At 36.7% G+C, this 55,184-nt stretch overlaps 7 protein-coding genes and 1 pseudogene across 11 annotated transcripts; 7 read left to right on the top strand and 1 right to left on the bottom strand.

The window, feature by feature from the left end:
* The first annotated feature begins 20,288 nt into the window (after positions 1 to 20,288).
* Positions 20,289 to 24,868, top strand: LOC137731805 (lipid phosphate phosphatase 2-like). 3 transcript variants are annotated; one of them, XM_068471031.1, is made up of 10 exons: positions 20,289 to 20,483; positions 20,655 to 20,708; positions 21,268 to 21,492; positions 21,617 to 21,704; positions 21,811 to 21,920; positions 22,028 to 22,118; positions 22,239 to 22,427; positions 22,509 to 22,568; positions 22,700 to 22,940; positions 24,727 to 24,868. In XM_068471031.1, exons 1-9 carry the CDS (start codon positions 20,430 to 20,432, stop codon positions 22,912 to 22,914), a joined length of 1,086 nt encoding a protein of 361 aa, XP_068327132.1. In that variant the 5' UTR covers positions 20,289 to 20,429; the 3' UTR covers positions 22,915 to 22,940; positions 24,727 to 24,868. The 3 variants fall into 3 exon arrangements, with proteins under 3 accessions (XP_068327132.1, XP_068327133.1, XP_068327131.1); XM_068471032.1 differs by lacking the exon at positions 24,727 to 24,868 and having other exon boundaries at positions 20,290 to 20,483; positions 21,271 to 21,492; positions 22,700 to 23,128; XM_068471030.1 differs by lacking the exon at positions 24,727 to 24,868 and having other exon boundaries at positions 20,290 to 20,483; positions 22,700 to 23,128.
* Positions 24,751 to 27,330, top strand: LOC137731806 (lipid phosphate phosphatase 2-like). 2 transcript variants are annotated; one of them, XM_068471033.1, is made up of 8 exons: positions 24,751 to 24,889; positions 25,260 to 25,485; positions 25,616 to 25,703; positions 25,812 to 25,921; positions 26,007 to 26,100; positions 26,293 to 26,481; positions 26,576 to 26,635; positions 26,841 to 27,330. In XM_068471033.1, the coding sequence occupies exons 2-8, from the start codon at positions 25,270 to 25,272 to the stop codon at positions 27,065 to 27,067; spliced, it is 984 nt and encodes a 327-aa protein (XP_068327134.1). In that variant the 5' UTR covers positions 24,751 to 24,889; positions 25,260 to 25,269; the 3' UTR covers positions 27,068 to 27,330. The 2 variants fall into 2 exon arrangements, with proteins under 2 accessions (XP_068327134.1, XP_068327135.1); XM_068471034.1 differs by having other exon boundaries at positions 24,770 to 24,889; positions 25,264 to 25,485.
* A 1,421-nt stretch (positions 27,331 to 28,751) lies between these two features.
* Positions 28,752 to 29,210, top strand: LOC137731257 (uncharacterized). Its single transcript, XM_068470358.1, has one exon. The coding sequence runs from the start codon at positions 28,752 to 28,754 to the stop codon at positions 29,208 to 29,210; it is 459 nt and encodes a 152-aa protein (XP_068326459.1).
* Positions 29,211 to 31,006: 1,796 nt separating this feature from the next.
* On the top strand, positions 31,007 to 31,414 carry LOC137731256 (uncharacterized). Its single transcript, XM_068470357.1, has one exon. It carries the CDS (start codon positions 31,007 to 31,009, stop codon positions 31,412 to 31,414), a length of 408 nt encoding a protein of 135 aa, XP_068326458.1.
* A 3,031-nt stretch (positions 31,415 to 34,445) lies between these two features.
* On the top strand, positions 34,446 to 41,427 carry LOC137732230 (amino-acid permease BAT1 homolog). Of its 2 annotated transcripts, none has more exons than XM_068471533.1 (8): positions 34,446 to 34,662; positions 35,747 to 36,007; positions 39,610 to 39,628; positions 39,734 to 39,956; positions 40,058 to 40,239; positions 40,326 to 40,615; positions 40,710 to 40,839; positions 40,923 to 41,427. In XM_068471533.1, exons 1-8 carry the CDS (start codon positions 34,550 to 34,552, stop codon positions 41,268 to 41,270), a joined length of 1,566 nt encoding a protein of 521 aa, XP_068327634.1. In that variant the 5' UTR covers positions 34,446 to 34,549; the 3' UTR covers positions 41,271 to 41,427. The 2 variants fall into 2 exon arrangements, with proteins under 2 accessions (XP_068327634.1, XP_068327633.1); XM_068471532.1 differs by lacking the exons at positions 34,446 to 34,662; positions 35,747 to 36,007 and adding exons at positions 37,769 to 38,420; positions 38,531 to 38,791.
* Positions 41,428 to 41,631: 204 nt separating this feature from the next.
* LOC137731252 (two-component response regulator ORR27-like) lies at positions 41,632 to 44,020 on the bottom strand. Its single transcript, XM_068470352.1, has 5 exons — positions 43,942 to 44,020; positions 43,299 to 43,838; positions 43,116 to 43,192; positions 42,297 to 43,062; positions 41,632 to 42,194 (listed from the first exon to the last, which is right to left on the bottom strand). The coding sequence occupies exons 1-5, from the start codon at positions 44,018 to 44,020 to the stop codon at positions 41,632 to 41,634; spliced, it is 2,025 nt and encodes a 674-aa protein (XP_068326453.1).
* Positions 44,021 to 46,986: 2,966 nt separating this feature from the next.
* On the top strand, positions 46,987 to 49,412 carry LOC137732126 (uncharacterized). Its single transcript, XM_068471425.1, has 7 exons — positions 46,987 to 47,121; positions 47,236 to 47,311; positions 47,428 to 47,489; positions 47,613 to 47,755; positions 48,080 to 48,278; positions 48,412 to 48,583; positions 49,178 to 49,412. The coding sequence occupies exons 1-6, from the start codon at positions 47,119 to 47,121 to the stop codon at positions 48,577 to 48,579; spliced, it is 651 nt and encodes a 216-aa protein (XP_068327526.1). The 5' UTR covers positions 46,987 to 47,118; the 3' UTR covers positions 48,580 to 48,583; positions 49,178 to 49,412.
* A 993-nt stretch (positions 49,413 to 50,405) lies between these two features.
* LOC137732502 (putative zinc finger protein At1g68190) lies at positions 50,406 to 52,615 on the top strand (annotated as a pseudogene).
* Positions 52,616 to 55,184: the final 2,569 nt, after the last annotated feature.

Genomic DNA, 55,184 nt, shown 5'->3' with positions numbered 1-55,184 from the left:
TACATGCCATTTTTTTGTCGTGTGCTAAGCTTGCCTTTAGTGTATGGAGCACACTTTGTTTTTCTTGCCAAAAGCTCATCTCGTTTTTTGTCCTCGTTTAGGCATGTAGACAACAAAAACAAACAACACAAATAAAACCAAAACCTTAAACATCAAAACCCAAATTGCCGCCGCTGTCTCATTCCCAAAAGAAGCCATCACCCCAAAATTAAAATAACACCCACAACAAAAACTAGGTTTTTGGACCGAGAGTGTTCAGCAAGAGGTACAAGCTTCTTCCTACCATCATATTCACCCCGCAATTTTTTACTTGAATTCATTAGCTTAATAGGCTTATTGTAGCCGCCTCCAATGAAGAAATACGGGGGACCCATCGTTAGTGAAATCTCTTCTTTGATGACATAACCCACAAGGGCTTAGAGTCATAACATGGTGTTTGACGAGAGACATTGTTTAACTACTTATACGACGTGACATCACTTAAATATTTTATTTAATAAATATCAATCCTTTCATAGATGGATTAAATCAATATGAATCACACAACTTGACGTAATGTAAAGCTACCATTTATTATTGTAATTGTTAATTTATTCAACACATATAAATAGACTTTAAATTAAATAAATTCTTTTAATTATGATATTTAGGTGATGATAAAATAATAGCAATCTAAATTCTAATGTTTATGTGTGTAGGTAATGACTCGATGTTGTGTAAAAAGATATAGCTCCTTACGTATATAAGAAGCCTAGTATTATATAGAATAAGTATGACTGCTGAATTGTGAGAGATCAGCCTTCAGGAATCAGTTCTAATTTCAGGTATTTTCTCATATTATAGGATAAAATGTGACATATTAGGGCCACTTGGTTCTACAATATAATGATATTTCTCTTTACTTGTAAGTGAGAGATTTTAGGTTTTAGGTTCGATTCTCACCAAATGCGAATTTAAACGACATTATTATGGCTAGCCCTGTGTGAGACTTATCTCTATCCTTTACCATTTTAATGTAGATAATATCATTTGTTCAAAAAATAAATAAAAAATCCACTAGCTGTGCGTGGATTCAAACATAAAATCTGCAAAATAGTGGACAGAAAAGCAAAACCAAAAGGCAAGTAATTAAAACCAAAAGGCAAATTTTACCTCAAAAAGAAAAAGACATTATAGACACCGCAAACTTAAATTACTCGCAATTCACATAAGGAAACAAGCGTTTTAAATGCGTATCGGAGCCTTGAATTATGCGGGCTTAATCCCAATTAGGAACGTGATTAAGAAATAAAACAAGCTTCCCCACTCCCACTTCACAACTTCCACACAATCCAAACGGGGTCTTAGCCGCAAATTTGGTAACTCACCACCCACGCGTGACGTAATTATTCCCCACTTTTTTGTTACTTAAACAGATTACAGATCGGCCAAAATCAAAAACCACGCTCATCCGTTTCACACGCGCCAGAACGCTTGCTGCGATTGGCGGTCATCTGGCAAAACCATGTATTATTGGCAGGCGTGATTGAGAAACATGATGGTTCACTTTACCAAAGGCAGACGTGAGGACTCCCTGCTGTGAAGTGACGACGTTTTGTAATTTCCAGAGGCTGAGTTTTTATGTTTACCCGTTACTCTACGCGTGCAAAAAAGCGTTATTTGTTCTATAAAAATTGTAAATTCCTTCAAAATATTCGGTATTCTCATTTATTAAAATCTAATCAATGGTTAATTCTTAATCACATAATTGATGGAAAGTTTCAGCTACTAATTGTAATTGATGGCCTTAATTGATATGCTTTTTTATCTTCTACAATGATAGATTTTTTCTCCGTTTATAATTTAGCATGATTTAGTGAACCAACTCATTTGCTTTACAATCGCAAAATAATCAAAAGAAAGGAAATCAAATTTTTGTATCCTTGGCTTTAAGATTGAGTACCGTAAAAAATTTACAACTTAGACGTTTAAAGAACATTTATATATGCATCAGTGATTGTGTGTTCAATTTTTCCTTTTCATATTCTCAAGAAGAAGTTTAAGAATATTTTCTACGAAAAAACAATAATAGCGATAATGATTAACAACATAACTTGTTTACAAAGACAGGGTGGAGTATGAGTAATGAAAATGAAATTTGTATCTTAATCCCACCCTCATGACTCATGATGTAGATGACGAACCAAGTTGCACATTTTTTCCTTTTTCTTAGGCACATATAATATAATTGAGGGTAGATCAAATTTTAAATCATACACTACTAATTGTGTTGGGTGACTTTATTTATCAATCCGGGGCTAAATTTAGTTAACAAAGAGGCCTTAACATTAAAAGTTTTTTTTTTCCTTTTTTTTCGTCAGGAAGTAAACTTCATTAAAGATGTGCGGAAATTATAATTTGTGATAAATGGATTAAGTCCAAACAAAGCACAAAATACAACGAAAAATTAACACAAACATAAACCTGTAAGCAACATAAACAAACAACAACATAAAAACCATAAGCTGAAGCAATAGAACTCAAACCGCCACCGCCGCCCCCGCTTCATCCCCAAAGGAAGCCATCACCCCCAAAATTAAAATAACCCCGAATCAAAAACTAGATCCGGAAGTGCTCAGCACGATATAGTAGGAACTTCTTCCTACCTTCATATTTCCCCTACAATTTTACTTGAGTTATATAGTTTTATAGGATTACTGTAGCGCCTTCAGTAAAGAAATGAGAGGGGCCCATCGTGAGTGATATCTCTCTTTGATGACATAACCTACGAGGGCTTTACAAGAAATTATATTTTAATGAACTGTGTCAAACTATATTTTATACCATTTCCCATCGAAGAGGTAAAATGACCATAAGCCAAACATAATTTATTATTTTAATTGAATTAATATGGTTAATTGAATTGAACTATCATATTACAATAAGGTTTTCATATATATTTTGAGTGCCGCTTGTCGCTAAATTAATAAGTCTTTGAATTTCTTATCTTTATAGAACGAAAAGGATGTAAAATTGGTGAATAATTGAAATAAAATAAGGTAAGGTAGTAAGAAATTGTGGAAATGATGTGAGAAATAAGGTAGAAATGGCTTAGGTATTTATATAGATTTTTTTTTTAATTTTGTCAAAAAAAAAAAAAAAAAAGTCAAACAGTAACCTGACATCAGTATGACGTTAGGTAGCATGTGCTTGGGCTAGGCTATAAGGCATGAACAACCAGCCCTTTGGCTGGTTCTTCCATTTTTTGCCAGATGGGGCCCACGAGCCCTTTGGCTTAGCCTTTGGTTGAAGACGTTTTTCATAGCAAAACAAGCTATTTTTAGCTTTATGATCACAAGGCCAGGTCGGTTGAAGATGATCTTAGAACCATACCATGGTGTTTTGACGAAGGACATTGTTTAACTACTTATACAACGTGACATAACTTAATATTTTGTTTACAAAATATGAATCCATTCATAATAATCAATATGAATCAAACAGCTTGACAAATGATGTAACGATATTATTTGTTATTATGATTGTAAATTTATTTGGCATATATAAATGGACTTTTAAGTTTTTTCTAAAAAATAAATAATTTAAATTATGACGTTTATTCGTGTAAGTAATGATTCGCTGTCGTGTAAAAAGAAATAGCTCCTTACCTATTATCTAGAAGAAGTATGACCGCTGAATTGTGAGGGAGCAGCCTTCTGGTATGTGTTCTAATTTGAGCTGACGTTTTTCCAATTAAACAATTTATGGGGTTAAATGTGACAAATTAGGAGGGAGGGATAATGTGGCGCATCGCGCCGCTCTCCAGCTCACCCATGTGCATATATCATCTTAAATTATTGTTTTATTCTGAAAAATTAATATAATACAACACAAACTTGAATTAGAAACCTTCACAAATGACAATGATACGTGGACGCATCCCAAAGCAGAATATAATAACGGTTCAACTAACGAACATCTTAAACCTGAAATTGAGGTGAGGTTTCTCTATAACTATTTTTTTTTTTAAAACAAAACTATCCGTTAGTTTTGTTATGACAATCCATTTTTAAGAATCGTAAAGACTTACAGAGGTATTTTAGGTTTTTGCTGGCCACCATCGTGTAATTCACAAGTGCCAAAAATTGATCCAGGACATGTCGTGTGGAATTCGAATCTGGAATTCGTCATCAACTACTAGACACCCTATGGTGGTTGTCCTTTTATAACTATTTAATGATACATGAAGTAGCACAACTTCTTTTAAGATTTTTGCTAATGGGTTGACACTTGACAGCTAGTTTACTGATGGTATATTTTCGCTCACCAAGTGACACTATGATGTCATGTTCTTCCTCTTATTTATTACTGTTAATTAAATTTAAAATTTAAAAATTGTGTGGTGAATATATACAAATTTAAATTTAAGTAGAGTATAAGAAAATTTTCGAATTTTTATATGGATTATGAGAAAATTTTCTTTGAAAATATATTTTGTAGAACATGAAGATGATAGTTTTGTGTTGTGGTATGTGAAAAACAAAAATTTAACAAAAATAAAAAACAAAACATAAAATAAATAAATTAATGGTTTAGGTGTAGGGAGACGTAACCCAAACTCATGCTCTCGAGAATGCCCAAGGTGCAGCAAAAGCAATAGAGGCCCATGAGGTTTAGGGATTAAGGGCGTTTGAATAATAACGGGTGAAAAAATTAAAATTTTAGCTTTAGGGATTAGGGGCATTTGTTATAACTCACAGTTTTAACTTTAAAAAATATTTTCCGTTGCAGTTGAGGAAAATATTGCAAGAATTTTGGATATGGTCTACCGTTTATTAGGTCCTGAAACTATTTTTTATTGATTTTTAAAGATGAAAAATAACGTTAAATTTAGGTTTTAAATCGTTGATTCCAAGTTTTTAAATATGAAATATAATAGATTTTGTATGGAAAAAGATATTTTGAAAAACATAAATATGATAGTTTGTTATTGTGACAACCCGTTCCAAATTTTACGTTTTTATTTTATTTTAAAAGCGTGAATTTACGAAATTGCCCTAGAGGCAAGGACTTTGACTTCCGTTGACCATCGACTTGAAAGATGTGGGACTTATTCTTTTAGCATATCCTCGTAGTACTCATTGGTACGAACTTATAGGCGAAAGCCGTTTGCGAGTCCGAATTATAACGGTATAGTTACGGACGTTCGAAATTGGTTATTCAAGGATAGTGTTTATTTAAATTAAATCCCCACTTTGTGGGGGAGGCCCAATCAGAAATGGAGGAAGAAAAGAAAAAAAAAAAAAAAAAAGAAGGGGACATGGGTTTTCGTCCACCCGCACCCACCGCGGGTGCTCATTTTCCAAGGCCGATTCCGGGCAACTCCGGTGGATTTTTTCGATGCCACCACCACCATCTTGAAGCTCTCATTCCCCTCTACAAAACCCACCCAAGAACCACCTTGATTAACCATGGGATGTGGAGGTTTGAGGCCACGAAAGTTGACGAAAATCAATGGTGCTCCGGCCACCCTTTTCGATTTTCCGGCAAATCGGCAAAGAAATGGCCGATGCCACCACTTGGGCTTTGTAGCCCATCATCCCAGGAGCAAAACCCAACCAACCTTGATCCCGTTGGACCACCGTAGACGACGAATCGACGTCGGGAAGTTTTAGGCACCCGCCGGCTTCGTGGGCAAAATTGACCATCTTCCGTCCACTTTTGGACTTCGTGGCAGGTATGAAAGTTGCTCCACTCACTGAGATCTTCATTTCTGTGAAGTTTGAGAATTTTTGGAAATAGTTAGATTTTCCGGCGAGCCGGGGCGGTCGACCGCCACCCGCGGCGGCGCATGCGGCGGCGCGTGGCCAGTGAGCCGCCAATGCTATTTTTAGGCTATGTCGAATGTTTTGAATTCAGTTTTGTCGTTTGAATGACGTAGGTTGATCGTTGGAACCTAAATTCGTTATGATACGTTACTTGATAAAAATGTGAATCGATGATCCGACCGTTGGATCGTCACCAAAATTGGATACATTATAATACGTAATATTTAAAGATTATAGGAATTTACGGATCGGGAATCTGACTTACGGATCTTCCTGAATTGGATTTGTAAGTTAGTAAAATAAATGTTCACGGCCACTTGTTTTAGGCAATTGGCGGAGATCTGACCGTTGGATCGTAATGAAATTTTAATATGTTATTCTAGAAACATATTGTGGATCGTTGGGAGTTGCGGATTGAAAATCTGATATGCGGATCTTCCAGGTCAAGTTATATAGGGTTGTAAACCCTACCGTCGATCTTTGATCGACGGTTGACTTGTGGTCAATTGGTATCAAACTATTTTAGAATGTCGTTGAGGTTTTGTTTTATGTGAATTACGTATTCTTCAGATAAGAGTTCTGAGATGTGATTTGATAATTGGCCACAGAGACCGATCATTCAGGACGCCTCGATGCGTGCGCTAGAGAAGTATAGCGTGGACTCCAGGTGAGTGGATCTTTTCCTTTTTATTGTGCATATTATTGAGAGTTCTATCGACACTTTTAAATTGATTAGGTATATTACCTTCATATAATTATTGTGAATGCTTGAAGTACCTATATGAACTACGAATGGTTTGATCCCTATTTAGGGTACGTAGGCAGTCTAACGAGACGTTAGATGCAGCCATAAAATATTTGAGACAAAAGCCTTATTTGGGAAATTGAGTAATGCAAAGGAAATTGGTAAAGGCAAGTTTTAGTTTTGTGAATTAGTTAGTTAATTAGTGTTAATTGGGTTGTTATGGATAATTATCCCTGAAAATAAGTAGTTTGGGTGTAGGGCGTTATTGATTGTACACTTCCCACTGTATTGTGTATAATTGAAAATGCTACGACATGGTTGAGTATTAGATTGCATCATGGTATATCCATATGTATATTACTTGCATATAATTATTGGGAATGCTTTCAAGTGCAAAGGTGGACGCAGGACACCCAGGTAAGCTTCAGGTGAGTACATGTTGATGTTAGTGATGGTAGTGAGTACGATTGTGTTGAGATATAGTATAGCTCATAAACCTGCATCCCGGTGTTAGTGCTCCCGCCCGTGGCCAGGGCACAGTCCTTCACGTGATGTTCACATCCCGCACCTTACGCTCACCTTGGATTCAAGGTAGGTGCACAGTCTTGTCGTACAGACCACTTTAGGTGGTTCCGACTCGTAGGTGACCCGCGATTATTCGCCCAGTCATCACGTGATCGTAGCACTTATTTACACCCAGTCTTGTCGTACAGACCACTTTAGGTGGTTCCGACTCGTGTGCAGGTATACTTATTGAGCTATTGGCTAGCCAGGATTGAGGAGATATGGATAAGTCGTACAGGTCACTATAGGTGACTCCGACTTATATGCTAGCCAGGATTGATGAGATATGGATAAGTCATACAGGTCACTATAGGTGACTCCGACTAACATGCTAGCCAGGATTGATGAGATATGGATAAGTCGTACAGCCAGGATTGATGAGATATGGATAAGTCGTACAGGTCACTATAGGTGACTCCGACTAACATGCTAGCCAGGATTGATGAGATATGGATAAGTCGTACAGCCAGGATTGATGAGATATGGATAAGTCGTACAGGTCACTAGAGGTGACTCCGACTTATATGCTAGCCAGGATTGATAATATATGGATAAGTCGTACAGGTCACTAGAGGTGACTCCGACTTATATGCTAGCCATGATTGATGAGATACGGATAAGTTGTACATGTCATTTTAGATGACTCTGACTGATATATCACTTTGTATTGATTTAGTTCATTTGGCCTACTTATTAATGTATGGTGGAGTTAATGGCAAACCGTGGTTTTGGTCATTTCTGAGTATGGTTTGGATATAATACATATGTTGTACTGTCTTATGGAAAACGATACGGGTTTTACATTTAGGGGCATTACTTTTAGAGAGGTAATAACTTTGGGAAGCTTGGTTTTATTGCTTACTCACACCTTCTGTTTGGTGCCCTCCAGGTTTTAGCTGCTGAGTTTGTATCGACAAGAATCTGTGGCGAATCTTAGTATTGATGGATATTTTTGAGGGTATGATTCTTACCCATACTACTGTACCTTACTTATGCTCTGACATCGCGTGTGAAATGGGTTCGCTCCCACTCGTAGCGCACTCTGGTACTTAGACACTTTTAGATTCAAATTTATTCACTTTTTGTACACTATCACATTTTATGGCTTCGTCACCTTCCAGGTGTCGGCCAGCACAGCTCGATTCAGGGTCCAAGTGGACTTTCTGGGTCGGGGTGTGTCAGTTATGGTAAGAAAGATAAAAAAAAAATTAACAAAAACACACCTGAAAATTTTTAAAAAATTGAAAATGGGGGAATCGGTAAAAAGATAGCGAGAATTATTGATTTAAGTCGCCAACTTGCTAACGATATCACTGGATGAGAATCGGTATCAAAGTACCGATCGTATCCTTTTTTATTTTTTTTATTTTTTTTCTCCTTTTTTCTGTTTCCATTAATTTTCTTTTTCTTCCACGTTACTTTATCTAGATTCAAATACCTTTAAATTTATATTCTTGTTTTTTGAATTTTTTTGACATGGATTATAAGAAAATTTTCACCAAAATACATTTTGTAGAACATGAAGATAATAGTTTGTTGTTGTGGTATGGGAAAAACAAAAATTCAACCAAAAAAAAAATATATATATATATATATATATTTTAAATTAATGGTTTAGGCGTAAGGAGACGCAACCCAAACTCATACCTTCAGGAAGGCCCAAGGCGCAGTAGAAGCAATGGAGGCCCATGAGGTTTAGGGTAGAGGCGTGTGAATAGTAACAGGTGAAGAGTATCGGGCCATAAAAATAACATCCTCAGTTCGGCGCGTTTCAGTTCCTAACACACTCAAAATTTTCCTTTCACCGCATCGCTGTGAACAAATATATATATATTTTTTTAAGAAGGGGTTTATATGTTAAAAGTTACTACTTTAGTGTGAATTCTATAATGGTTGATAACGGTTTATAAATGCCCCACCTCGGCAACAAAGCTTCGTCCAACAACCATGGTTGACCCCTGAGATCCCCTATTAATGCAGCCTACAAATGCCTACCCCTGGCACCAATGCTTCGTGCGGGTGACAATGGTCGACCCATGAGATTAAAACTAAACCTACTATATATAAATGCCTACCCTCGGCCCATACTGTTCGTACAGTAAACATGGTTGACACATGGGATTAAAACTAAACCCTTGTTATAAATGTCTTGCACCTGATAGAAATGGTTCATATGGGCAACAATGGTTGACTTGTGAGATTAAAACTAAATTCTGCTCTATATTGATAGCAGCTTATATATACTCCACCTCCAACACCAATGTTTCGTGTGAGTAACAATGGTTGAATCGTACGCTTGGGGCAACATTGTTTGGCGTGCATCGGTCCGCCTCGATTTGCATGCACTGACCCATCTCAATTTTCGTGTGCCAGCCTGCCTCATTTTACATGCCATTTTTTTGTCGTGCGCTAAGCTTGCCTTGAGTGTATGAAGCACACTTTGTTTTGCTTGCCAAAAGCTCATCTCATTTTTTGTCCTCATTTAGGCTTATAGACAGTAAAAACAAACAACACAAATAAAAACCTAAACCTTAAACATCAGAACCCAAATTGCCGCCGCCGTCTCATTCCCAAAAGAAGCCATCACCCCAAAATTAAAATAACAACCACAACAAAAACTAGGTTTTTGGATCGAGAGTGTTCAGCAAGAGGTACAAGCTTCTTCCTACCATCATATTCACCCACAATTTTTACTTGAATTCTTTAGCTTTATAGGCTTACTGTAGCTGCCTCCAGTGAAGAAATATGGGGGACCCATCATAAGTGAAATCTCTTCTTTGATGACATAACCCACGAGGGCTTAGAGTCATAACATGGTGTTTTGCCGAGGGACATTGTTTAACTACTTATACAACGTGATATCACTTAAATATTTTATTTAATAAATATCGATCATTTCATAGATGGATTAAATCAATATGAATCACACAACTTGACGTAATGTAAAGCTACTATTTATTATTGTAATTGTTAATTTATTCAACACATATGATATTTAGATGATGATAAAATAAAAACAATCTAAATTCTAACGTTTATGTGTGTAGGTAATGACTCGTTGTTGTGCAAAAAGATATTGCTCCTTACATATATAAGAAGCCTAGTATTATATAGAATAAGTATGACTGTTGAATTGTGAGGGATCAACCTTCTGGAATCAGTTCTAATTTTAGGCACTTTCTCAAATTATAGGATTAAATGTGACATATTAGGGCCACTTAGTTCTACAATATAATGATATTCCTCTTTACTTATAAGTGAAAGGTTTTAGGTTTTAGGTTCGATTCTCATCAAATGCGAATTTGAACGACATTATTATGGCTAACTCTGTGTGAGACTTAACTCACTTCTCTACCCTTCATCATTTTAGCGTAGATAATATCGTTTGTTAAAAAAAAACATCTACTAGCTATGTGTGGATTCAAACATAAAATCTGCAAAATAGTGGACAGAAAAGCAAAACCAAAAGGCAAGTAATTAAAACCAAAAGGCAAATTTTACCTCAAAAATAAAAAAGCATCATGGACGCTGCAAACTTAAATTACTCGCAATTCACATAAGGAAACAAGCGTTTTATCGGAGCCTTGAATTATGTTGGCTTAATCCCAATTAGGAAAGTGATTAAGAAATAAAACGAGCTTCCCCACTCCCACTTCACAACTTCCACGCAATCCAACCAAGGTCTTAGCCGCAAATCTGGTAACGCACCACCCACGGGTGCGTAATCCTTCCTCATTTTTTTGTTACTTCAACAGATCATCAATCGGCCGAAATCAAAGAACCGCACTCATCAGTTTTACACGCGCCAGAACGCTTGCTGTGATTAGTGGTGATCTGGCAAAACCATGTATTATTGGCAGGTGTCATTGAGAAAAGTGATGGTTCACTTTACCAAAAGGCAGACATGAGGACTCCATTCTGTAAAGTGACGACGTTTTGTAATTGCCAAAGGCAGAGTTTTTAAGTTACATGTTACTCTCCGCGTGCCAAAAAGCGTGATTTGTTCTATTAAAATGTTAAATTCCTTCAAAATATTCGGTATTGTCATTTGTTAAAATCTAATCAATGGTTAATTCTTAATCACATAATTGAAGGAAAGTTTCAGTTAATCATTGTAATTGATGGCCTTAATTGATATGCTTTTTTATCTTCTACAACGATAGACTTTTGCTTCGTTCATAATTTATTGTCAAAACATCACAAATGTAACATGATCTAGTTGACCACCTCATTTGCTTTACAATCGTAAAATAATCAAAAGAAGGGAAATCAAAATTTTGTATCCTTGGCTTTAAGATTGAGTACTGTAAAAAATTTACAACTCAGACGTTTAAAGAGCATTTATATATGCATCAGTGATCATGTGTTCAATTTTTCCTTTTCATATTCTCAAGGAGAAATTTAAGAAAATTTTCTACGAAAAAACAATAATAGCGATAATGATTAACAACATAGCTTGTCTACAAAGACATGGTAGACTATGAGTAATGAAAATGAAATTTGTATCTTAATCCCACCCTCATGAGTCATGATGTGGATGACGAACCACGAGTTGTACATTTTTTCCTTTTTCTTAGGCACATATAATATAATTGAGGGTAGACATATTAATTCGGGTCAAATTTTAAATCATACCCTACTAATTATTTGGGTGACTTTATTTATCAGTCCGGGGCTAAATTTAGTTAACAAAGAGGCCTTAACATTAAAAGTTTTTTTTTTTTTTTTTTGTTCAGAAAGTAAAATTCGTTAAAGATTTGTGGAAATTACAATTTGTGATAAATGGACTAAGTCCAAACAAAACAAAAAAATTTAAATAGACAAAACACAAAATACAACAAAAAAACTCACACAAACTTAAGCTTGTAAGCAACATAAACAAACAACAAAACTGAAGCAATAGAATTCAAACTGCCACTGCCTCCGTCGCTGCTTCATCTCCAAAGAAAGCCATCGCCCCCAAAATTAAAATAACCCCGAATCAAAAACTAGATCCGGAAGTGTTCAGCAAGATATAGTAGGAAGAAGAGGTGTGATATCCACACATCTCATTTTATTTATTTCACATCCCTTGTTAATTTCTATCAGTTAATTTTCTTCAATTCTTTCGATCTGACCAAAAATTAGAAAGATGTATAAAAAGTAAAACAAGGGGTGTGAATATAACAATTCTAATAGGAACTTCTTCGTACCTTCATATTCCCCCTACAATTTTGCTGGAGTTATATAGCTTTATAGGTTTTCTGTAGCCGCCTTCAGTGAAGAAATAAGAGGGACCCATCTTGAGTGATATCTCTCTTTGATGATGTAACCCATTAGGGCTTAGAACCATATCATGGTGTTTTGATGAAGGACGTTGTTTAACTACTTATATGACTTGACATTACTTAATATTTTGTTTACAAAATATCAATCCATTCATAGATGGATAATAACCAATATGAATCAAACAACTTGAAGAGGAATGTTACGATATTATTTGTTATTGCAGTTGCAAATCTATTTGGCACATAGAAATATACTTTAAAATTTTTCTAAAAAATAAATAATTTAAATTATGACGTTTATTCGTGTAAGTAATGACTCGCTTTCGTGTAAAACGAAATGGCTCCTTACCTACCATCTAGAAGAAGTATGACTGCTGAATTGTGGGGGAGCAGTCTTCTGGAATGGATTCTAATTTCAGCTGACTTTTTTCCAATTAAACAATTTATAGGGTTAAATGTGACATAATAGGAGGGATAATGTGGCGCATCGCACCCATATGCATATATCAGCTGACTTTTATTTTTATAGATATTGGAAACAATTTTTTTATTCTGAAAAATAAATATAATACAACACAAACTTGAATTGGAAACCTTCACAAATGACAATGATACGTGGACGCATCCCAAAGCAAAATATAATAACGGTTCAGCTAACGAACATCTTAATCCTGAAATTGAGGTGAGGTTTCTCTGTAACTAATATTTTTTTTTTTTTAAAAGAAAACTAACGGTTGATTTTGTTATGACGATCCATTTGTAGGGGTCGTAAAGACTCACAGAGGCATTTCAAGCTCTTGCTGGCCACCATATTGTGATTTATGAGTGTCGGAAATTGATCCAGGACCTATCGTGTGGAATTCGAATTTGGAATTCATCATCAACTACTAGACACCCCATGGTGGTTGTTCTTTATAACTAATTGATGATACATGAAGTATCACAACTTCTTGTAAGTCTTTTTTCAATGTTTCATAACTTTATGATAAGAGACAATTTTTCATATCCTCATAAAACTGCTCCATTCTTTATAACTACTTGATGATACATGTAAGCAATTAGGTAAGGGCCACTCGCATTTTGTTTACAATTAGAAGGTTAAATTATTCATGTAGGTGAAGCTAAGTGTTTTTTTTTTTTTTTTTTTTTAACAAATGATATTATCTATACTAAGGGAGACGGTCGGACTTAACCTCACAATGGGCTATCAATAATGTAGTTCAAATTCACATTTGGCGAGAATCGAACCTAAGATCTCTCTTACAAGTAAAAAGTAATATCACAAAATCATAATACTAAGTGCTTTAAGATGCACCCATGTTTGTTTGTACTCTCGGAAGCATGCTTCCGAGATGATATTCCAAACGGCACAAGACATGTACAAGATTTTTGTATGAAGCCACCTACTCGTGGGTTTTGTATTTTTCCCAGTTTGTTGAAGCTAGTTTCTAAGGGATAAGGCAGAGTAATAATTTAGGTCTTGACGCAAAAGGAAAGAGCAATCGAGACGTTGGTTGAGTTGACATGAAATAAACGCAATCTGTCCCAATGCGTTTCCTCTCTTAAATTTAAAATAAGATGTCAAAATTCGGATTCTTTTGGCGTCTCTCATGGGGAATAATATATTGTTTACGTAAATATTGCACATCATTGCTTTAAGCTTGGACTCCTTTTTCAATAAGATGATGATTTCCATTGATTGATTGCAATTTTTTGGTGTGAAAAACATGACGGCATGGATAAAAAGTAAGTTGCATCCGTAACGTTGTAAGCAATTCATTATGCCAAGGCATTTCGGATGAATTGTATTAACCCGGTTTCATATGAATAAAATGATGGTATAATTTGAAATTTAGACGTAGTAAGTAATTTGGCATGAATAAAAAAAGTAAGTCATAATCAAGATGTACTAAGTAATTTATTACAGGAATGCTGCTTGGATGAGATGCAATTAAATCACTCGTTTGTAAGTGCATAAAACTGACACATTGAGTTTCGCACTTATTAGTGCTTATTGTTGTGCTAGCATCAGTTGCACGTGTTGTAACGAAATTATTTTTTGGATATTTTAGAGTGTGTGCTAATTATGGAATTAGGATGGAAATGCAATTAACTAAGATAAAAGGATGGAATTAGGATGGAAATGCAATTAACTAAGATAAAAGGGTGTAGGAAGAGACTGATTGGACATTGAAGGGAGGGGTTTTGGTCCAATGGTCTTACAGTAACAGTGTTAGGACCACTTTAGGAAGCAGCTCAAGCATTCTGAGTGTTTTGTTTTTGTTTTAGAAGATCGAGACGTCGTCGTCAACGTTAACAAAGGGAAGTGCCACCTTGACTTCCCGGTTGGATCTGAGACGTTGGAACTTGGAACCCCTCCCTCTTCTTTTTCTATTATTTCTTTCCAAAACACTCACTAGAAATCCGGATATTTGGTAAAAACTCTCCTTCCGTGGGAGAGCTTCTCTCCTTCTCTGTGAGCAGTTGTGAAGTCAGGATTTGGTGAGGGAAGGGGTAAAATGCAAAAGAGTATAAGGTTCAATCGAAGCGGTTGCTTTTACATTAGAAAATGTAAAGTTTTGAGTCAATATTCATAGCAGAAAATAATATCTTCACCAAAGCAATTGTAAGCAGTTATATCAAAGCCAATATAAAAAGCTTAAATTGGATTCGAAAAAATGTTAAGCTATAGTCAGGCAACGAAATGGGGCCAATCAACTAAGCGCCTAGGCGAGATTTAGGCAGGAGCCTAAATGAATTTAAATTATTGTAAAATAAGCATTAAACAATATTTACATTATTTTTAAAATGTAATACAATATTTATAGATAATGTAAGAGTTTAAGATAAATACGGTGGGGGTGTTTAAAGAGAAAACAAAAATACATACAAGAATAAATAAATAAAAAAGGAAAGAAATGGGTAAAGTGGGGTCAAAAGAGAAAAAAAAGGGAGGAAATGGGTAAACAAACAAGTGGGGCAGAAAGGTAAAGACTGGAAGATAAGTGGTGGGTGTGGGTCAATACAGCGTTGTAAGAGAGAAAAAAAAGTAAACAAATGGTCAGCATAATGAAATCGCTTTTTTTTTTTTGCCAAACGACGCCGTTTTGTATAGGGAATATCAAACTCATAATCCTTCTTCTTCTTCCCAAGTTCGCCGCTCTGCAACAAGTGGCGAATTCAATATTTTAACATTAGATGGTCCCAATATAAAGCACCAGAAAAATTAAACGAAAGCAACATTGAATAATTAAACAATGAATTACAGTTTTTCATTCATAATCTTTGTACAAACAACATTACAAGCTACAAGGACTAAATTTCTCCACGACGAGATTATACTTTGAAACGTGTCATGATAATTTTATTGTCAATACAAGAAAATACATATTTCTCAATGTGAACAACAAAATTATCATTTAACCATTGAATCTCCATTTTATTGCAGAATGAACTCTTAATGATATTTATGGCGGGAAATACTTTTCACCATAACACTTACTCAAATTTTGGAAATGAGGGGATTATTAGGTGGTGTAGAAAAGAAACAAATTAGAATTTGATAAATTGAATAGTTAATTGGGAAGTGGACCATATAAAGCACAACACGTGGCTTTTTGAAAATTTTTAATAACAAATGTTGAGGCTTTCAGCCTCCCACATAGCTTGGGAGAGTGCTTTCAAACCTATACCAAAAGCACACCGTTTTGCTTAAATGGTTAGTCTCCTTCTTCTTCTTCTTTTTCTGGTCTGCATATAGCCATAGCAAAGCAGCCGTCACTGCTTTTTCCCTCCATCACATACCTAGACTTGGGTGGTCCAAGGAGGTTTCACAACCATTGATCTAAACTTCTGGTTGGTCCCGGGACCACCCAGGTCCCTTAATAGATTCGCCCCACTGAAGCATGAATTCTCATTTCCAACAAGAGCGAAGGGGCTAAACCAGCTCTCCTAAGCGTGTTTTCCGACGAGGGGAGAGGAGGCCACCACTCCTCACCCTCATATAGCTTCGCCATTGTCTGTGAGAGTCATTCCCCTCTTTTTGTGAGGGTTTCCATCTTGCCCATCATTTCTGGCGCCGACTCTAGCTTTGGCTGGAGTTGGTTGCCCATTTTCTCTTTCTTTTATTTTCTCCTCTTTTCCCCTTCTCTGTTGTGTCTTCTTTCCTCTTTTCTTCTTCTTTATTTTCTTTTCGCTTCTCATGATGTTTCTCCCCAATTTTCTCTCTAGCTTGTCCTGTTCTGCTATTCCTGTCGATATCCCTCCCCATCTATCCCTTTGTTTGATCTTCAGTCACTTTTCCTCTCGAGTTTGTGTGTAGAGTTGGGATTTTTTTCTTGGCTTGGGTGTTTCCAACACCACCACGTTCTCCTTGCTATCTGTTGTTTTCGACAATGTTGCTCGTGGGTTTTCCCGAACTCCTTCTAGGTAGTTGGCTAATCCCTTTTTGGTGCCAATGATCTCTTGTTAATGGTTGTGATATGGTTGTTGTTCGAGGTTGATGGTGGTGTCTACAGCGACAATACTCGGTGGTGGATGACGCTTCAGTTGGCTGGTCTGGATCTTTGTTGGTGGAGGGGATTTCAGGAGAAGTTTCTCGGCAGTTGTGTGTTTTTTGGGCTGCACTGTTGTTGGGCCATCTTTCTATTTTTCTTTTGGTTTTGGCCCTTTTCTGGTTGTGTATAGTTGTAAGTAGGGCCTTTGGTTTGCTTGTAATTTTGGGCTTGTTTTAATAAAAGTTGAGGAAGTTTGTATGTAGCTTTACTACAGTCAAACTTTTACCAAAAAAAAAAAAAAAAAAAAAAACTCACTATAAATCTCGTTTTCCTTTCCGCACAGGTTTTCTATACACTGTATAAGCTTATTGACGTCATAGAATTGGCGTCATGACTCACGCCAATTCTACTAATAAGTCTTATCTCTCGTTTCTATTTTGTATGAGGGTGTTTTCTTCTTGTACGGGGCAAATTTAACTCTGATGGGGACAAAATTATCATGATGTTTTAGACTAATAAATTATGCAATTTGAAAAAAAAAGACTTTCGCAAGCATTGTCCAACCCGTGAGATGTATGCAAGTATTACCTTTGTATTATTAGTCTAGAACGTCACTGTAACGTCCCAAATTGGAATCCTTCTTCTTTCCACCAAAACTGACCGGCAGTAATCCACATTTCTTAGTACTTCATATTAAATTAGAATATTGCTTACATTTAATAAAAAGAGCATAATTGCATCATGGACCTTTTTTTGCCTGTAAAAATAATTGGGCTGGAGTATGCAGTTGGTAAAAGGCCCATATTCTATCTAATCCCGCAACCTTATAGCCCATACAAAGCATCGCAAAGCCCTATTCGGCCCAAACAATTTGATTAGACTCCGGCTTAAACCCTAAACCATAAACCCTACTGGAGAGGCAAGTAGCAGGTGCCTAATTTGTGAACCAAAATTTGCCGGCAATCCCATCATTAGGTAGTGGAGAGCGGGCCACATAAACTATTCTCAAATTTGATGGGCAGGTGTTCACGTGGAAGTGGGACCACTCGGTGCAACCAATTCATCCTTAATTTCCTCCCTAAACAAAAATTCTTCCTAATTAATTCAAAGTTAGATTCATATTAAAGGATAAAATTCCTCGAAGAGCTTGTGGCCGTCGTTGTCAATGGTGGTGAGTGGTGAGTGGTGCTAATCATCTTTTAGTTTCTTTACCTTAATCATTGGTTAAATTAATTAAGTGACATTTGATGTGGACAAGTTTAAATTAATTAGCATTTAATTTCAATTAAAAACTATTCAATAAATCAATAATTAATAAAAAGTTGGTTAATTAAATGATAATTGTAGTATAGAGCAGTTTCCTTCTTCCTTCCCCTTTCAATCTGCATCTTCATTTCCATCTCTTTCACGTCAATTTTTAATTGATTTCTGTTTATTTTCATGATTATGATCAAGTTTTATAGAACTCGCTCATATACCACAATCGTCATTGATTTCTATTTCCAGACTCATGCCTCGTAGCCCCAATCCTCTTTCCCCTTCAAGTATTTTCGTCTCCAATCTTCACTGGTACTCCATGGCTTTTCATCTCGTGATTTTTTTCTTTTTTCAAAATTTTTTGTGTGGTTTAAAAGAAGGATTTCATTTGATTATTTCATTAAATAATGCCTATTAGCTTTCATGAGAATTAGGGGTTAAAATCAAATGTCTATCAGATTAGAGTTCATACCCAATTAAGTTATTAACCCAAGAGAGTGACTTTAAGTTCGTAATTTTCCTTATTTAAGTGTTTTAATTAACAAGAAAAATTCAAATCGAAATTGAATGACGTGCCTTGTCCAACTCATGTGTTATCTTAAGATCGTAAATAAATATGGTATAAAATTGTAATAAGAATATCTCAAATTATTCATAATTAATTCAAAGTTAGATTCTTATTAAAGGATAATATTCCACGAGGAGCTGGTGGCGGTCATTGTCATTGGTGGTGAGTAGTGCTAATCATCTTTCAGTTTCTTTACCTTAATCATTGGTTAATGTTTCTTAATTATCATGGTTGCAAGGTGGCCAACTTCCTCATTTTTGGTAATCTAACCCCAACTCATGCATCACATTCCATCCACTATTTATGGGCTATTTGGTTGTTTACCATTCAGGATTTACAGAAAAAATCTTATATTAAATCTCGATCTAATAACATACGGTTTAAAACATAGCTACCATAACATTTCTAATGTAGTCAAAACAACAATAAAAACACCCAATACTTTTAAAGGAAAACTTATGAAAAGAGTTTGAAAACTTTGAGTTTTAACGAAAATGACAAACTAAGACCAACTCCAATGGTGGGCTAAAAGCCAAATAACCCCCAAAATTTTCCCCCAAACCCACTCCAACCCAAGGGGAAAATTTGGGCTAAATGTTAAATGCTAAACCAAGGTCAGATTCCCCTCAAAATTTAGCCCAGAAATTGGAGTAGACTCCCCCTAATATTTATCGGAATTTAAATTTTTTTAGATTAAAATGTTCATAAAATTAATTTACGATAGTCTACATATATTTTTTTTTTTTAAATTTAATTTAACAAAAAAAATAGCCTAAGTTCATTCTTTAATAATCCTGGGCTAAAATTTTAGGCTAGAACGGTTGAAGCAGAAAAACTGTTTTTGGGCTAAAAGTTAAATTGTTCGGGCTAAAATATTTGGCTTTTAGCCCAACCATTTGAGATGATCTAAAAGGTAAAGTGAATAGTACCAGGATTAACTTTTTAGTAAAAAAATATGATTTTTCGTTAAATTGAACAGTACTGAGAATTTTTTGTTAAAATTCCCTACTTTTAAACCATGTGAGATTTATTGGAAAAATTCTGTACTATTATCTCAATCTAATAATGTATGAGTTCGAACATCGTTACCTATTCAAAAAGTGTCAGCAATTGTTGAAGTTAAGAAACTCATTCCTCCACATAAAGTGTGAACCACATACTCAACAAAAACAAAAGCAAACAAAAAAAAAAAAGGAAGAAAAATCAGAAGAAACGGGTTTAGAAAATAATAAAACGACAAGTCGCTTATGTATAGTTGTGAGGTGAATGGACCAAAAGCCCCGCCAACCGAAGGTAACCGTCGGTACCAATCACCCACTCCGGCATTTATCCATCCTTCAAAGCCCCATGTTACAAGCAGAGCTGTCATCCGCGATAAAACGACGCCGTAGGCTCGTAGCATTCAAAACAATAATGCTCCAACGTGCCGCACGGCCGCATTCGTCAGCAAACAGTTGATCCTTCTACGACGGTAAGGGTCAACACATCGGACGGCTTCTGCGAGATCGTTTCAAAGTCTTGACCCCTCCAAACAGAAAACTGCCAAAAAATTTAAAACGGTCGTTATCTCATCCTCCAGCCTCGTTAATATTCACACAACTTTCTTTTTCCAGAGTTCACAGCAACCCTTCTTCTACTATATCCTACATTGTTGTTAACGTTGATGTTCCGAGAAATCTTAACCGTCCGCAGCCAGAAGAAGAAATTTTCCGCCCTCAAATTTTCATGGAAAGTGCTCGCGTTTTTCTGGAAAAATATTTGAAGTCTTCTTTTATTAAGGTATTAGAGGCAGACCAAGTTGCTGACGCGTCCTTGCTTTGAATTCAATTCAGTTCACTACTCTTCTTCTTTTTCTTTGTTTCTTTGCTGTTTGTGAGTTTTTTTATCCTCCTCTTTCTGTTGTGTTTGTTCACTTTGACAACTTTACCTGTGGATTTCTGGGTTCTGTAGGTTATGGCGTGGAGGAATCTGGGATCGCTTTTTAATTTCCGGGGTATCTTTCAGGTGGTAAATTAATCTTGCTTTTGAATGTACTGTTTATCGTATTGGAAATTGGAATAGTGACTGTAACTTCCATTTCGAATCGAGAAATACTAGGAGGACTCTGTGAAAAGTTGGACTCTCTGCTATCTCATGTTTTTGGCACAACGTTTTATAATATTGTGATGGGAATTGATGTTAAAATGTAGGGCAACGGAGAATCTATGGAGAGTTCCACTTTTGAGAGAGAACCCTTAACATTTCTCATTCTAATTTACGCTGTCATCAGTCACATGCCTCTTTTAGCAGATTTTTACTTTGTTAAAGTATGATTTATTGTTTAAGAATGATTGAAGTTCAATGTCTCAGGTTAAATTGGTATCAAGTTTTTTGTGTTTTGGATGATTAATTTGTAGTAGCTTCAAACTGTGACACATAAAGCGGTAAACTTTTGGGTTCTTTTTGTCTATTTGTTGATATAGATTTGGAGACATCTTTTACTAAAATTTCAAATGAAATCAAATATTATCTTGGCCAATGTATTTCTATTGGGAAGAGAAGTGATTTAGTGTATTTGTTCCAGCAGGGAAGAACTTCGGAAGTCGAACTGGGAAGGTACACGATTAAATCCCATGGAGCTGCACTTGCAAAGAAGCACATGCACGATTGGCTTATACTGGTGCTCCTTGGAGTGATAGATCTCATTTTGTTCATCATTCATCCGTTCTACCGTTTCGTGGGGAAGGATATGATGGAAGACCTTAGATATCCCATGAAAGAGAACACGGTGCCTCTGTGGGCTGTCCCTGTACGTTTTTCGCTACTTCTTTTAGTCCAATTCCATTTTTTATCAATGTTCATTTGATTGGATTGTATGGATTTGATAGCAGTACTAAGGTTAACGGGATTGATTCTTCTGTCGATGGCTTTAGATGTACTCGGTTTTGTTGCCTATTGCGATTTTCCTCTTTTTCTATATGCGTCGGAAAGATGTCTATGATCTGCACCATAGCATTCTAGGTAATATATTTCTTTTGCTGTTTGATTAGTTTTATCAAACTCGGAACCTTTTATTTGTTTATTGTTCTGTGGATTAATTTGGTTATATATCTATCTGCAAGAGCAGGCCTCTTGTTCGCGGTGCTGATTACTGGTGTTATCACGGATGCGATTAAAAATGCGGTTGGCCGGCCTCGACCAGACTTCTTTTGGCGTTGCTTTCCTGATGGAAAAGATGTATGCTTCCATTAATATCCTGATGGAAAGTTTGTTGTAATGTGATATGGAAATTTGCTCTATATTGTGTAAAATCTGATACTTATATATCTTTTTGCTTTGTGTAGGTCTATGATCGGTTTGGGGGTGTAATGTGCCATGGTAAGGGCAGTGACCTAAAGGAAGGACATAAGAGTTTTCCAAGTGGTCACGCTTCATGTAAGAAATGCTTCCTGCTGTTATACGCAGTTTAAGTCCACTAGACCCGTTTACTTCTCGAAATTTCAGCATGTAGTCCAATTGTCCATACAACTGATACAGCTTGGCATTGTTCTACAGGGTCCTTTGCAGGTTTAGGATTTCTCTCGTTGTACTTGTGCGGGAAGATTAAAGCATTTGATCGCAAAGGGCACGTGGCAAAACTATGTATTGTCTTGCTTCCTCTACTTGCTGCATCTCTCGTTGGCATTTCAAGAGTAGATGACTACTGGCACCATTGGCAAGATGTGTTTGCTGGAGGCCTCTTAGGTCATGTTCATTCCCGATCTCTTTTCTTTGGTTAACGCTCTAATGAATGTGAGAGCTTTATACACAGTTCATATTTTGCAGGACTTGTTGTGGCTTCGTTTTGTTACCGGCAATTCTTCCCTTCCCCTTATCACGATCAAGGTCACATCTTCTTCATCTGTTCCTTATTTTTCCCGTATACTTCCACAAAACACCGGTGGCTAGACTACGTTTGTTCTGTATGTTTGTTGTTTTTGCTTTTCAGTTTGCTAACTATTTCTTGATGAATTCAGGGTGGGGTCCTTATGCGTATTTCTCTGCATTGGAGGAAACACGTAGCCATTCAAATCCGGGTGTCAATCCTATGAACAATGCACTGAGTGTGCAGGTGATCGGGGCTCAGAATGTGAACGAACAACACATACAAATTGGCGATGCACTTGCAGCATTCTCTCACAACCGATACACAAGCATTAGTGCGCATGAAATGGAATCGGGCGAAAAGTAGTATTGTACATGGCGGGCTTTGTTTAGGTACTCCGCGTACTGCTTATGCTTATGTAGATACCGGTTTAAGACACCTTGCGTAGACAGGTTATTAGTTTTTAGTACCATATACAGAGTTTAGTTTGCTAATGATGAATAAATGAAGAAGTCTAAATCTGCAGTTGGCCTAACATTGCTTCCATTGATCTAAGTCTAAATCTGCAGTTGGCCTAACATTGCTTCCTTTGATCTAACTTTTCATTTTTTCCTGATCAAGGTGTGACTAGAGACTAAAGTAAAGATTTAGATACCGTCACGTAAGTAAAAATACGAAACATAGAGAATAATACGGTATCTGGGAAGTAATCCATAGACTCTACGGTACCGAGTACCTGACTATTTGAGGTAGATTTTATGTATGCCTCAAGATGAATGTGTGTATTTTTCCGTAAACTCCATGATCGTACTTCACCAAATAATCCTCAGGCTTTTTAGACAAAATGGTCATTGAGATTTGCATAACTCATCACTTTGGCCCCTGAGATTTGAAATTAATAGAAGTTATCCCTTAGTTTGTCTACCATCAATCATTTTGGTCATTCCATTAAAAATTATGCAAGTAAGTACCAAAATGACAAAAATACCCTCAATTTAATAAACAATGGGCCAAATGATTTGGTAAAAATTGAGGGTATTTTCGTCATTTTAGCCTTATTTAATGGATTTTTTCATGGAATGACCAAAATGATTGATGGTGAACAAACTCAATGACTACTTCTATTGATATTCAAATTTCAGGGACCAAAGTGAGAAGTTATGCAATCTCAGGGATCATTTTGACTAAAAAAACCTAATCCTTAATAGCTTTGACTCCATGCTAGTTGGCACGCCCTGATTGGATTAAATTAAATTATTGGAATAATTAATCTTGCTAAACTAGCTTATCTTCTAATATAATTAAGTTAATCTTGATTATCTTAAACTCCTTCACAAATGGTTTGGTGCCACCTACTCTCTTTCCTTTAACGGTGAATTTTTTTGAAAAGATATAAAAGTAGAAAAAGCATGCCCGCAGAACAAGTAAAGAACACGGAGAGAGAATCACCAGTTTTGTGGTTGGTACATGGAATGTTAAGCACCAAAAGAGCTTCTCTTTATAAAGACATTCCCTTTTGGAATTTTGAATCCAATCCCATTTACCTGCAACTAAACTCCAATAGATGTGAGATTTGAATACATGATCTCGAGCCTCCAGTAGTAAATATTTTTAATTACTTGAGTTGCAAGTTGTTTATTTTATTTTATTTTATTTTATTTTTAATTTAAGAGAATATTGAGTCAAAGATTGATGCTTTTAATTGCTGGAGTTACAAGATTCAAGCAAGATTTTAAGAAAAAATTTACTTTATCAAATTTTTAATTAATAGAAATTTGTTAGCTGATATTTTACAAATTGCTTCTATTATTTACCTTTGTTAATTTATATCATTTGATTTTATTCAATTCATTAGATGTTACGGTTGAAATTGAGAGGAGTGTATAAAAAAGATGAAAAAAGATCACAAGTTCAAGCCTAGATATATTATTTGCACGTTATGAAGCTAAAATGACGCCTAAGCATGTTGTTAATCATTTCATTGCGGATAAACCTAAGTAATTAATACTATTAATCGTGATTAGTTTTGATCAAATCATGCTTGGATGTCCGCAATCAGCCCTCGGCAACAAGCCGCGATTTCTCACTGCTTTTGGTTAATATCCAAAATCCAAAATTCAAAATGTTTTTTGTAAACTCCGTTGTACTTTCTTTCACTCCACGCTTTCCCTTTTTCAGTTTTCTGGTTTCCGCTCTTCTTCCCCAAAAACCACACACCCTGCTGCTCCATCCACCGCCTTGAGATCGAAGCCGGAACCCCGCCCACTCTCACTATTACTCGCTCGGAGACTGCTCCTGTCGTACGGAATTTGCATGTACTTCTCACTCTCTTGCTCTCTCTGTAAGTTTTTGTAATTTTTTATGCACATTGTAATGTTCTTGTTTCAAATCGTTCATTTCGTTTTTAATTTTTACTCTCTGTATCCAGCTTACTATGGTTTGTTTCTTCAAATTTTCTGGCTTTTTTTTTTTACTTATGTTTTGTGTTTGGTTGCACAGAAAATTTAGGAAAGTAAAAAAAACTAGAACTTCACGTAGTCGCTTTTGTTTTCCCGAAGAAAGAAAATTTGGAAAAACTCGATGTCAATCAAGCCGAAATGTTGAATTTAATTTTATTGTTTATATTCATTTCTTAATTTGGAATGCCAGTGAGATTAAGATATGATTACAGGATAATTACAGTGTTTTTCTTTTTGTTTTTCATTTTCCAGTTAGTGAAAAATGCCAGAAATTCAGTTGGGTTCCCACACTGTAAGGTCCCATGGAGTTCAGGTGGCAAGGGTTCATATGCATGATTGGCTCATTCTGTTAGTTCTCGCCGGAATTGATCTCGGTTTGAACCTGATAGAGCCGTTTCACCGCTTTGTTGGGGAGGGCATGATGACAGACCTCAAGTACCCTTTGAAAGACAATACAGTTCCCTTCTGGGGTGTCCCGGTAGGTTTTGTTTTTGCGAAAACAATGTCATGCTGGGAAAATTTGGATAAGTTTGAATTTTGCATTGGTCTCGCTTTTGTGATGACACTTTAAGGAGAAGAAGAATCTTATTTTGTACTTCTGGTAACAGATAATTGCGGTACTGTTGCCGCTTGCTGTCATTCTTGTGTACTACTTCATCCGAAAGGATGTCTATGATCTGCACCAGGCCATTTTGGGTAACTATCATCTTTCTTTTTCGTTTTTGTGATTTTTGCATTGGGTGATGTTGTTTGCGTGTCGTTGTATTTTGTTAAAGCTTACATTGTCTATCTATGCTCATTCAGGCCTTCTATTCTCTGTCTTCATAACCGCCATTTTAACTGATGCCATCAAAGATGGTGTTGGTCGACCTCGTCCAGACTTCTTTTGGCGTTGTTTCCCTGATGGAAAAGGGGTGGGCCTTCTTTTCGTTGTTTAGTTTTGATCCTCCTCACTTATACACGCATATGAGACACGATTGATCCACTGTCCACGTCCAGGTATTTGATCCTACCACAAAGGATGTCATGTGTACTGGGAGCAAGAGTGTCATTAAGGAAGGACATAAAAGCTTCCCAAGCGGGCATACTTCATGTAAGCATTTAGATACTTCGAGAAACTGTACATGAAAGAGGATTAAAGTTTAGGGCTGTATGCTGCCTATCTGTTTCCTATAGGTTATCTGCATATTCTGTCTTCGTGTTACCCGTCTATTTTCTTTAGTGCATGTGTATGTTTGACATTTTACTGTGTAGCTCAAACGACAGTGCCGTTGTCAACATGCAGGGTCCTTTGCAGGTCTTGGTTTCCTTGCATGGTACTTATCGGGGAAAGTAAGGGCGTTTGATCGTAGAGGACATGTTGATAAGCTTTGTATTGTCTTTCTACCACTACTTATTGCAGCACTGGTGGGAGTTTCTCGAGTTGATGACTATTGGCATCATTGGCAAGATGTTTGTGCTGGCAGCCTTATAGGTACCTTGTCTGCCTCTGGCATCACCAGCATGATTTTGTGGGAAAACAATGAGTTTGTCGGGTTTTCCATTTTACTTATATGTTCTTTGTGCAGGAATCACCATCGCTTCATTTTGTTACCTGCAATTCTTTCCACCTCCATACGACGCAGATGGTAATTTTATCTTCCTTATCTTCTGTATACATAACTCTGTCTTCCTTGCAAAGGCTTTCTAATTCTGTCGAGTCCCATGACCATTTTATCTTGCAATGAAAAACTGTGATTTCTAGAGTTCGTTATTTGAACTTGTGTGCATATTAGTAGTCCGGCGGACTCATTGTTCACGAGATTCTTTCTGTTTATTTGGTTGGATGGGCAGGTTGGGGACCTCATGCATACTTTCAGATGCTGGCAGAATCTCAAAATCGCGATGAATCCTCGTCTAACAATGCCAATAGTCTTAGTGTGCAGCCTGCAGAGCTTACGAGTATATACGTCCAACCTCGGAATGGCGCTGAATTATCGCGAGGCAATAGCGGAGACACGAACTACATGCTACACGGACACGAAAATGGGAGAAGGCACCCGAGTATAGGCTGTTTGTAGAGTAGGATAGTGTTAATGAGCAAATGTTCATATTCTAGGATCCATCCCGTGTGAATTTGGTAGGCGGATATCGTTGTTTATAATCTAGATGAATTTTGCGTTTTATGAGTTTTGCGTTGTTTGTACTATATTGCTTATTGTTGGATGTTAAGGTGAAAGATATTCTATGTATAACGTGATCATATACCTTTACTCAAGTTTTTCTCCGCCATCGAGTTGGAGTGTGAGGGACAGATTAGTTTGAGAAACAAATAAAAGAGAATAGTGACGTGACATGCTATATGCTTTGTTTGAAATATATGAGATTCGAGAAGCAGCCAAAGTCAAGCACAGGATTTTCTTGATCAACACTCCCTGCCAACCAGATGCCAATATTCGCGTTCACATTTCACATCATAAACTATATGCTTTGTTATTTTCATATCGCTGAATCTGAAAATGATGAATAATCATGACTTGTTGTTAATTGTCTCTCTTAAAAAAGAATATATATATATATATATATTATAAGCACGTGTTCGCGTCCAGAAGCACAATGTGGGCGCATTGCTGATTTTTTTAATCAATGGGCCAACCGCCTTTTTCTTCTTCAGTGGGCCCAATACTGGTTGAGTGAAGTAATCTTCTAATAAGATGCGGAATTGAGAAATACTCTTCACATTTTAATTTGGAGAAGTGATTTTGACACCATTTTAGCTTTTCACGCACATTTTTATTATTTTTAACCGTTAAATTGAATAATCAAACGAAATCAACAATCAGATATTTAAGTGCTCTTTGCCAGAAAATGGAAAATCAAGCTTCCATTTACATTTAATTGTGTCTTTATTTTAGTTTTTCTATAATACACTGATGTATTGCATTCGTCATTTAGAGCCGTTAGATCCAACCCTTAGAATTACACCAAGGGCTCCAAATGCAAGAATATTTTGTACTCAGATGTATTATAGTCAATACCCATATTTTCTTCGGAAATTGAAAAGAGAAAATGGGCATTGAAAAAATTAAAAATTAAAAACAAACCATTTAAATATCTAATTTTCTATCGAACCATTTAATATTGATCACACTTCAAAGCAAGCACCTTTTGTTGGTATGTACGGAAGAGTCCCGTTTAAGTCAGAGTTAGAGCATTAATTAGAGATTAGACCTGGGATTAATACCGATTGGACTTGTTAATCCAATTCAATCAAAGAATATTCGACGAATTAACCAAATAATATATACATATGCCACGCATTGGATTTAGTAACCAATTTATCAATTAAAAGCATATTTTGACCCAACATATTAAAAGCATATTTAACTTAATCAAACCTAATTAATTATTCAATTGCATAAGATTAGCATCTGCCTGGTCAGTGGCCAGTGGCCACACACACGCAGACGGACAATATTGACCAAGTACACTGTGCCCTACAAAGCCCTCATTTCCTGGAGAAACCCTAGTAAGACCAAGCCCTCATATTTTGACTTGACACCCAATGCTTCCCCTCCTCGCCTCTCTAATCTCTATATATAAACCCCCCTCTTCACTTCCTCTCTTCACACAACTCTCTGAAACCTCAAAACCTCAAAAACCAACAGTTCTCAACTTGTTTGTCTGTTTCAGTGGCTACGGCCGCGATTTGAGGCAAACACGACTGCGAGTGCGAGCTATTTATTCCTACTTTTTGTTGTTGAAATGGAGATTGTTCCGACTACGTACTACGACAACTTGAAGAGGTACTGGAGGAGGAGAAGGTACCAAAAGCTGAATGGTGAGCCTAGAAAGAAGATGAGGGTCACAAGGCTCGGCGGAGGAGCTAAAGGGAGCACTAGTCCTAAACGGAGTTGGAAGCTCAAGACCAAGCTGAGGCTGATGAAATTTGTTTCACCAATAAAGCTTTTGACAAAGTTGCATAACGGTTACGTGGACCTGATGATTCGGATGGCGGGAAAGGCCGGCGGCGTTGGGAGGATTTCCGCGAAGAAGATTGCAAAACCCCAGGATCAGGTTTCAGTGGCTGCCTGTGGTGATCAGTTAGTTGACAGCAGATTGGTTTTGGAGATTTACAAGAGATTGGCAGCTTCTCGCCAATTGGCTGATCATGGATTGATAGTTGAAAGCCAAAGCAACTTCTTCAACTTGATGGATATGTAGTTTCGTTTTTAATTAGTGTTACCATTTTGATCATTCTGTTCGTTAATTGTTAAACAAAAGTTTGGACGTCTACAGAAATTGTAAAGTTTTTGTACTCTGGGAAGCCTTTAAAGAAACTCAATATAAATTGGTTGAATTTTTGGTACGTATGTCTGTTAAATTTAACACTCATACATATTTCATCCACCTACACTTGGTAACCGAATATTTTTTCAACACGAAAGAGAAGTGCATGAAGCTAAAAATGAGTGTGTATACAAAGTCTGCAAGCCATCTTTGAAAAAACGTTGTACTCCTGAAGCGGCCTAAGCAATGAAATTTAGAGCTTGATTTTTTAAATGGATGAAAGTGCTTTTTGTGGAGATGTTTTTAGAACCAATCTTTTGTAAAAATGTAAGTGAATACTTAAAGTGCTTTAAACACCAGTTATGTGCTTCTTGCATGCAGGAAGCACTTTTGTAACCCAGAAACATTTACTGTAAAAGCATATTTAGTCATTTTAAAAATATTTTCAAATGAGCCCTTAACTTCTCAAACTATGTGTGCCTTGTGAGTCAAACCACATTTTCCGTAAATTTTAGAACTCAGTTATACTATTTAGTAGAAAATATTGCAGTCCTAGTCTTTCTAAATAGTCACGTGAGCGTTTTTAGGAAAGCTAGGGTAAAATAGCTATTTATGTAATCAAGGGCTAAAATGTTATAGTTTTATTGTAAATAACCTATACTGATAATGGTTAATTAATTTGAAAAGGTAATGCTAGGGAGATCAATTATTTAGACCAAATTTTATAAATCATATGACGTGGTTGTTGATGATTGAATTATTACTTAAGTGTTGATTAACATGTTTATTTCTTATTGATGACATATCACATGATTTACAAATTTAGTTCAAATACTACCTAGCATTACCCAATATGAAAGCCTTAGAATTGTTAGTTTGAAGTTCTTACTGTTTAACTTTAGGACAATAAATTGCACAAATCAGTTATATATACTTCACGAATCATTCAACAGGAGCACAAGGATAACGAGAAAGTCGAGCCGCACTCCTTATGCGGGAGAAATTTTTCATTGTAAATGGAACATGAGGAATACATCATTTGTTTTTATGTAAGTGGTGATAAATTTTAATTTTTAAGTTATTAACATTTTAATACACATACCCACCATTTGTATAGTAACACGTAATGTGTCACTTCATGTTCCAATCACACTGAAAAATCTCTCATTTTACGGGTTGATCATGAGCTTCTAACTGGAATATATTTGGCCTTTCAGCGGCCAAGTCTTTTTCTATGTACCAAATCTTGTTTTTTGCTTATATAAAATTATTTGAGAAGAGAATATTATTGTTTTATATAATATTGATGTCGTTTCCATCGGAATGTGGTGTGAATTTGTTGATGTTGATTTTATACCCTTTTGTATTGTTTGTTTTTGTAATGGATGACAGCAATCATATGTACCAGGGACTGAATTAGTAATCAAATTCGAATATATAATATTATGTTGATTCATTATTCAAACAAAAAATGATTAGCCCTTGCCCAGTCAGATATATTGATCAAGTTCATTATACGAAACTGAACATATTCACATAGTTGTTTGATATATCCCGCACTCAACCATAAGACCTAGCCTGCCACCTTGACTTGGCACCCAAATTCTTCTCCTCCTCTATATAATCCCCATCTGACTTCCTCTCTTGACACACATCTCTCAAGCCATTTATACACACACAACTTAAGAAACTGAGTGCAGACGCATTAGGACTACTAGAAATCAATTAAAATGGAGATTGTTTCGACCACTTACTATGACAACTTGAAGAGGTGCTGGAGGAGGAGAAGGTACCAGAGGCTGAATGGTGACACCAAGAAGAAGATGAGGGTGGCGAGGCTCGGTGGCGGCAGAGCTAAAGGGAGTCCTAGACGCAGTTGGAAGCTCAAAACTAAGCTGAGGCTGCTGAAGCTTGTTTCCCCCATAAAGCTTTTGGCTAAGTTTAATAACGGTTACGTTGATATGATGATTCGGATGGCGGGCAAGGCCGGCGGCGTGGGAAGGATTGCGGCGAAGAAGATTGCAAAGCCCCAAGACCAGATTTCGGTGGCTTCTTGTGGTGACGAGTTAGTTGACAGCAGATTGGTTTTGGAGATTTACAAGAGGTTGGCAGCTTCTCGCCAACTAGCTGCCTATTGAATCTTGATAGTTGAAGTCCAAGCAACTTCTTCATATTTAGTTTCATCTTCAGTGTGACCAGTGTTTGATTAGTTCTATTTGTTACTCAAAAGTTTGTAATTGTATAAATTTTGTATTCATGGCAGCTTCTCAAGAACTCAATTATTTATTCAATTAATTTTTCTTTGTACGTGTTTGTAATTTTATGACTTAATTAACCATCTCCGCTTCAAATTCAGTACCTTAAACTTTTATCTCTGCACACAAAAGAGGAGGATGGAAGGTCAAACCGCAAGTGTGCGTGTATGAAGCAATGAAATTTGGGTTCATTTGAGAATTGATATAGCATATTGCATGCAGTGCGTTTATTATAAACATGTAGCGACTTTGATGAAAAATTAAAATGCTTCTTGAAAATATATTTTTACCACTCATAAGTGCTTATATAATTTTTGACAGATGTAGTAAAAACATTTTGGGTTATTAAAAACCTCTTCTAACCATTTTAAAAACAATCTTAAGCAAACATTTAATCTTTTATTAGTCAAATCACATACGAGTGAACAATAGATTCATTTCTTTTTCTTTTTTTTTTAGCACAAGTTAAGTCAACTGCATGCGGTTGATGGCTTTGATCGGAAACGGGACCACTGTGAAATTAGATACCGATCGTGAGAAGATTATATATAGCTAATTTTATGTAGTCAAGGGATAATCATCTGATGAAACATGGTTAATTTGAAAGCTTACGACTGTTGTTGTGAAGTTCTTAAAACTAAAACATATGATCATGATCAAAATTTGCACGCATACAACAAATTTAAGATGATCAATTGCACAAAGTCAGTCGTATATAATTCACCATTCATGCATATATGGATTTTTGATACGAGAGTTTCCTAAGTGAAATTTCAACCCCCAATTTTTTTCCCTAGCTATGTGCCAAATTGTGTCTTCCTTTTCATTGCTTATCAAATTATATGACAAGATAATATTTTTATATTTATATAATTGATTCCGTTTTCCATCTGAATGTGGTGTAAATTTGTTATATTAATTTTGTGCCTGTTTTCTTGTTTGTTTTTGCAAAGGATATGGATGATAGCAAAATGGCTCATTTGGAAGTATCTTTAAAATGATTGAAAGTACTTTTAGAGAAAATATTTTTGTGTTTTAAAAGCACTAGCTTGAAGTGCTTCATGCAAGAAGCACCCGTTATGTGTTTCTCACAAGAAACATAAGTTATGTGCTTCATGCAAGAAACACTAGTTATGTACTTCTTGCAGGATGCACTTCAAGTTCTTTTTTAGGATTCACTTAAATTTTTACTAAGAATTGGTTTAGAAAATAAACATTTTCACCAAAAGTACTTTCAGCTATTTTAAAAGCATTTCCCGACAAGCCCTAGTAATTATACAGATATAAGCATGCCATGGATTGGATTTAGTATAACCATTTAAGTATAACATGATATATCAATGTTGATTATTCAAATAAACAAGATTAGCCCACCTGGTCAGACGTACAATATTGACCAAGTACACTACAAAACTCACTTATATGTATTCTCATAAATTAGTATATATGATTATATTCCCGATGTAAGACCTAGCCTTACCATTCTGACTTGGCACACAGTTCTCCTCCTCCGCTATGTAAACCCTTCTTACTTCCTCTCTTGGCACACCTCTTTCAAATCCTCAAAACCGTATCGCTTTATATAAACACAACAAAGAAACTGGGTGCAGACACACACTACTAGCTAGTAGAAATCAATAAAAATGGAGATCGTCCCGACAACATACATACTACGACAACTTGAAGAGGTACTGGAGGAGGAGAAGGTACCAAAGGATGAATGGTGAGACCAGAAAGAAGATGAGGGTCACCAGGCTCGGCGGAGGAGCTAAAGGGAGCAACAGTCCTAGGCGGAGTTGGAAGCTCAAGACCAAGCTGAGGTTGCTGAAGTTTGTTTCACCAATAAAACTTTTGGCAAAGTTGCATAATGGTTACGTTGACATGATGATTCGGATGGCGGGCAAGGCCGGGGGTGTGGGAAGGATTGCCGCGAAGAAAATTGCAAAACCCCAAGACCAGATTTCAATGGCTTCTTGTGGTGACGAATTAGTTGACAGCAGATTGGTTTTGGAGATTTACAAGAGGCTGTCTGCTTCTCGCCAACTAGCAGATGGCTGCTGATTCGAATTCAGATGTCATTTAGTTTCATTTTATTTACTTCACTTTTCTTCCTGTTTATCAGAAGTCCGAAAGTTGGGCTGTTTGAGATAGTGATGTAATAACTAAACAGTTTGTAACTGTAAAAATGTTCTCCTCACTCCTCATGGGACCTTTTAAAGTACTCATCAAGTGTGTTTAAAATTTTCCTACGTGCCTATCGTTTTTATATATTTTGAGAACTCAATCATCTCTCAGTAGATAACTTTGTGACTTTTCTATAGACAAAAGGTAACTATTTGTGATTAAATTCAATGACAAGACCAATTAACTATACAGTATGTAACTATTCCAGTCTTTGGTAACTATTTGTGATTAAATTCGATGATAAGACCAATTAATTATACAGTATGTAACTATTCCCGTCTTATAGACAAAAGGTAACTATTCGTGATTGAATTCAATGATAGGACCAATTAATTATATAGTATGCAACTATTCCAGTCTTACTTCAAAAAGGGTAAGTAGGAAAATAACACATAATGATGTGGATCATTCGCTGAGGATTTTTATGATATCACGATGTCAATATTTTAAACTAATAAGATATTATCATATAAGAAGTTAACACGTATAACAGTATGTGATTATCTTGTGTTACATAACGCATTGACACATAATTAAGATGAAGTGGAATTAGCTTGTTTGGTAAGAAAGAAGAAGAAAGAAGCCAACTAACAATTTTTTTTGTGCAAACTAAAGATCATATCTATGTACTGCGTTTGGCCCCATTTGACTTAACTTTCTAATAAGTTCTACCCACCATTTGGAAAAGTGCTTTTAGCTTTTATCCTTGAACTCTTTGGTCCATGTGTTTCTGTTTGACTGTTAGGTAGCTATCTCTATTTATCAACAGTTGACAGATCTTTTAATCTTTCAGTGCTTCGAGAGATCGACTGATCGAGGGCAACAAGTGATAGCATGGAGGAGGAGGGAGATCCTAATCAGCCTCTTCTAGGCGGAGACGCCATTTCTTCCGACGACACTCGCCTGAACCAGCTCGGTTACAAGCAAGAGCTCAGTCGTCACCTCTCGTATGAACCCTATCCCCTTGAATTTCTTTTTACCCTTAACTTCTTCTGTACTGGAATCCGATTCTGCTGTATATCTGAAGGCACTTTTGAGTTTTGACTTTTCTGTATTGGTGCTTCTGGGTTTATGCAGTTAAGCACTTTTCATTGCATGTCCATTTTGTTTCCCACATCACAATCACATATTTTGAAGTTCTGTTTACTTCTGGATGATTATCATTTATTCATCAAACAGCTGTTTTGGACTTTTAGTCGTTGAATATCGGTTCTAGCACGAGCACGTATAATAAGATTGCTAATTGCCACTAAAATATCGAAAATGCATCAGATATTTTGGTATATTTCTTGTCACTCTCAACTACTGTTTAAAACATTAACATAGGTGAAAATAACGAGAAGCAAATTTATAAAAATATCGATATAGATTGTTTTGGACATTTGCAATATGGTGGGTATATCAACTTATTTATATTTAGTCGAACTTAGAAAAAAAAATTAAAAAGAAAATTGAAAGTTTGAAACCTGCAATGACAAAATTTTTGTAGTGAATCTTCATAAATTTTCCTATATCCACAATTTCATAGATATTTTAAACTAGGAAAAGCTCCTCTCTTTTAATTTTTAATGTTTCAAATTGCTTGTGGGGTTTCATGCCATTTATTTCTTTTGCATATTTTCCTGGCCGTTGTTTTTGAATATCATTCATTGATTCAACACGTCACATTCGAGAGTGACTTTGAATAACATTTTTAAACAAATATCTAGTCAATTTATTTTAATTTTCTACTTTTCCGCTTGATGATTCAATTGGTCACACTAAATAAATAACTTACTTAGCTACGACCCAATCTGCAGTCAAAAAGTTACAAACGAAGAATAAAAAGAGAAATAACAACTAACGTGTATAGATAACATTACAAAATCGAATCTAAAATTCTTGATTTCTAAATTAAGTAATTTGTTAGGCAAGACGAGAAAATCCAAAATTGTACATAATCTCGTGTAACTCGTTTTTGTGATCTTGATTTTCAAGAGCCAAAAAAGGGTGGGGATACGCTACTCACACGGTGCATGTTATGTTGTGTAGGGCATTAGCCAACTTCTCGATGACTTTCTCCATCATATCGGTTCTGACTGGTCTCAACACAACGTACAGTGTGGGCCTCAGATATGGTGGGCCCGTTACCATGGTCTACGGGTGGCCCGTAGTGGGCTTTCTCACACTTCTGGTGGGCCTGTCCATGGCCGAGATTTGCTCTGCTTTTCCAACTTCTGGTGGGCTCTACTTCTGGAGCGCCAAACTCGCTGGCAAACGGTGGGGCCCCTTCGCTTCTTGGCTAACTGGCTGGTACGTTTTTTATTTGAGAACTTTAACGAAAAGCTTTCAGTACTGTTTATTTTAATAAAAAATCATATTTTTACACTAAAAAGTTAATCCGGTACTATTCACTTTATCTTTTATTTTGTTCTTATTGTTAAAACTCAAAAATTTCAAGTCATTTTCATTAGTTATCTTTTTTTATTTTTCTCTTTTGATTTTTTTTTTGTCAAAATATTTTTATCTGTTTCTGAAGTTTTTTTATTTTATGAAAGTATTAAATATAGCATTAGAATTTAGAATTGAATTATTTTGTTATTTAAGCAATTTTCTAATATGAGTTTAATCGTGGAAAAATGTTTCAAATTTAATTAGTTCGAAAGAAAAATAGCATGCTGTTCTAACCAAATTGGTTACGCTTAAATTCAACTCCTAAGAAATGAAGATTTATGCTTGGAAATTTGATGGATATGGGCCAATGATAATTTAGAGCCCAATTTATGAAGTGGGTCTCCACAATTCGTGAGCTCAAAGTATTAAGGAAGTGGTAGGCCCAGGGCCCACTTAGTGGGCCACCATTATTGTTTGTCCATGGACGGGATATTTTGAGGAATTTTTTACTTGCTCATTGATTGATTAATAAATGTTTAATCACTAATCCACCATTACTAGTCTAATTAGACAGTCAGCACATGGGCAACTTGGTCAAATGCTCAGATTCTTCTTTCTGTGGCCATGTTCAAACCCACAGGGACTAATCATTTGAGATCAGAATCTCTTATAATTGCATTTTATTGACTTTTATATTCCTAAATAAATCACGCACGGAAGAGTGCATAATAATTAAGTTCGATTTTTGTCATAAACGAATTTGATCTACATTATTATTAGCGTATATTGAGGCTAAGCCTACTCCTCTCATCCCTTTGTGTATATTCTTTGTTCAAAAAACAAAAAACCAAAGTGATATTTTTTGTAACATGAGAACTTTTTTAGTATAGCGAAAACATGGCTCGGTAATCAAGTGTCATAATACAAATGATTGAAATTTTTCTTTTTCAAATATTCACTACTTATATTATAATACTTAATGTACCAAACTGTGTTTTTGATACATGAAAAAAAATCTCTGGTGTAACATGGTATGTCTGTCATATCATTTATTGGGGAAAAATCCAAGCCAACTGAGCAAAAAATCCGAGTCCTTAAAATTTAATTAAACGGCTAAAATTATTATAACTTTTAATAGGACCTCCTGTTTTTAATCATTTAATTAAATTTCAAGGATCTAAATTTCTTGTTTAGTTGACTCATGTGAAAGGATATGAAGAGAATCCCTTTCCATTTATTAGGGTTATCACTTATGCTATGACTTCCCTTTCCATTTATTGGGGTTATCACTTACGGTATGACGCTAGTTTGTCCTCCCATATTAATAATTGCCCTTTCCATTTATTGGGGTTATCACTTACGGTATGACACTAGTTTGTCCTCCCATATTAATAATTGCCATGCTATCAATGACCTGACATAAAATAAGTTGTCAGCTCATGAAAATTCATTTCTCTTTTTTACCAGGAAAATTACACACACGACTTTGTCTGTTAATAAATCGTGTTTAACTCGGTTTCAATTAACAGAAAGTGAATTGATGAAATTTTATGTTCGATTATATCTAAATTCGATAATTCAATTATGAATAAATTCGTATATATGGATCAATGCAGATTCATTCTGAACTTTGTTACACACAAGTGTTAGATTCGAAATTTGCAACGTATCATATAACAACCCTTTCCTCAGAGTTACGTGTTGCTTCATCTTTGAAGCCAAATTATACATGACAAGAAAATTCAACGTTCACACCAAACAAATAGGAACCCAAAGATTTGGCACCAATTGCTGAAAATGTCTATGGGACGACGTTGAAACGCCATTAACAGAAAATTAAATTAAAATAATCATATTGCCGTTGGGGAAGTCCCACGTTGCGAGCATCATCTTCTCCGCGCGACAAGGTGCTTTGCCTACTGGTACTGGCTGATCTGTTTGGCCTCACCTCTTCTTCCAAAAGCTCCCTAAAATAATCATATTGTCGTTGGGGAAGTCCCACGTTGGGAGCATCATCTTCTCCGCGCGACAAGGTGCTTTGCCTACTGGTACTGGCTGATCTGTTTGGCCTCACCTCTTCTTCCAAAAGCTCCCTTCTTTGTTTTTCTATTCCCACCCATCCCGTTGACTATTCCCACCCTGCCAAGAAGTCAAGGAAACAGAGTACCAGAAGAGGTTTGATTCTTTGAATCCGATAAAAAATGGTGTCTGGTGGCGGTGACAGAATGGAACTGCCGTCTCATCAGCCTCCAAACGGCGGCGTTTCACAGGATTCCGGCCACGCCCGCCTCCACGAACTCGGCTACAAGCAAGAGCTCAAGCGTGACCTATCGTAATTTTTCTAAACTTGCACCCTTTTACTTCGTTTTGATACCGAAGCTTCAAGCTTTTCTGATTTCTGAGGTTTTTTTGGTTGATGGGTTGGCTGGTTTGGAATCGCAGGCTGCTTTCGAATTTTGCGTTTTCGTTTTCCATCATATCGGTGCTCACCGGAGTGACCACTCTGTATAATACTGGGCTGAGATACGGCGGCCCTGTGTCTTTCGTTTATGGGTGGTTTATAACGGGTGTCTTCACCATCTTCGTTGGGTTGTCAATGGGGGAGATTTGCTCTTCGTACCCAACTTCTGGGGGTCTGTACTACTGGAGTGCCAAGCTTGCTGGCCCCAAATGGGCACCCTTTGCTTCTTGGCTCACTGGCTGGTACTACTTTCCTCTCCTTTCAGTTGTTTTACTCTTACTAACAGTACTGCTCACTCACTTCGGATTTGACCTGCCTGGAAAATGAATAAAACTTTGGAGTTTTGTCTGTGAGTATGTGTCTTAAGTTTAAGTTGTTTTTACTAGTTTGAAAATCTTTCCTTCTTCATTGCTATGATGCTTCATCGCTCGGATTGGATAAGTCACTAGATCCAGCGTATGTTGAAGACATGCATGTCAACTTCCAAATTTTGTGAAGGAAACTTGATTTGGCATAGGTTGATGTGTAGTTCTTTTTTTGGTTGCTCACAATCGTGGTGGGGATTAAATGTAGGACATGCTCACATGAATAGCTCTGTCTTTAGATAAGGTAAATTAGACATCAGGACGGTGATGATGATCAGTTTTAATAGAATTAATGTGGAATGGAGGAGGGAATAGGCTCTGATGCATCCGCTTTAGAGTTTTTTTTTTTTCGCTTGTGATGTCTCAAATGAGAGATTTTTCAATGTGACTAGTACACGGGGTGATACATCTCATGTCACTATTCAAATGGTGGGACATATGTGCTAAAAAGTTAATAACTTAAAAAATAAAATTTCTCACCACTTCTATTAAAACACGTGGTGTACCACTTGTATTCCCGTCATAATAAAAAAATTCTCGTCTCAAGGACACTAGAATGGTGATATGATTACCATGTTATTCTGAGCCTAAAACTGAAATGTATATTGCCCTGCAACTTTAATCACAAGACAGTTCCAAGTTGATCTTTCTGCCATACTATTTCTGACGACGGTAAATATTTTTATGTTTTGCAGGTTCAACATAGTTGGTCAGGTACTTCCATGAATTTTTACGTTCTAGAGTTTAAATTCCTCCATTGTCCATTGTGATATCAAGCTTGTTATGGCTGTGATATAATCCAATACCTTTAAATTGCAGTGGGCAGTTACAACTAGCGTGGATTTCTCACTTGCACAGCTGATTAACGTGATCGTTCTCCTTAGCTCGCGTGGAGGGAATGGCGGTGGTGGCACTTCGATAAATAAGTATGGAACCATTGGTATCCATGCAGGAATCTTGTTTCTACATGCTCTTATAAACAGTCTGCCCATCTCGTACCTATCTTTGTTTGGACAAGTCGCTGCTGCGTGGAATGTTGCAGGTGTAAATTACAACGTATTTTCAAGCTCTTTTTTGCTAGTTTTCAGTTTACGGTTTGAGGCCTTCTATATCTTGGATTTCTTATTGCTTTTGGAATATTAGGCGTCTTTCTCCTCATGATTCTCATACCCTGTGTTGCAACGGAGAGGGCCAGTGCGAAGTTTGTATTCACTCACTTCAACACCGATAACGGGGAGGGAGTCAGCAACAAATTTCACATTTTTGTTCTGGGACTTCTGTTGAGTCAATATACCATAACTGGCTATGATGCTTCTGCCCATATGGTTAGTATATATTTCGCTTACTTTGAAATTACTTGGCCAAATAATTCTAACTAAATCCTTGTGTTTCCGTCGACTTCTGTTTCTAGACAGAGGAAACCAAGAGTGCTGATACGAATGGACCAAAAGGAATAATTAGTTCCATCGTGATATCCATTATCGTTGGATGGGGTTACATACTCGGCATCACCTTTGCAGTTACTGACATCCCGTACCTTTTGGATGAGAACAATGAAGCTGGCGGTTATGCCATTGCTGAAATATTTTACCTTGCATTCAAGAGTAGATACGGCAGTGGAGTTGGAGGAATTGTATGCTTGGGAGTGGTTGCGGTTGCCATATTCTTCTGTGGTATGAGTTCAGTTACTAGCAACTCCAGGTAAGCAAACCTGTTTTATTCTTCTTCTACAACAAGAGCCATCTGGGTAGGTTTTAGTCTCTCAGCTGTTCGCTGCACTTAATTTTCTTCTCAGGATGGCGTATGCATTCTCTAGAGATGGAGCCATGCCATTATCACCCTTTTGGCATAAAGTGAACAAACACGAAGTCCCCGTAAACGCTGTTTGGCTTTCAGCTTTCATATCGTTTTGCATGGCACTAACAGTAAGCACATGATCACTTGTAGCAAAAATTTTATCTCTGCTTTCTTCGGCAACTGCTAACCATGTTTGTTTCGATCTTTGCAGTCTCTCGGAAGCCTTGTGGCATTCAATGCCATGGTTTCTATAGCAACCATTGGACTGTACATTGCTTATGCCCTACCCATCTTCTTTAGGGTGACCATGGCACGCAAATCCTTTGTCCCGGGACCTTTCAACTTGGGACGCTACGGGGTCCCTATTGGTTGGATTTCAGTTCTTTGGGTAGCAACTATCTCTGTCCTCTTCTCATTGCCCGTGGCCTATCCAATTACCATCGAGACACTTAACTATACTCCCATTGCTGTTGGCGGTTTGCTGATCGTCACAGTTTTAGCTTGGATACTGAGCGCTCGGCACTGGTTTAAAGGTCCTATAACGAACATAGAAGCATGAACTTGTGTATATTCAACGATTTTCATTTCTTGCAATCATCTATAGACTAGGTTTAGTTTTTAAGAAAATCTACACATGGAATTATCAAAAGCTGATTGGCTTAATTTGTGTAAGTTACTCATTGTATGGTAATAATATTCCAGATTATAGAAATGAAGTCTCATTTGGCTACAAATATTTGACTTGATACAAACAAACTTTTAACCAACATAAAAGATGGAAGAGAAACAGGAAGTCTTCTGTAAACCGAAACTAAAATTACGAACTTGAAGGAAATATAATGCATGCTTGAATGAAACCCTGCATCGGAACTGATGAACTATAGTGAATCCGGGCTCTTTGCAAGGAAAGTTTCCCTCTGTCATTCACGGCAACAATTGGCATCACCTGCATTTGGTGCACTGTCAAACGGCTCAAACCAGTTGAACTTCTCTGGATCTTCTTCAAGCAGCTTCAACAGATCATCATACTCCGACATGGGTTGGTTATTGTTTGAACTAGCTGGATGAGCCTCTCTTGCTGCAGCATCCAGCTCTTGGCTTCCACCGGTAAAGTTTGATGGAAATGTTTCTGCATTGGTTGCATTGACTGAAGGTATCTGTTCCGGCACAACCTCAAGTACGTCAGTTGTTCCGGTGACTTCCGCTGAAAAGTGGTTCTGACTTTGGAAGTAGAGTGGGGCAGTCGGGGCTGGAGTATAATACTGTGGTTGATTCATGCCTGCTTCAGTTGTTCCCATGACATCCGCTGAAAAGTAGTTCTGATTTTGGGAATTGATAGGAGTAGTCAGCGCTGGAGCATAAAACTGCGCTTGATTCATGCCTACTTCAGTTGTTCCCGTGGCTTCTGCTGAAAAATGGTTCTGATTTTGGGAATTGATAGGAGTTGTCGGCGCTGGAGCATAATACTGCGCTTGATTCATGCCTACTTCAGTTGTTCTTGTGGCTTCTGCTGAAAAATGGCACTGATGTTGGGAATTGATAGGAGTAGTCGGCGCTGGAGCATAAAACTGCGCTTGATTCATGCCTACTTCAGTTGTTCTCGTGGCTTCTGCTGAAAAATGGCTCTGATTTTGGGAATTGATAGGAGTTGTCGGCGCTGGAGCATAAAACTGCGCTTGATTCAGGCCTACTTCAGCTGTTCTCGTGGCTTCTGCTGAAAAATGGTCCTGATTTTGAGCATTGAACGGAGCAGTCGGTTCTGGACAATAATTCTGCGCTTGATTCATACTGACAGACGCATTCAGGACCTGAAAAGTATTTGCTGGTATGTAGGGAGAACCAAACTCTGGTGTCATGTAGTTCGTACTCTGTAAGTTTCTTTCGCTTGCTTTAAACATGATCTCTTCTAATCCAAGTGGTTGGTTTCTCTCGATTTCATTCATGTCAGCACCTAGTGTGAAACTGTTTGTTTCTAATATCTGGTCCAAATTCTCAAACTTTCCTTGAGTTCTCAGATAAAAGTCATAGAGGCTTTCGCTTTGATGATTTGTGTTGTGAGACATGACTCTGTGTTCTGTATACAGATTCTGCCTTCCGTAGTCATTGAATCCAGTGAAAGAATTCGGAGTCATTAATTGCGTTGGATTGCCTTGAGCTCCAGAACTTGAAGTCCCTTGTTCGTACCGGCGGCATACCAGAGAAGTCTGCCTTGCTGGTGGAAATTCATTTCTGTTATTCCAAATGGATGATTTGCCCAATGAAGGTAAGCTCGTCGTGCCAACCTCCTGAATCCGGTGTACGTTTTTTCTATATCTCTGGAAGGAAAAAGAACCTAACATAAATCCTTCTGAAAACAATTACAAATGTGAAAAAAAGTTACTTGAGATACAAGTAGAAGAGAAACCTGCAGATGGCTTGCAACCTGGCGCACCGTTATATCAGCCACATTCATCCATTTCAGAATCCTTCTAGGACGAGCTTCTGCATGCAAAAGAAAACCAGAAAACGAAAATAATTTAGCACCTTTTCAAGGTGAAAGGAAAACTACAACAAAATATTAGATTGTTTTATGAGAAGGAAGAATTACTTTGATCTCCTAACGCACTTATGGCTGCTGTAAACTTGAGATGAAGTTCCGTTGTCCAAACGGGGTGCCGCTTCTTCTGTTTGGAGCTGTCATCGCAATCTTGATTTTCCATTCCTTCCTCATCGCAATCTTGCTGTGTGTTTAGTTTAACCTTCTTCGCTTTTTCTTGGTCTTCTTTATCATCGACCGGTCTGTTTATCCCCAATGCTCCTTGTGTATAATTCTCTGCGGCTATCTGCGGTTCATTGCGAGTGTCTTGTGTGTCAAGACACAAATCGCGTCCAGTGGGAAGCCTAGACACACCGCCAACCTCATGGATTCTAATACCTCCAGTGGGAGGTCTAAGAACACCACCGGCCTCGTGAATCTTCTTGCCACAATTTGTTTTATGTGTGTCCCTCCTTGGGTTCCTTACCTTCCGATAAGCGTGTTGCCACACATTTTTCAGATCCTCTGAAGAAACTGGTTTCTGAAGAAAAAAGCATGCTCCTTCAGCCAGGGCCTTCTTGGCGACATCAATATTCACTTCGGAGGACATGACTGCGATGAAATATAAGTTATGGAACAGTTAGTACACAACTAGAAGAAAGTTCTAGAAGCCAATCAATCCGAATAGGAAAGTTCTAGATAGATTGAGGCTTACATATGACAGGAATCTCGTTCTCATGAAGCACCCGTAAAAGCGAAAATCTGTCTTTATCTGGCATGCTGATGTTAGCCATTACTAGATCGTAATGATACTTTTGTTCCTTAATCATTGACAAAGCAACAGAAGCCAGTGCGGTTGTGGTAACTAGAGGAGAAACGAGAGAGAGAGAGAGAGAGAGAGAGAGAGAGCTATTAACCAAGTTACAAAATATCAAGATTTTTTATTCTTTTTTTTTTTTTTTGAAACTTTACGTGCAAACAAATTATGTATATGAAAGAAAATTAATACATATGCCTATACACAATAAATGTTCAAGTGATAATTTTAACGAAAAATTATACAGACAAATAAACAGATAAAATCAGAAAAAATTTATCTTAATGTTTATCTAAGGAATTATCAACGAAAAAGTATACAAACAAATAAACAGATAAAATCAAAGAAATTTTATCTTAATGTGTATGTCAAGAAAGATTTAATGCAATATAGAGACAAACATATTATATAGACTGATAACATTAGGATAAATCTTATATCGTTGTGTATGCAATAACTACTTTAATCTTTTGAATGTCCCTTGTTCATAAGAAAATCCCTGTTGTTCATGCTTTAGATCCACACAAACAAGTTCAAAATTTTGATCTAAAATCAATTACTTTGTTATAGACGTGTATACATAAAATGTAGGTGAAATTTCGTATCCATGTCACTATGGAATGATTTACCTTTGAAGGAGTATTTTTCTAACGTCGACGCTGTGCCCATGAGGGACAATGTATCATGATCTACCACCAAGATTTGGAGGCCATGGGCAAAGCTAGGGAGACCATTACTTTCTTTAGGGCTCATGTCTTCCATGGACGCCAAAACAATTACAACAAAACTGAGTGCAACAGAGAAAGCACGAGATCCAGAAGCTTGAATCTGAACAAAAAGAAATTATTTAGAAGTTAGATTAGGAGGATTAATATTATAGAAAAAAGGATTAGATATAGATTAAGAAGCTTCAAGCCCTTAAACCTTGAGAGAGAGATATAGAGAGAGAAAGACGTAGAGAGAAGATGAGGGTTACCAATGACATGAACTTTGAGGTGCTTAAGCAAAATTGAAATTTGTTTGTTGTGAGAGCTCACATTTATCTATATAACTGAAGAAATTGTAGTGAGCCTGAAATTTTGAGTGAAATGGCCACACTCTGGTCAACGGAGTGTTGACCAATGTGGTTAAAACTAGAAACTGAAGTACCAAGAAAAAGTGAAGGAGATTTTCAATTATTTTCTTATTTTTCATGCATTTTTAAGTTTTAGCCATTCATTTTGTTTCTGAAAACAGAAAACATTACAACGAAGATCGCCGATGTAATTTTAAACCGTACATGTCCAAACTGTACTTAGTTTCTTACGGTTGGTTCCACTCAATTAAGACTTGATTGTTATTATACTTAAAAAAAAATTGCAGATGCATGTTCTGCATAATTACAAGGAAAGTATAGAACAAGAAAAAAAATTATGAAAAATTTCCCTAATATTAAGGTTTTTGACCAATGAGCTTTTTAGGCAAATTAATTTAAAAGTCTAATGACTAATTTAGAAGCCCTTATCCTGATTAACAATAATGTTTAATTCCAATTCTTAATTTTGATGGAAAGTGAAAAAAAATCCAAATAATGTTCAAAGTCAGCAACAAACTCTGACACGTGGCTTGAATTGACTTCTGTTAAAAGTATAAAATTGCTCTAAGAAATGATGAGTCGAAGAGTTAGTTATTTGGAGTTTTAATGAGGTTTTTTTTCTAAACTTAATTTCCTAATATTTAAAATGACTAGTATTATTTTAAAATAAAAAATATATTGCAGCTTAAGCTGATTACTCATGAGTACCAGATAATGTTACTAAATCTGTTAATTACGAATAACTAGCCCTATATATTACAGACGAATTTAATTGGAGTCAGATTAGTCAATAATTAAATAGAAAACAAGTTGAGCAACTAGTTTAGCCATGATTAGTGTGAATAACTCGTTATATTAAAAATTAAAACAAAGTTTGCGCCTGTTGGCGTGGCGGGAGTAGCCTTGGGCTTCTTGGTAGGCGCTCCCGCGCTCCAATCATTTTTTAATTTGTAAAACTTCCATATATTACTAATTAAATATAACTTTTGTTTTACAAAAGAAAATTCTCGTTATATGCCAATATAAAAAAAGAGAGGATGAATTACCTAAAATTATTCAAACGTTAGGGTTGATTCCAAACTGCTACTTGAACTTTATTGAGCCATCAAAATTCCGGTACCAATTTGAAGTCGACCTTAAAATTTGAGAGTCTTAAGCAGTTCACCCAAATAAAAATTAATGATTATCTTTTATATACAACAATTTTAAATGTCACCTTAAAGAAGGGTTCAAGGGAAATGTCATCGCAACTTTTCAAAATCCTGTCATCATACTCTAAAATCGTCAAGATTTCCTAGATTCGAATTTCGTGACTGACGAATTTGATATCAGTTTATCCCCTACTCGTAAGACGAATTTGATATCAGTTTATCCCCTACTCGTAATGTATCATTGAATAATAAAAAATAAAAATTTAAAAACCATTCAGTTTTTCAAAACATAGTATGTTTTATTAAGTTGTCAAATATTTTAAGTATTTGGTCTTCACAAATCCTCACAATGAGAACTTTAGAAGAGCATGACTCCTGCAAAATATTTGGCATGTTGGATAATTGGATCAATAGATCAGGCCCAGCCCAGAAATTGAAGGAGCCCATGTTCGGAATTAGGTTAGGACCAAACCCAAGGACAAATTACTAACCCGAGATCTGAGTTTTATTTATTTATATATTTTTTTTTTTGCCCTTTTTTCTTCGAAACTGTGTTTGATTAGGCTGCTTCTTTCGGCGGGACGCTTAAAACGGATGAGGATTTCATATCCTCACATCTTAGCAGTTTATCCTATGTTTTATAGTAAAAATTATTTGAATTTATTATTTAAAATTAAACATAAATAATATTTGACGAAAATTGATCGTATGATATACGACGAACGATTAGGATGTGAGGATGTTTAAGATACCCGCCATTTAGATCCGGATGGGATCCTATCTGCTTTAAACTATCACTTAATTTAAATTGAATTGAAAAGTCGCAGAGTCTGATTTCTCGGGTCGACAATGGTGAGAGTCTCACTCCATACGCATTAGGGTTTTAATTTGTTCAAATTTCAATTTTTATTCTATAACTATATTCAGCAGTGGTAGCACATCTCACTGTAATTTCTGATTTTCCAGGAGGATTTTTCCGAAGAGCTCGAGCCCTTATTCGATTACAGTCGCGTTCAGCCCGTCAATCTAATATGCCTCGACGGTGAGCTCTTTCCTCCTAATTTTGGTCGATTCAGTTGACAGGACGCATAAATTATTCAACTTTTTCATAAAAAAAAGCTTGATTCGATTTTTGTTTTTGTTTTTATGTTTGTATAGACGATGAATTAGATGCTCCGTCAGCTTCTCCTCCGAAAAGGAGGGAAATTTCCGATTCCGCGGTAACAATTTGTTATTGAAATTGTGCTATGTCTGTGTGTGTGTGTGTTAAATTCCATATGATAAGAGGAATTGATGTAAATTGCAGCATCTGTTGACATTATTTTGGATAATATTGTGATTAGGTTGAGAAGGTTGACGAACCTGTGAAGGTAGTGAATGTTATTAGTTGTGAAGATAAGGAAGAGGAGGACTGGTTACGTCCTCCACCCAAGGTTTCTGCCGGCACTAAGCGGAAGGGTGAGGATTCTACCATAATGGAACTGAGGTATTTGGATTTTGGGTTTTTGTGGGTTTTTTTATTGTAATTATTTTATCTCTCAAAACATATAGATTATCTTTGCCTCAAGAAGAAATTTGTGATGCGTTAGCGGCTAGTGCATGCGCTTTCCTGTTCATTAGATTCAAGTTGGTAATTTATGAAGGAAGTATAGTTCAATGTGGCCAGTTATCTTAGAACATTAAGGCTTTATTTGGGGTCTCAGATATAGTGATGACTAGTTATGCTTGTTGTTTTTGCTTTACCTTTTTTTCATTTCGGTTTCTCTGTTGCAATTCAAATTTTCCAATTAAATGTGGTCTATGAGTGTAGGAAAAAGAAGCAAGAGCTGGCATCATTTGCACAATCAGCTGAAAATGTGTTGAGGTCGGTAGAGGAGTCTGTGAAAAGAGAACTTAGTAGCTCATTGGAGGCTGTTGAAGAACAACCTCCAAAGCCCCGCCCTGAAAGAAACAAAATAGTTATATCTATTCAAGACAAAGATGGAGTTAAGCAGTTCCGTATCTATGCGGTATGTTGTGCAGAATTATTAACCTTTACAATATTTTTGTCTAGTACCCTTTGGCCTAATCTCTGATGTATGTACAGGCTATGTGATATTAAACAATGTAATATTTCAATCGTGTTTTCTTCTACTTCAACAGGACGACAAGTTTGAGCGGCTCTTCAAAATGTATGCTGATAATGTTAAACTTGACCTTCAGAGTCTGGTGTTTTGTTTTGATGGGGACAAAATAGGTCCAGCTGCTACGCCTGATGCCCTTGGGATGGAGGAAAATGACATTATTGAAGTGCATTTTACCTCGAGATGACATGGTAATGCATCAATTATGATTTCGCAATCTATCTTTCAACTTGTATCGCTTTTCACATTCTTGCTTTCGGGTACATCCTTACACTCATGATATTGACGTTTTAGGTATAAAAGTATAAATACATCAAATTTTCTGGAAAAAGGAAACTAGGAGCAAAAGCCTTGGCTTGGTTTTTCTTAAATTTGAAAGAGTGGACATGTTTGGGTTGGTTAAGAGCAAGAACCTGTTTTGCTGGCTTCAGAACTGGGGAATCTCATAAACATGTTGCCACATTAAAATCATTAGATGTACCAGGAAAGTCTGTTCTTAGGCAGAACCAAGTTACAAAGTTTTGATCACGGAGTGGAATAATTGTCATATCGTGTAACCGTGGCTGGTCCTAAGGCTGAAATATCAGTACTCTAGATATTGATTCTAGCAGTTGAGTTTCTTGTTTTAAGAAATCTAATCCAACTTTGCGTCGTTACTGCTGCTGTCGACAAATATTTGTTTTAGATGCTTATTTCTCGTATTTGCACATTGTCTGTGTTTTAGCTCTAATAGTTTGTGTTTCTGGTTCCTTTCAAACTCAAACGGCTTTCCTCTTTGAATTCAGGTGTTTCTTCAACCGAAGAACTTAATCCGTCACCTTGATGAATCTTTGACGGGGACTGGAAGGGCCTTTGACCGGCGTCTTTTGGTGTATGCTTGTAGTTTGTGCAGTACCTGCTCCTTAACTGTATAGCGTGTCATTATATTGTGAAATTATTGTTCACAAATCTCATGTGAACGTGGATAGTGGACCTGATTCAATACTCCCTAATTCTGTTTTGCATTAAACGGGCACATAACTTTTTTTGGCTGGAATTTGTGATTTGTTAGGATTCGTTTAGAAGTGCCTTTACAATGTTTGAAAGCGATTTTGGTGAAGATTTTTGGAGCAAATCCTTATAAAAATGCAAGTGAATCTTGGAAAAACACTTTAAATGCTTCCTACAACAAGAGGCACATAATGTTTTTGGATTCAAAAATATTTTTTCTAAGAACTTTTTTAATCATTTTAAAAACATTTTTAAATAATCCAGTTATTTGCAGATGGTAGTTCAATTTTTTGAGGTGCTATTTCCATCTCTTCTGCCATTCGTAATCAAAATTCAAAACCAAAATGGCTATTTTCAGCCTATTTTGATAACGGGAACTGCAGAATTCTTAATTGTGATATTATTTCAAATCAATCATGTGAAGCGAAGATGTGTGGATTAGAAACCGAAAGAAAATTGAGAAAATGAAACAGCAAGTGAGACTTCGGATCACATGGATCGCGTAATTCACGTGCTTTCACACTTTGTCTCTCAGTCAATTGGAACTGGATAACGTGGATGATGATCCTATTGCCATGAGCCACGTATCCGAATCCACGCTGGAAAAGTTTCCCCTCTTACATGTCCACGTCAGACCCATAAAGTGCGATAAAAGCAGGAAGAAGAAGGAAGTAGAAGATAACCAAAACAAACGAGCTCTGTGCTCTCTCTCTCACTCACCTTTAATTCCCTGCTCTACGGAAGAGGTACTTTTTCTCCTAATTTCGTCTAACCTTTTTATTTTTTTTGAAATTATAATTGAATTTTCTATATGATGTTAAAATTTCAAACTTTAATGCAGCCTTAATGACTTGTTTATCCACGCATCATTAACTTAAACACACGATCCGAACAGTTTATCATTCTCGTTCATAGATCATCTCCTAGAAATTCACCGAAATCGGAAATCATTTAGCCGTTCGGTTAACGCATAAAGATTCATTGCCTTGTCTCTCAACCATCCGCATCCGATCTAAAAGCTGAGAAACATGAAGCTCTGATCTTATTAAGATCTAATCAGAAAATCTCAAATAGTATATTTGTTTATTTACATGCAAAAAAGATTGTACATTTCCTGTTGGTTATATCTGACAGAAATAGGGCTCGGCAGATTTGGGGAAGGATAATAAAATGGAGAAATTTTGTGAGTTCTGCTTGGCATTGAGGCCGGTTGTGTACTGCAAAGCTGATGCAGCACTTCTTTGCCTCTCCTGCGATGCTAAGGTCCATTCGGCAAACACACTTTTCAACCGGCATTTGCGCAGTATCTTGTGTGATTTGTGTAGACATTTCCCGGCTTGTATTCAGTGTTTGGATCACAAGATGTTTATGTGCCGTGCCTGTGACCGTGCTTTGCACACGATCGCCTCCCAACATCCAAAAAGGGCAATCGGCAGTTACACAGGTGAGTTTTTCTAGTAGGCATCAATGTATGCACTACATTCAACTGGACAGATAGAAGATAGAACTGGTATATCTGACGGCCGCAAAATATGCAGTACATACATTGATGCATTGTAGAATTTTCGTACACAGGTTCCCCGTCTGCTGAGGACTTTGCAGCATTGTGGGGTTTCAAATTGAACGAGACAGACAATTGTAGTGCACATTTGGATTTGAATGGGACTCTGTCCAATTCTTGTGGCTCTTCGTGCGACTCAAGTGCGGTAAACTTGGATAGTCTAGAGCAGTCTTGCTCTGGAGCTGAAGGCCTTCTGGCAGGAAATTCTCTCACCCGGATTTCAGGTGCTGAATCTGAAGCGGGATCGAGCAGTCAACAATACAAGGTATGCAGGAACTTTTAATTGTTCTCCTTAAACTTGACTGACAGTTTAATTGGCAGTGTTGAAATATACAATATGAATTTGGTATGTAAATATTCGTTAACTAGTTTATATTTGTCCGCGCTAAAAAAGCGTGAGAGTATCAGAATTGGAGTTTCTCTTGATATTGAACATCCGCCGTTATTGATGAGGTGCAGTCTTCTGTGACTAGGTTTGGGAATTCGCTGTAGTTTTTGTGCGTTGAAGTGTATCTCAGTGCGTTCTATCTTGCAGATATCTCCTGAAGGTCAAGAGAACAATTTCATTCTGCACCAGATTCTAGATTTGAAAAGGATTCAGTTTTCTGAGGGAAATGGCCCTTCGCTGCTGATACCCGGTAGAGAGCAAAGTGACCTATCTTCCTCGGTACTTCAGACATCAAAGAGGCTCGATGTTCATCTTGATCAGCGTTTTCAACATTCTCAGAATGCCAGCATTAAATTTAAGCAAAGGGACAGTCCAGTTCAGGAACTGAAAGTTGATCATTTATCATTTCCATTTTCTCAAATGGAGCATAATATGCAACCATCTTCAACTGCTGGACTTCCATTGCATACAGAATCCTTTTGGCAGTGCAGAAGTCCGGTTCAAAGTAATCAGGTTCGATCAATGCCTGTGAAATTGATTCATTTGGAATGATATGTAGTTACACACCACTTGTTATTCGTTTAAACACTGATCTGCTACCGTTTAGAAGTGCCACGAGAGAATGATTAAGTTTTAATACTGTCCAACAACAACTGAAAAAGTTAGGCCTTGTTAGCTAGAGATAAGAACACATTTATTGGTTTTGCAGTTGTGGCCTCAAAATATGCAAGACATAGGGGTTTGTGAAGAACTTGTTTGTCCCGATGATTTCAATATACCTGACGTTGATCTGACGTTTCAAAACTTTGAAGAACTATTCGGAGGTGATCAAGATCCTATCACAGCAGTGCTTCATGATAAAGATGTGTCATACTCGTCAGTGGAGAAGGGCATATCCCTTGATAAAGCAGATAATGGCAATGCAAGTGCAGCTTACGAATTTTGATTTTCCTTCTCTTCTGGTTTCTGACTTAAACTCTTTTCTCATTTCTATTCCTAAATGATCATTTGGCAGGAACATGATGCATCAGAGGCTTCGTCTGTTTTCATTAATCCGTCTGCTCACTTGGACAACGATAAGGCTTGTAACAAACCTGAAAACCATCAAGAAAACATGGATTCTCCATGTCCTATTCAACCGTGTTCTTCAACTCAGTCGTTCTGCATTTCAAGGCTCAGCACCGAAAGCAGTGGGAATGATTGTCATAACAGCGAGATTTCCCCCATCACCGGAGGGGAGCGCTCAAGCAGCATGAAAGTAAAAGGAGGAGGAACAAAGATTAGAAGCATTCCCGGCTGTAAGTACAAGGATTCTCTGTTCTTCTAAACCTTTCAAATACGAGGTTTTTATCTAAATTAATAAAATCTGTTCTCGTCTATGTTCATACTTCAGAGTAAAAAATCGATATCCATCTTGAAAATCTACGCCTGACTTAAGAAGGCGGGCAAAAGGCAGAGTTGCGAGGAGAGAAGACTCTGATTTGGATGCGAATAACGTGACTTCTGATGAGAAGAAGAAGCTGATTAAACTTCTGCATTGGATGCATCTTGTTCTTGTACATATACCCGTACAGCTTGATTTTCTGGTTTAAAAATACATCACATTTCATGCTTCGTTTAAAAATTTTTATATCGTCTCACATTACAGTACACAATAAAAAAATTTACTTCAGTTAATGCAATATGATTTCCTTGTTGGTAAATATCACGTTTGGAAATTACTTTTCGAGCCTTGACGCAATGGAAAATTTACTCATTTGTGACGAAAAAGATCACGAGTTCGAATTGTGGAAACGTCTCTTCACAAAGTAAAAGTAAGGTTGAGTACGAATTCGTAAACTCGACAAAAGCCCTTTTACTTCAGTTAATGCGATATGATTTCCTTGATAAATATCACGAATTCGTAAACTCGACAAAAAAAAAAGAAATAAGATAGTTTAGAACGCGCCTTACGTGCGGTGAACCAGAAACCCAAAAACAGTTATTTATTGTCCACCAGATTGTGGTTAACGAGTTTTAACATACACTTGTCCTAATCAAAATGGTTCATTTTCTTAATTTACACTTAGATAATCGTATTTGCAAGAAACGTTCAAAATGAATATGCTTTAGCCATCCTTTTTTTGGGTCTGAAAAGATAATTCCATTAATGTGGTTGAAAGTTACAGGCCAACATAAATGAAGGCAAAATAACTTAAATACATTGGGAGAAACATGTACATAAAAGTCCAACCTAATTAAATAAACTAAAATGGAAACCTAAATCTCTAATTTCCGACCACAAAAAGTAGCATCCGCCATCAACATCACCGCCACAAAAGTCTTGCTAGCAGCTACCGAAGTATCAACAATAGAGAAAACGACCGAGTGGTGAAAACGAACAAGATATCACAACACAAAAGTACCAAACCTGCAACAAGAAGCACACCACATCTAGATTTCTTCACCAAAGATGCGGAATCAAAAGATAGCCACCAGATTCAAATCGCATTCACAAATCCCTTGAAATATATACAAATACAGTAACACATGAATAGAATGTGAGGCTAAGAGGTATGTAAAATACCCTTACTTTGGCCGAAGCCACAATACACTTGGCCTTGGGGAAAACCGACATGCCGTTTGGGGGAGACAGTGAGGGAAGAAAATAAATCTGGCAACCATATTTGACCCGGAGTCTGCAGATCAGAGCAAAGGATGAGGCAAGGACAGTTTATGGGGAAGGGAGGTAAGGGGAAAAGTGATGGGAGATGGAGTTTTGTGTTTGGAAAAGAACGACCAGATGAGAAGGATGGGTGGAGAGAAGGGACATGAAGCCCAAAAGTGAGACAAACTCATGGGAAAATTTGAGACAAAGGTTAAGAAAACTAAGAAAAATTTTAGGGGAAAATTGAAAAAGAGAGAAGAGTATAAGGAGAAAGAGGGAAAGAGGACAAAAAGGAACTTGGACAGGGATAGCCATCGGCACCCAAGCCAAAGGCTAGGGCCAATGGCAAAGGAGTTTGCAAAGTTGGGAAACCAAAGAGAGAGTCTCACACGTTGTCAAACGAATAAACAATTAATCACAACCATCTTATTTGTTACCAAAATCATTAAGTGTTTCATACATATAAAAAACTAAACTATCTTCAAATTTATTGCATAGATAATCTTTAAATGATGAACAAAAAAAATGAACAGTCCTCTCATTAAATATGTACGATGAAAAATTGAATTTAAAAAATAAAAAAAAAAGGTTGCCGTTCAGTGCTATGGTATATTCTTCTTCATTTAGAAGTGAGATATTTTAGATTCAAATCTCTTAGATGGCGAATTCGATACCAAATTAGGCTGCCAATTGTGTAGTTTTGTCAAACCCCCCTCTTCTTAGTGTAAAAATATCGATGTACTAAAAAAAAAAAAAAAGGTTAATTAGATTGAGGAGAACATGTATTACTAACAAGTGGCAGTGCTATTGGGAGGCAGTCAATGTGGGATCAGTCATATTATTATCATTCACCACCAAACATCGGATATTAGATTTTGATGGGAGATCAACTCTCTCCAAAGCACAAGCTGGTTGTTACACCTGCGGCTGTGTTAAACAAGCAACCTCCTCCCCGTAACCATAACCGAAAGAAAGTGATGATTATATTCCGTCTTTCATTTGAATGCTACTCACGTCCTAATCGCTCCTTTAATTAACCCCCTTAATTAAAAATTAATGGAACAAGGCTAAATGAAGCAAGATCTCCCCCCTCACCCGTCTCTCAATTACCTTCCAAACCAAGCAATAACATAACCTACATCCTCTAGCTGTAGCTCTAGCATTCTCTCCTTTTAACAATATGTATATGGATAGCGATCACAATTC

The sequence above is a fragment of the Pyrus communis genome, chromosome 4, assembly GCF_963583255.1.
Source record: "Pyrus communis chromosome 4, drPyrComm1.1, whole genome shotgun sequence".
In the NCBI taxonomy this organism is placed as follows: Eukaryota; Viridiplantae; Streptophyta; class Magnoliopsida; order Rosales; family Rosaceae; genus Pyrus; species Pyrus communis.
This window is presented reverse-complemented; position numbering and strand designations above follow the sequence as displayed.

Bases quoted from the DNA above. Each gene is read 5' to 3' on its own strand.
- LOC137732126 (XM_068471425.1), top strand. The intron at 47,490-47,612 runs GTAACAATTTGT...TATTGTGATTAG, and splicing joins GGGAAATTTCCGATTCCGCG to GTTGAGAAGGTTGACGAACC. The intron at 48,279-48,411 runs GTATGTTGTGCA...CTACTTCAACAG, and splicing joins AGCAGTTCCGTATCTATGCG to GACGACAAGTTTGAGCGGCT.
- LOC137731257 (XM_068470358.1), top strand. From the start codon at position 28,752: ATGGAGATTGTTCCGACTACGTACTACGACAACTTGAAGAGGTACTGG.
- LOC137731256 (XM_068470357.1), top strand. From the start codon at position 31,007: ATGGAGATTGTTTCGACCACTTACTATGACAACTTGAAGAGGTGCTGG.
- LOC137732230 (XM_068471532.1), top strand. From the start codon at position 38,290: ATGGTGTCTGGTGGCGGTGACAGAATGGAACTGCCGTCTCATCAGCCT. The intron at 40,240-40,325 runs GTTAGTATATAT...TTCTGTTTCTAG, and splicing joins ATGATGCTTCTGCCCATATG to ACAGAGGAAACCAAGAGTGC. The intron at 40,616-40,709 runs GTAAGCAAACCT...TTTTCTTCTCAG, and splicing joins TCAGTTACTAGCAACTCCAG to GATGGCGTATGCATTCTCTA.
- LOC137731252 (XM_068470352.1), bottom strand. From the start codon at position 44,020: ATGGCTAACATCAGCATGCCAGATAAAGACAGATTTTCGCTTTTACGG. The intron at 43,063-43,115 runs GTTTCTCTTCTA...TTGTAATTGTTT, and splicing joins AGGTTGCAAGCCATCTGCAG to TCAGAAGGATTTATGTTAGG. The intron at 42,195-42,296 runs GCATGAATCAAG...CAACTGAAGTAG, and splicing joins CACGAGAACAACTGAAGTAG to GCATGAATCAAGCGCAGTAT.
- LOC137731805 (XM_068471031.1), top strand. From the start codon at position 20,430: ATGGAAAGTGCTCGCGTTTTTCTGGAAAAATATTTGAAGTCTTCTTTT. The intron at 21,493-21,616 runs GTACGTTTTTCG...CGATGGCTTTAG, and splicing joins TGCCTCTGTGGGCTGTCCCT to ATGTACTCGGTTTTGTTGCC. The intron at 22,119-22,238 runs GTAAGAAATGCT...ATTGTTCTACAG, and splicing joins TCCAAGTGGTCACGCTTCAT to GGTCCTTTGCAGGTTTAGGA.
- LOC137731806 (XM_068471033.1), top strand. From the start codon at position 25,270: ATGCCAGAAATTCAGTTGGGTTCCCACACTGTAAGGTCCCATGGAGTT. The intron at 25,704-25,811 runs GTAACTATCATC...ATGCTCATTCAG, and splicing joins TCTGCACCAGGCCATTTTGG to GCCTTCTATTCTCTGTCTTC. The intron at 25,922-26,006 runs GTGGGCCTTCTT...GTCCACGTCCAG, and splicing joins GTTTCCCTGATGGAAAAGGG to GTATTTGATCCTACCACAAA.